Genomic DNA, 72,089 nt, shown 5'->3' with positions numbered 1-72,089 from the left:
TTCCCAGGACCCTGCATCATGACCATTACTATATTTCTGGAGGAGGGGGATTGAATAGGGACTCTCTCCAGAGCCCAGCAAATGGTAAGGACTGTAAACAAAACCCCCAGAAACAGCTGCCCCTGAACTTTAAGGAAGTTTTGTATCTGGACACAAGTTTCAGGGCCATTTTGTTCATTTGCTAAGTGACATGGAGACCTTCCTTTCTCAGGGCCTTTAGGGGCTTCCCTCCTTGTATCTGCTGATTCAGGAAAGAAAGGAGTAGGAATGATGATCACACCCAGGGTTCATGTGTGGCAGTGTGTAGCACACTATATCTAGACCATTGAGCTGGCATTACAAACTACACTGAAACATATGGCTGCTATTGGGGAAGGGTGAGAGTTATTTAAGTGATGGCGGGAAGCTATGACATGTTGGTAGTTATATAAGGGGATTTTTTCTCAATATGCTGTGCAGGGCTGTGCCAAATACAAGGTGGGAGGAGATGTGCTTCCTAAGGCTATGTCTACACTACCCCGCGGATTGACACGCTGGGGATCGATGCACCAAGGTTGATTCAGTTGGTCCAGTGAAGACCCGCCAAATCAACTGCAGATCGCTCCCCAGTCAACCCCAGTACTCTACCCCGAATGAGAAGACTAAGGTAAGTTGACGAGAGAGTGTCTCCCATTGACCCAGCGTAGTGTGGACCCTGTAGTAAGTTGACTGAAACTATGTCGACTCCAGCTACGTTATTCATGTAGCTGGAGTTGTGTAGCTTAGGTTGACTTACCGCGATAGTGTGGACAAAGCCTAAGTTGGATTTCTCAGAGCCTATGGTTCCACGGTAATCACGTTACATCCAGACTATTGCTGGCGGGGCCTCTCAGCTGCCCTTTACTGTTGCCTGCTCATTTACATTTGAGTTGTGCTTGGTAACTGGTTTTAAAAAAAATGAAGTAGTTTGTAAAGTTTTCTTCTTCAGCGAGAATAGTAAAACAGACGAGGAAGGTGAAATAGGTCCAGATTCTGCTGTCAATTACAGTGTTGTAAATTTGCCTTGTACAGAACACAATGGAATGAACTTCAGATTTACACATGTATAATTGAGAGCAAAAATTGGCCTTAGTCTGCATATTCAGGCATAGTTACAGGAGATGCCTTTTAATTTTTGTTCTCTGAATGGAGCTGTAGCATCAAATGTTCAAAGTCAGAGTAGGTCTTCACTGCACGGTGAGGGTATGTCTATGCTGCAAACAAAAGCCATAGCAGCAGAGCCTGGGTCAACTGATGGGCTCTCAAGGCTTGTGCTACGGGGCTCAAAATAGCAGTATAGATGTTGTGGTGTTCCTCTGGCTTTAAGGGAATGAACAGAATCTTCAGGGTGTGGCAGCTGACAGCTGGAGAAGGCAGTCTGGCAAATTCTCTCTGCTTTTTCCAGATTTAGATCTGACTCCTCTAACAGTCTCTTTCTTACACTGATAACGTGTAACGTTTATACCCACCACAATATGATCTCCTATCATTGACTGCGATAAAGCCAAAGGAGACCTTTTCAAAGATTTATAGAAAGCTGTTTAGAAAATTCTGTTATATATACAAATACATTTGTGCTAAGGAAGTGAGATGTGGTGTTACTGTGGCTTTAAGAGAATGGCTAGAATTTCCAAGGTGTGGGAGCTGACAGCTGGAGGAGGTTGTGGGTTTTAGGTTAGAGGTTAGGCTGACCTAAGCTAAGATGCTCTGTGTATATGTTAACTATGTATCCAATAAAGACTGTTGTTAAATTGCTAGCTATGAATTATTAGCGGATTACTTGAATATAAAACAACACAGTCCTTTCCGCTCTGAAATCTGGTGAGGAGGGAGGGTCTCAAAGTCCAGGGACCAGCCTAACCGGAATATCTACTCTGTTGTTTTTAGCCCCTTTGTGCAAGCCTGAGTCAGATGACCCAGGCTATGAGACTCACTGCCGTTTTGGGGTGTGTGTGTGTTTTTTTGTTGTTGCAGTGTAGACACTCCCTGACTGGCACCCAGGTTAGCCCAGTCTGGGTTCGAGCATCCCCCTTGCTAAGCCATACTTGAGTTACTGCATCCTCACTGGTGCTGCACCCCCACTGTCACTAGGACTTCTGGGGCAAATCCCATGGTTCTTTGTACTGAGATGCTCTAGGATTGTTTCCCAGTCAGTTGTGAGAGAACTTGTCTGTCTTGCTGGCGGGGGCAAGGGGGGGGGGGAGTGTGAGAAGGCACTGGAGGACTAACAGTACTCAAGTGATTTATCCTGTGTGTTCACTGCAAAACTGGTGGGTTTCATCCTCAGTTAAAGTGGATCCTGGGCTCTAATCTGTACCCCCCCAGCTGGGTAAACTAACCCTGGCTTAAAGCACCTAAGAGTCTGGGTAAAAGGTTTTTCTGTGTGGACAATAGAGGGGCTTGGGCTAAAACCCAGGTAAGAGCCAGGGTTAACTCAACAGTGAAGACTTAGCCATTTCCATCCATTCGGATATCTGGAGGAAGGAATCCCAGGATTTTGAACGTCTGGAACATGACAAGGTAGGGTAGATTGCATTCTGCCTCCCAAAAGGGCCCGGGTCTTCATTACTGCATAGTAGGAGAGCTCAATGCCTTTCTACCTGTGCTATGGAACATTCCTCTCCAGCAGGTGCTAGTGGGGCCTGGGTGGTTTTGCCCTATTAAAATAAGGCAATTTCATTAATAGGGACAAGGGGAGACAGGCACCTAATTGTCATTTGTGCCTTTGAAAATCTCTCCCTTAAGTTAACCTTTACTGTTTAAAGTGGGTAACTTTCTAAATGGAAAGCAGGTGCCCTAGAATGTCAGTTGTGGCTTAGCAGTTGAGTACACTGTTAATTGATGACAGACTCTCACTCTAAACAAGGCTATCTTTGAAGAAGGGATTATGTAAAAATGACACCTTTTTACTCCACAAGTGTGTGTTCAAAAATGGAGCTGGTCAGAAAAGCAGGGGGGGGGAGCATTGCAACATTTAAAAAAAATAATTTCCTTTGTGCTGAAATTTTCTGACCAGCTCTAATTCAAAGTCGGACCACGCCATCCTCTTGACTGTAGGGATTTTAAAAAACAAAAGAAAAGCTGACTCATGTTAGTTGTATTGTCTCTCGAGTACTATAGAAGAATGAGTTAGGTTCCAATTTGGTTCATGAATCATCATCCACAGATTCATTAATTAAGTTCCAATTGCAGGGCCAAATTCTAAATGCCAGACCCACAAACCCAGTCTGAGACATTTTTAGATTATCTGACTTTCAGTCTTTCAGTATCTCCTTATTTCTCCATCTCCTTTCCTCTCATTCTGGTACCTAGAGTTACACTTTGGGTACGTTTTTTTCTTGTGAAACTGGAAACAAACGAGAAGGATTTTTCATGTTTGCTGCTGAGTAATTTTTTTTTTTTAAAGAAAGACCTAAAACACACACATTTCTTTTCAGGAGAATCAGGCCGGATGTGGTTATGCGTCTCTAGGAGGATGTTTTACCTTGAATATGGCAGACTGCCCTGGGATGTGGGATGTGTCTGGAGAGAAAATAAGTTCCAGTTGCTCTTCCAAAAGGAGTATCGCTCAGGCTTCCCTGTGTTACTGCTCTGTAGTTGAACTGAGGCTGAGGCTGTTGTTTGAAATTGATATTCATGATGTAACTTTGCTATTCTCCCCACAGCGATTCTTGGGCTACTGGGTTCTGACAGTGTCTCATCAGCAGCGGCCAAATGCTGGAAGTACAGAATAACAATAGTCATTGGCATGAAGGGAGCAGAACACTTGAATCGTTACTGGTTTTTCTTGTGACTGTTTTACATTTTGTTACTGTCTCTTCAATATTCCTTCTGGGGCAGCCTTAAGCAGGCACAGGCTCAGTTGGAGACTGTCTAAGGCTCCACTTCTAGGGGATGGCATAATAGTCTTGGAACCACTTTGGTCAATTACCACTAGCCAGCACTGAACTGCTCTTCTACACATGCAAAGTCTCTGCCCACATGGTCCACCATTCATTGCTGCACACATCTTTGCAGAAACAGGGACACTTCTTTATAGGAGGAAATGACAGAGAGGGGAGACTGGATTTGTTGTTGAGTTGTGTGTGGGAAGAAGAGGGCAGGCAGTAATGGGTGAGGAATGCCACCTTTCCTTAGGATTTTGATATATTTATTAATAGTAGATGGTATTGTGATTGGATGGTAAACTACCATTCTACAGTTTGCTGTTGCCGAAAACTCAGATAGTATAGCAGATATATTTACGACTCACTACCTCGCTTTAGATATCTTTATGACTCACGACCTTCAGCTTGTTTCTTCCCCCTTCCCTCCTTATAATAATACTTTCACACTGTCTGTCTCTCTCAGCCCTGAATTTATCACCTTGGATACGATATATTTGGGACCTCCAGCTCTAATGCAGCATCTTAAGAATATTTGAGTTGTTTTACGCCATCTCTATATTTACATCACAAAAACCTTTCTCATTTATACCTCTTTCAATATGTATCAAAAATAATTGTTTTTCCCTGTGTGTGTGTTGCCAGAGGAGTAAAACATAGGAGTTTTTCTGTTCAGCCGTACTTGCTCGGCTGACCTTAAATAATTCTTCTTTTGTAGAGTTCCAAGTCATTTTGCATGACATTGAAAATTCATTAGAAAAGATGAAAGCTGTTGTGCCCTTTCAGAAGTCATATGTAACCGTCTCACCATCTGCTTTCAGATTTGGGGTTTCTCTGGAACCAACATGACTATTCAATCCTTTTCCTTTATTACTAGCATTTATGTTACAGGGTTAATCATACGACGGTGGCCAATCAATAAGCCATACACCCATGGTGGGTATTCTGAATATCACATCATGTCTGTATTTCAATATCCAGATAATATCCATAGGATGTGCTGGTGGTTGTAACTTTCCATCTCCTCAATTCTGATTTAAGAGAGAACTCTAGTTCAGAGGACTCTAATCATTAGTAAATCAAATTCAATCTCTTTCCAGGAAAAGAAGGAAATGAAATGAAGGTATCATCAGAAAACTCCTGTTTGTAAACACTACATGCTGCCAGTTGTGGGTATAACAGGGTGCTCTGCCCCTTTAAGGGCTAGGGAGACTAGAGCCAGCCAGGCCTGTTCTGAGGCAGAGCCCCTTTAAGAACAGGCCTTTGGGCTTGGTAGAGGGGGGTTTTTATACACAGCTGGGGTAGGTTGTCTGATTGCCTGATGAGCACCTGATTCCTACCAAGGCTGACAGAGCACAGTTGAAGAGGGGAGCTGGAGGAAGCAGGCTGATTGCTTATGGCGGACTGGGTACGAGCTGCCAGGGGTAGGGAGAGTTTAGCAAGGAAACTCCTGGGTCAGGGGAATTGTTTAGCTGTTGGATGTATGTGGAATGGTTTTGTTTGGGGGGAAGGGTGTTACTGGAGATTCTTGGTGTTACCAATAAGTGGTGCCCTGAAGAAAGTTCCTGCAGATCCTGGGGGTGTCACTGGTTCTTTCCTGGGCTGTGGAGGCCAGGCAGCATTTTACAGTGGGTTTTGCCAGTCAAACCTGTTCTCTGGTAAACTGCACAAAAATACTTTCCTAATTAGAATTTAGCATGATCTGGCAGCTGTGCCAATTAGTCAGCAGCTAACTGAGTAAATAAAACAAAAAGCACTGCTGACATCTATGGATTATGAACTGTTGGTTAATTTATAGCTAATCCAGATTAGTACAGTAGAAAGGTGGTTTTTGTTGGGTTCCCTGAAAGATACTTACAATGATGACATTTCAATTAAACTGCCTCAAGGAAGGGTTAACATTTTTACTTAAACACACTAATGTGTGGGTTATTTACCTTTGGGTCTCCTCTATGCACAGGAATCCCATTGCTTTCAACAATTCTTTGTTTACTGTAGCACCCACAGGGTGGTAAGTATTTTCTAGATGTATGAGAAGATACAGTCCCCACCACAAAATGCTCACAAACTAAGCACAGAGATGGATAAGTAGGCAGGAGAACAACAACAGGCCATGGATTTACCTACAAACCCCACCCCCCATGAATTTCCCCATCACCCCCCATCCCAGTAGTCAACTAAACTAGTTTTTTAACTGTGTTGCCAATTTAGTCAGCTGGAATTTTAAATTGAAATTGGAACATTACTACATGCTTTAAAAGCATATATAGTATATGATAAAATACTGGTACCTGAAAAAGCATAATAGGTTTGGAAAGTGGGATAGACCAGGTATGGAGTCTTAGAACTTTTAGTAAGTAATCTAGCTAGGTATGTGTTAGATTATGATTTCTTTAAATGGCTGAGAAAAGAATTGTGCTGAATAGAATAACTATTTCTGTCTGTGTATCTTTTTTGTAACTTAAGGTTTTGCCTAGAGGGGTTCTCTATGTTCCTCACACAGCTGTTATTTTTTATGACATTTGTTTTGGTGATGTTGGCCAACCTAATAATTTCAAATTATGATTTGTAAGCAAGATCTGAATGAGCTGTCCCCTGGCAGCTGGGAGAATAGGGGGGCAGGCGAAGGCTTTAGGGCCAGACTGTATTTTCATAAACATGCCTACTCTGCCTAGGTATCCAGCGAACAGAGCTGTGTTGCCAATTTGGTTGGATGTATTCCTGGAGGTTTCATCACATGACATAATTTTAAATTAAAGCTTGATCTTTCATTCTTGGAGACTCCAGGACAATCCTAAGTGTTGCCCAAATGATCTGTTTTGGCTGGTGTTGGGTTACAAAACACTTGAGTATTTATTTTGGGGGTAATGAAATGTTATCCTTATTGTATGAGTAAAGGGCATCAGAATTGTACTTCGCCTGTCCTGATTGAGGGGGTCACCCTCAGTGCTTTATTTGCACCAGGGCTTGTCAGGGATGAGTCCCAGCACATCTAGGCTTAGCAGTTCATAGCCCCGGGACTTCTGGGCTTGCCACAAAAACTTGCTAGAGCCCTGGCACCTCTTTCATTACAAATTAAGCACTGGTCACCTCAGCTGCACTGCAGTTGCTGAGCAGAGGGTTTGGATGCCAGATCCCAGTGGAGAGGTGCAGGGAAAACATAGTGGGTGGTCAGCGGCCCTGCGGATCAGCTCCTCCCCCTACCCCCCATCGCGATCAGCTGTTCAACATGCAGGTGGTGCTGGGGGGCAGGGAGAGGTGCGAGGGCGGGGTGCACTTGGGGGAGGGAGAGGAACAGGGCAGGAAGAGATGGGGTGGGGGTGGGGCCTTGGGGGAAGGGGCGGGGTGGGGCTCGAGCACCCCCCGGCAAATGACAAAGTTGGTGCCTATGTACACAACCATCCATTTTCCAGAGAAATTATTACAGAAGATTAAACTGAATAAACTTAACCTCAGTTCACTTGCGCAATGATCTGATCGGTGCCCAGTGGGTATAAATAGCCGTTTCTGTGACCAAGAGTCAGATTCCAGTTTCATACGCTTCCTGTGCAATGTTGGTGATGCTGGCCTCTTTCAAGCATCCACAAGAGCGAGGGTTTTTCAATATTTAATTCATTAAAACTCTGCTGTGTCATAAATATAAAGGGAAGGGTAAACCCCTTTAAAATCCCTCCTGGCCAGGGGAAAGCTCCTCTCACCTGTAAAGGGTTAAGAAGCTAAAGGTAACCTCGCTGGCACCTGACCAAAATGACCAATGAGGAGACAAGATACTTTCAAAAGCTGGGAGGAGGGAGAGAAACAAAGGGTCTGTGTGTCTGTCTATATGCTGGTTTCTGCCGGGGATAGACCAGGAATGGAGTCTTAGAACTTTTAGTAAGTAATCTAGCTAGGTATGTGTTAGATTATGATTTCTTTAAATGGCTGAGAAAAGAATTGTGCTGAATAGAATAACTATTTCTGTCTGTGTATCTTTTTTGTAACTTAAGGTTTTGCCTAGAGGGGTTCTCTATGTTTTTGAATCTAATTACCCTGTAAAGTGTAAGCAGTGTCAGGATGAGCTCCACCCTGACATCTGGTGGTGAGGTGTGGCAAGTTGTGGAAAAGAACTTCAGGGGCCGATCTCATTTGCATAGGCACACCCACCACGCCTAGAATGAGACCATAGCTGCCCAAATGGTCACTTTGGCTGCTGTGGGATCCCCAGTGTCTCTGTTATTGGGGCAGGAAGAATAAATTGTTATTACCCTGATTATGGGAACTGTGCTTGGAACTGTACGTGGCCTTTTGTTATGATGGAGGGATTCACCACCAACTAAGTAGCACTCGCTAGGCAAGGGTCATGGGTTCCAAAACTGTGTGAATGGAGAGAGGCTGGGGACAAGTATTAATACTTGGTGGCATGGGCCCCTTGGTGAGGGCCTTACATGCTGATTGCACTTCCTCCTCTCTCCACTGTGGAATGTCAGAGCTAATTTTGATTTCATTAGAAGCCTAGTTATAGGCTGCTGAGCTCACTTTGGGCTGACAGTGCACCAGCACTGGGGCTCCCCTACTATAAGCTGAATTCACCTAAGAGCTGAAATCACTGAGTGTTGTGTTAAGTAGTGGGGGAGCCTGAAGATATATTGTGGAGCAGTTTGCGGGACGGCTGGTGAAGCAGTTCGACGCGGAGCAGTGTGTGGATGGCAGGAGCTGCTTGTGGGCCGTGGAGCTGAGCAAAGGAGTTCGTGGGGCGGCTGGTGGAGCGGAGCGGAGCTGAGCGAAGGAGTTCGTGGGGCGGCTGGCGGAGTGGAGCGCCGCTATGGAGCTATGGGGTGGTCAGCTTCAGATCACGTAAGGTGCCTCTTACCCCCGTCCCATTTCCACCCAGGTTGGGAGGTAAAGCTCCGCAGATAAACTTTCGAACTCTGGGGCTGCCCTGACCAGGGACAGAGACTTTTGGGGCATTGGACTTTTGGGACTTTGGGTGATTTGGGGTTGCTGGACTCAAGAACCAAAGGGAAAAGGGCATGCCCCAATTTGCCTGGGGTGGGGTTGTTTTTTGCTCATGGGTTGTGTTATGAATCCTGTTGGTGGTGTTTCCCCAACATAATGCCACATTGTTTCTCTCTGTTATTAAAAGACTTTTGCTACACTCAGACTCTGTGCTTGCGAGAGGGGAAGTATTGCCTCTTGGAGGCGCCCAGCGGGGGTGGTATATATTTGTCCCAGGTCACTGGGTGGGGGCTCGAGCCGGTTTGCATTGTGTTATTGGAATGGAACCCCTAGATATTGAACCCGGCCCTTGTTGCTGCCAACTCTGACGGGCAGAAGGGTTACATAAGATATCTACCATCCTGATTTTACAGGGGGGATTTCTTTATTTCTATTTATTTTTATTAAAAGTCGTCTTGTAAGAAAACTGAATGCTTTTTCATTGTTCTCAGATCCAAGGGTTTGGGTCTGTGGTCACCTATGCAAATTGGTGAAGCTTTTTATCCAACATTTCCCAGGAAAGGGGGCGTGCAAGTGTTGGGAGGATTGTTCATTGCCCTTAAGATCCAAGGGTCTGGGTCTGTAGTCACCTAGGCAAATTGGTGAGGCTTTTTACCAAACCTTGTCCAGGAAGTGGGGTGCAAGGTTTTGGGAAGTATTTTGGGGGGAAAGACACGTCCAAACAGCTCTTCCCCAGTAACCAGTATTCGTTTGGTGGTGGTAGCGGCCAATCGAAGGACGACGGGTGGAATATTTTGTACCTTGGGGAAGTTTTGACCTAAGCTGGTAAAGATAAACTTAGGAGGTTTTTCATGCAGGTCCCCACATCTGTACCCTAGAGTTCAGAGTGGGGGAGGAACCTTGACATGCTGTAACTGTCTAAACACTCTGCCTCTTTCATCGAGTCAAAAGATTGAACAAGACGCTTGCCTCGCTTACGTAACGGTTTAGGATGCATTGCTGTCTTGACAGTCCATTGATTAAAATGGAACTTCCATAAGGAGAAAGTTGCATGGCAAATAGCAACATTAAATCCAAAGGAATTTAATGTTTTGTTTGTTTGTTTTTTTAAACAGCTATGCAGGGCATGCTCAGGGCAGAAGGTTACTTATTGCTTAATGTTTGTCTTAATGGGTGCCTGAGCCAACTCTCATGGACTTAAAGGGGAGTTAGACTGGGCCCTAAGTTGCATGCTAGCCAATTTCATTTCAGTAGGTCTCCCTGTTAAACTGCACCATCGTTAAATTGATTACTGTGATTTGATTGCAAGAAAAAGCCTCCAAACCCATGATGTGTTGTACTGCATCAAAACAAAAGCTTCTATCTTTTTTGCGATCTACCTTAATCAAATATTGTGCAGGGACAGCTATAAGATGACTGAAAATGTATTGTATAGAACATTAAAATAGTGTTACAAACCAACTGTTAAGTAGTTACACAGCACTAAGTTTTATGAAGCTTCCAATTTGCTCTGAAGACTCTTGTTCTCCTTTGCTTGCCTATATAAGGCCATTATACCAGTATACGTCCCTGTGTGGACACACTCTTATTCTGGAATGAGTATGATGGGTCAAGAGCTACTGCCTGGATGGCAGATTGTTTGGAAACAGGGAGAGTATGGAACTAATGGGACAATTTGATGTGGGGAGGGGAAAATACATGTACTTGATTGATTTTGTGTGTGTGTGTGTGTGTGTGTGGGAGGAGAAAATATTTTCCAGGGAGATTTCACACGTATTATCAACTAAAGCAGAACACTTTTGAGGAAGACCCCACCTGAAATGTTGCTCTCCTACCCTATCTATCCCCTTGGGGAAAGCACAAGTGAATACATAGATTTTGCAACATGCCCAGAGGGTCAACAAACTCAGGGTTCTGTCTGATAACAAGGGAAAGTGAATTCCAGAGTTGAAGGCCTTCTATGGTGATCATCCTATCCCCAAACAAACAAATCTAGGGACTGTTAGCTTGACTGTTGCAGCTGATCTGAACTACCAGGTTGGTGCACTAGGAAAGAGGCAATCTTTTAAATTACGCAGGGCAGAAACCATCTTGTGGAATGGTTCTGTAGCATTTTTCTTCATGTAAAATGTCTGAGATTATCTAAAACACCTCAGTGGAGACCACAACTAATAAGTGAAGAAGAAAAATTAACAGAAAAGCAGAAAGGAAAGTGATAGATAATACTAGATTTTATTCCATTATTTGTGAATTAACATTCAATCTCATATCCAGATGATTTCCACAGGGCTAAAATCAGCATAATTATTGCACTACTGAAAATGTGCTCTTTTAGATTTGGTTGTACAGGCATCTGACTCGTGGTGATCTTCTCCAACAGTTGAGATTAACACTGAAATCTTTTAATGTAGCTTTTGTGGGCCTGATTTTCTTCTCCCTTTATAGCGGTTTCACATGGGTGTAATTTCATTAATTTACCCCTGATCTAAATGAGGTAAGTAGTCCCTATGATTTTTATTCTTGCAAAAATTATAAATTTGCACACTAGTTTAAAAAAATGCTTTCCCTCAAATTTACTATGTAAAATATGAAGCTGCAGCTTTCTATCTTCAGCCCTGATGAATAGCCCACTGTACTTGTCTAAGTGTATGATTTGATGCTAATGTCCATGTGAAGACTTAAAAAAAGGCAATCCAGTTGCAGTACAATTGTGCGATGGCACATCTAGCACCAATTCAAAGCCGCAGAGTGGTTTACTAATTTATATATTCCAAGAAAGATTTTTTTTTTTTACTCTGAATCCTACAATGCCCATACAAGATTACACATGTTCTTAATCTGGTATGTCTTTTTTCCAGAGCTAGAAATGGTTAGCAAGTCCAATTGTTCCCTCTCCCATCATAGGATGAGGGCTTAGTGACTGAATTCTTTGCTCAAGTAAGTCACAAAAAGAACAAAAAATACAAACATGCATGGCCCTGTGGAGCATTTGTCTACCTTACGTGCACACTAATCCACACAGGAGACGTTTTCAACTGGATTGTAATCTGTCCACGCATATTTTTATCCAGTAACTTTTGTCAAGAAGGTAACAAGGCTACTGTAAATACCAATAAACTCTTTCACATGGCTACATCATAACAGCATGTCCTCCTAGCTTTCAACTCCTCTGACTTTAAATGGAATCAAGTCACACAACAGGGCAGCAGCACAGTTAATTGTTCTACATATTTAAAAATGAGGCCAATAGATACCACAACGAGATAGAAAAGTAGTCATTAGAACTACAAAAGTGCCTAGTTATGGATTTTTTCCTACTGGTATAGATAGAGAATACTGTCCAATGGCTCTGGTACAAGCTTTCCAACAGTCCTCCTCCTCCGCTCCTGGAGTGTAAAAGACTTTTCTCTCTTATTATAAAGTAATCTAATCAAAATCCTGAAGATTTGATTTGTAGAGTAGATTGATCATTCTGGATCATGAATCCTTAGTAGTCTAGGAGAAGAATAACTTAAATCAGTGGGGGGCCAAGAGCAGGTTTCAGGGAGGACGCCAAGCAGGGCCAGCGTTAGAATCGCTGGGACTGGGACCCAGGGTAGAAAGCCAAAGCCCCCATCACAAGGGGCCCTGCCACCCGGAGATGAAGCCTGAGCAATGTAGCTTTGCGGGGGCCCCTGCAACATGGGGTCCCAGACAACTGTTCTGCTTGCTACCTCCTAACTCTGGCCCTGTCTTTTCTATGCAGAAAACTAGTTACTGGGGCACAGAAGGGCCGTGGAGTTTTTATAGCATGTTGGGGGAGGGGTCTTAGAAAGAAAAAAGGATGAGAACCCCTGGCTTAAATCATGAAACGTCTCATTTCTGTAATGTGTTGAGTGCTTTTGTTTTAGTCAATGAATTGTTTTATTAATTAGTAACTTCTGGTTAGACTTTTTTTTTTAAATCCAAAAGCTTTATAAGGTCATTGCTTTCCAAGGGGCATAATGTTTGTCATTATGCAATCTGTCATGTCTTTATCTTAATCCTTTTTACAAAACTTATCTATAAAATCATTGGATGAAACATACCTGCTTTCTCCAAGTCTATTTTCATAGTCTCTCTTGCATGTTTTTTTGGTAATGTTTTTTGACTATTTCTTACCGGGGAAATAGATCAAATGATGTTGTCTAACAATATAATAAGGTAATGTAGGGGGTTTTTGATACCATTTAATATATATTTTCTTTTGATGAGGCAAAAAAAAGACACCCCCCCCCCAAAACAAGTGTAAGATCATGTGTTCTATTTTTTAAAATCTCAGTATTAATTATGCTACATAAATAAAAAATGTTTGCAAACTTTTACTTATCGTTATATTTTGCAATGTTTAATGCTAGCTTTGTCTAGAGAGAGAACTGGGTGTGAGAGTGGGTACATATGTATAATATTTACTCCAACAGTAATTTTCTATCTGGATGCGTCTCTTAGAATAACAGGTTTTCATCTGTACCTTGCCAGTAACATTTAGGGGGAAAAAAGGTGATTTTAAATAAACACTTATCCATCTACATCTGATGGGTTTCAGGGTAGCAGCCATGTTAGTCTGTATCCACAAAAAGAAAAGGAGGACTTGTGGCACCTTAGAGATTAACACATTTATTTGAGCATAAGCTTTCGTGAGCTACAGCTCACTTCATCCGATGCGTCTACATCTGAAACCTTCTTAAATGGTTTAAAATAAAGAAATTCAAAATACCTGACAAGCAAAATCTTTCAAGAGGGTTGTTTTTTCAGCAGAGTGCCAGGTCAGTAGGGCCTCTCGCTTTCTTCTACAGCAGGTGAAGCTTTCCTCTGTTGTGTTAGATATTTTTGACTCTCTAAAACTTCACTTATTCCTTTTGCTCTTTTATCCTTCCTGGCTCTTTGGTGGTTATGGTACACTGCACATCTTAGTAACAGGCAGACAGGTGTCCTGTGACCTGCTGAAAGTCTGAGTTCTAGAATCTTTTCTCTCTAGTGTTCTGTATATCTTTTATGACATCTTCTAGTTGCACACAGCTGTAATGTCCCCTAACTAAGGAATACACCAGGTGGTTATCCTGAGGCACAGTAGCTTTTATCTCTGCTAATGGAAGGTACAGAAGTCCTTTTTCTATTGTATAGCATTAGGCTATATTATCTTTTCCACGGTGGGGGGGAAATGACATACCCCATGACTGAATGAGAAATAGCTGATTTCTTTGGAGACTGGAAATGCAGGGTGTTATGATGCACAGCAATATCTTTGGGCTAGATTTTCCAAGCCCTGTGATTTCATGATGTGCATGCACAGTGAATTTTATGGGAAACCTATAAAGTCAAAGAGCTGCCCCGGTAACAGTTGTGACAGCACAAGTGACATAGCTCCACAGTTAATTTCAACAAGTTATGTTTGTAGAATCTAAATTGTTAGACATAAAAGTGTCACAGAAACACCAGGGGAAATTAATGGGGGTGGTCAGGTATAAAATATTTTCAGGCCAGGTGTAGATGACCAGTTAGGTATTTAAATATAGTTGTGGGATTGGCATCTGGAATGTAGTTATTACTACTAAACAGAAGTGTCTAGAAAACAGATTGATATAATGGGAGGTGGTGACTGATTGTTACCTGGGCTGTCTCCAGAGGTACCTTATGACAAAAAATAAATAAGGCTTCTGTTTTCTTGACTACTATACTTAACGTATGACTCCAGATCTCCTTAACCTTCAGTGAGAAAGTGATGTCACAGAGGCCTTTGGTTCCAGAAGTTTTCATAGTCCTCTCAGCCTCTGAGTTTGACTCCCTGTTGCTACTAGACTTTTAGATAGCACTGGCTGCCAGAAATACCTTTATTAGACTACGATGGGCCAAGAGATGTCTCCTCTGTAGGATACAGAACTGACCACAATGACATACGTTTGGGATCTCCAGGCTCAACTGTTGTGATGCATCGTACCTAGGAATGATCAAAGCAGCCTTAAAGGAGCTCCAGCTGGTTCATCATCGTTCGTTGCACATCCTAGGGAACTCGGGTTGATAGGAACACACCAGCACAGTGCATTGGCTCCCTAGCCAATACTAGATTGGATTCAGTGGTCTTATACTGATTTTCAAGGCCTTCAGCAGGGAGGATCCAGGCTGTCTCAAAGACCCCTTTTTCTCTGTGTATCTCCCTGTCTTTTCTTTTGACAATTATGCCTATCAGGAACATAGATTTGTGGAATTATCTGCAAACAGAGTGAGGCTCCTGAGGGCAGATCTGTCAGCAGTTGGCTCACAACTGCAGAACTCCCTTCCGGGGGGATTAAACAACATGAATTTCACTGCATTCAAGAATGAAAGAACCCATCGTTCTGCAAGACTTTTTCCACAATAATAAGTACTCTCGCCACCCTGGAAAATAGCTCCGAGACTACACACATAGTAAAGGATGCCATAGCAGAGAAGGAAATGAGGCAAGTAGAAGGAAAGTAGACTCTTTGGGTTTTTTTTAAACACCTTTAAGACTTGTTCCTGGAGAAACCAAGAGACATGCTGGTTTTTGAGTGTGTGTGATTTTGTCAGTCAATGAAATATGAGCTCTAAGAAAAGGGGCTGGGTAGAACTTACTAGAGCTGGCGCTATTGCTGTCCAAGAGAGCTCAAAGGTATCCTGCTGCCACTTGAAAGTACCTGTTGTTACTGGTTTCAGAGTAGCAGCTGTTAGGGGGCTTATTCCTTCACCCACTTACTTCCCTGGTCCTTCTCACATGAACAGAGAGCAACAATACCCGAAGTCCAAAGGTGCAAACAATTCGATGTTTATTGGGGTGAACTTCCAGCAAGCATGATTCCAGTTTCCTTCCTTAGTATCCTCCTTCCCAGCTCTGACACCACAGAGCCTTACACCTGTGTCTCTGTTCCCATTCCTACCCTTAGCCAAACATGATTCCAACTTCCTTACTCCCATTCCCTGTTCCCATTTCCCCCTTTAGCAAAACATGATTCCAATTTTCTTATAGTTTGTGGCCCTGTTCTTAGGCTAAGGCCTTTGGCTAAGCAGCAGAGGCAGCCATAAGCTGGGAAGCGAACGGTCACATCCTCACATTCCAAACTAGTCACACTGAAATAAGGTGCTATTGGGCTGTTAGGCACTATCAGGACAGGATTGTATTCCTATCACCTCCAGAGAAAGGGAAGTGCCTAGAAAATGTAAAAGGAAACTTAGTTTGATAGCATCCTGTCTGGCAAGAACTCACTTATCAATAGCTGGGATGTGAAATCCTCACTTCTGTATTGTTTTGTCATTATAGTTCCCACTTTGCTGCTGTTTGTCTGTATAATCTCTGTCTGGTTCTGTGATTGTTCCAGTCTGCTGTATAATTAATTTTGCTGGGTGTAAACTAATTGAGGTGGTGGGATATAATTGGTTACATAATCATGTTACAATATGTTAGGATTGGTTAGTTAAATTTCAGGGAAATGATTGGTTAAGCAGAACTCAAGTTTTACTATATAATCTGTAGTCAATGAGGAAGTGACTGGGTGGGGGTGGGCATGTGAGATGGGAACAGGGAATGGGGGTAAGAAAATTGGAATCATGTTTTGCAAAAATCCAATCCTGTTATTAAAAAAGGTAAGTTTTATTAAAAAAAAAAAAAGAAAATACATCTGGAAACTTAGGCTATTGTTAGATTTAAGAAGAGCAAATACAATAATTAAGCATCAAGAATGGTTTTCTTGAGGTCCAGCTTAAAAGTGACAAGCAAAACAAAAGCATTTGGAGTTCGCACAGAGGAATCCACAAGCCTTAAAGAAATAAACCTAATCGTGTCTTCCTAGACATTTCCTGGTCTCCTTACATATCTGGGGTTTTAAATAAGGAGTTTCTAGGTATGATCTGATGATTTTTCATACCTGACCCAAAGTTTTTTACAGCATAGTTCCAGCCCTGTCTCTGCTCTCCGGGAGAACAACACAGACAGACAAAGGGGAAGTTTTTTCCCAATTTTAAAAAGTTCTAGCCTTCCACATTGGCTCTTTTGGTCAGGTGCCCACTCCCTTCCTTTTACCTATGGACTTGTTAACCCTTTACAGGTAAGGAAAGTAGAGAACAGCTACTAACAGGGATTTTATAGCTAGCTGGCTGGCTGGGTGTCCATAAAAGAGTTACCCTCTTCTCTCCCTCCTCCCGCCCCCTCCCCCCGCTTCATTTATCACAGCACTTCTTTCAGGAAGAACCCACCATATATAGATGCAGGTTAAATGGAACAGACTGTTTGATGGGAACCAACAATGCTGAGTAACTCCCCTCAGAAATGTGAGGGAGGAGAGCTGAACTAATATGTGACCAGTGCCACAGAACAAGAGCTATGTGAAAGTGAACAATCATGAGTGAGAGCAGATGTTCTCACAGAGAAATCAGTGGGAATTGGAAGCATCTCCACTGGGTTCCTCTCTACACAGAAAAAGCCATCTGAGGCAAGAGACTGCTGTGAGGAGGGAAGGGAGAATGTGAAGTATGGGCTGATGCTGAATTGTCTGGTTTTACCAGGGGAGAGGTGGGACTAGTCCACACCACCGTTTAAGTCGATGCCAACCTATGTTGCTCATGGGTGTGAAAAAGACACACACACCCGGATGATGCATGTTACATCAACTTAAGCGCTGTCCACACCAGTGCTATGTCATCAGGAGATGCTCTCCCACCGACATATTAGCTTCCACCTCTTGCGGAAGTGGAGTAATTATGCCAATGGGAGAAGGCTCTCAGTCCTGTAGCACCATGCAGCTGTGCCGATGTAGCACTGTAGTGTAGACGTACTTAAGATTGTCACTACACCAGGAGGGTCAAAGGCAGATCTTCTGTACTGCATGTTATGGATGTACACTTTATTGATCTTTTTTGGTAAAGGCTTCAGCGTTGGCATGAGAATGTAGGTTTACACCTCAGTAAACTGTGTGTGTGTATGAGAGAGAACATGAATGACCAGGCTCAAGGAATGTACACCATCTTTACAAGTAAAAGGTTACATACAGCTGAAAATTCTCAGAATTCAGGTATAGTTCAATGGGCTGGGCAAATAGGTGGCACGATTCCTTATTACTATTTAGTTCAAATTTCTTCAACATACTATATAATCTCCAAGGAAACAATTATAACACAATACCTGACTGCAGTCTTGCTCCAACTCCTGGCTATCTGAATCAGAATAATGCTCAAAGGCTTCAAACTGTTCTTGTTTGGTGGGGGGGGGTTGGGTTTTTTTTTTTTTTTGGAGGGGGGGCTTGCCATTAATGTGGTTGAGACAAAAATAAAGTTCCGGTTTTTCACTTGATAACCTATGATTTACTGATAGCAGCGATACAGCAAACTAAGCAATAGCCAAGTTGAATCTACAAAAGGGTTATAGTGGCCACCACTAAAAGCTTATATAGTATGCACAATGTTTGAGTTTATTGCATGGTTTTGTTTCTGCTCTGAGTTCTGCAATAAAACAATTTGCATTATTGTGTCAAATGTTGAATTTTGAATAGTTGCCAGGGTATGTAAACAGAGAAAGGAAGAATAGATAGAGGTGGGTCAAGGATAGAAGTGCTGACTTCCAAGGTTTTAATTTCTATGGGGCCACATTTTGATAACTTAACTCATGCTGGGCAACATCTTACACTGCATTTAGAAACCCAGGGCTCACACACGTCAGCTGACTCAGGCTCACAGGGATAAGGAGATGTTTAATTGCAGTGTAGACATTCCAGGGCCCAAGCATCTACACCACAATTAAATAGCCTCTTACTGAGCCTGAGTCTGCTGTCACAGGATCGCCAGAGGTGTTTAATTGCATTGTAGACATAATCTCTGAGTACCTGTCCTGGACCTGAAGAGGAGCTCTGTGTAAGCTTGAAAGCGTATCTCTTTCACCACAAGAAATTGGTCCAATAAATATATATTACTTATCCACCTTGTGTCTGGATAAATTAAAAATTTCAAGAGTGTTTCGTCGTGAGGTATCCAGCACTTCTGCTTCATGTACCAACCAGTACTCAGAGGCTGGGGAGAATGTAGGCAAACGTTTCAGAGCATTAAAGGTTTGGTTCAATCTTGGTTATAACAATAGCCAGCATGAAAGCTCATCTCTAGTAATTAGCACCCTTTAAAACTTTTTAAATAAAATTTAACTGAAAGAAGCCAGGCAATTGTTCTGAAGAGTTCAGTTTGTTAAAATCACCCCAGTTGGCTGGAGAAGCAACATATATATTAAAATAAATCTTGTGGTTGTTTTTTGTCAAAGAAAATGAACCTTGCAAAAATTAAGTACACTATACTTAGCATTATAAAATCAGCACAGGTCTTTTTTGTTTGTTTTGTTTTGTTTGTTTTTTAATATGTGGTGTGGTCAGATTCATTGTTCTATTGGGACCAAAGGTTTCCTGCCTGATGTGATTGGTGGAGGCAAAAGTTCCAAGTTGGCATGGTAAAAAGGGACAAAAATGGAATTGTCAAATAAATAGAACCGTAGCATGAATGCGGTGCAGGGGCTATTGGCCTTTGGATCCACAAATGGATGAGTCCATAGGGTCCCCATAACCCCCGACCTATGTCGATAGTGCTGTAGAGAGGCATAGTGAGCAGCGCTCCATGCCATGCCAACAGTACAGAGTGCCCCTGCACAGCCTGCTCCCCATCCCTCAGGCAGAGAGGCTGTTCGTGAACAAAGATGCAGGAGGAGATTTAAAGAGAGAACATCTGGCTCTAGTCCAAGGAGCAAAAATTATACTACTTTTACACATTCTAGGAAATACTTTGTTTCTGGATCACATTCGTGGTTTGCTGACTTAAAGCATTTTATCTGTACGTAAATGGTTATGTAAACTGAATTGACAAATATGTACACTGTACACACAATGACAAAAAGCAAATCGAGACAATGGATAAAAGCCAATTTGAGGAAAAGTTTATAACCCTTCCATGTTTGAATGTGTTGGGACTTGGTGTAGGGTATGAAAAGCATATCTAAATGTTTGAAAAATACTATAAAATGTCAGTGTATTAGTAAGACAAAAGGGGACTGGAACTCTAGTTTCAAGCTCTCAGCCCTGTGCTCATTCTACTAGATCTTTGCCAATATGAAATGATCGATGGGGGGGGTGGGCTGGAGGGAGGGGGCGAAGCTTTCAGATGTTGGTTGATATTTCTGTTTACCTAATTTTGCAACTGCATTTGTTTTATAAAGTGATTTTAGAAACAGTGAAAGCTGCTTAACTGAAAGCTCTGGAAATTGATACCCATTCCCAGTTCTTGACCTGGTTGATCGGTCTGTCTGCAAGAGTGCCAAATAGTTGTAACTGTGGTGGTGGTTTTTGAATTGTCCTAAATTCTCAGGATCGGGACTGAGACAGTCGACTCATTCGACACAGGTTACTGAACTGAGTAACTGGGTGGGATTCTATGCTGTATTGCCAAAAGGCGTAGCGCAGAACTCCATAGCTCAAAAGGTGGAGGGTAAGGTGGCTTTAAGCTGCCTATGCGCCCTTCTGATCCTGGGCTGCTCCAGGAGCTGGAGAGGTTCCTGGAATAATTTAGACATCTCGGAGGGCTGGAAATGTGCTTTTAGAGCTCCTGCACAACACTCCAGCCTTTTTACTCCATTTAAAGAGCTGGAGTGGGGATGAAGATTTTGCCCACTTAGCTTTCAGCAAGGTTACATAAATCAGTTTGTACAATACCGTAACCTGTTCCAAAAGCTATTTAGGGAAAGTGCTATACGTTTGTTCACTCTTCTGACCTGTTTTACTGTACAGTTTTTTCTGTGAGGTATTACATATTTGGGGTTTGTCTGATATTAATGAGAGCATCTGGAGACTATTTACCAGTATGAATTTACGTTCATACTGATAGCAGAATAGAGCCTCAAATTCCCCCCGCCCCTTTAAGTTCAGCTTTCTCTTGCAAGTATCGGGGGATGGTTTGGCCAAAACAGGAGAATCTCTTCTGAGTTACAAGTTTAAAAGGTTAATCAACAACATGAGCTGACTGCAATTCTCAGCACAGTTTCTAGAAGGTTCTTTAGATTTTATTTTTATATATTCAAGAAACTGCATAAAATTATATAGAATAACAGGGCAGGCCCTTTATGTGTGCACGCATGTATTTGCTGAGTGCTGAGAGCGTATAGGAAAAAGATGACCGATAAACTTTCCCCTGCAGTTTATAATCTGAGAAACAAGAAAACAAGCTTGAGCATGCTCCTGCGAGGTGCTGGGTATCTGTCGTTCCAGCTGACAGCAAGACCAACAGGTGTCTTGGGTGATGTTACTGACACAGGGATGCAATGTGAGGCTGAATCTAGGTCTCTGTTATAAGTCTGTTTCTCAACCTCTTGCTTCTTAACTTCTCTAAACATCAGCCAACCAGCCTCAAATTCCCCTAGCCATATAGCATTTCTTTCCAGGGTAGGGTTTTTTCCTGGAAAACATGTGCAGAGTTGCACAAAAACGTAGACATTGGATTTAGAAACGTCTCTGTTCACTTTTTTCAAAGACTTTCCTAATGCTTATTGGCACTGTCACCTCTTTGAAACCGCTTTAGCCTCTGACTGTCACCCCTCCTGTGGTGCTTAACAAATAGAAATGTCTTTCCCTGGTCTTGAGGAAGATCAGGTAGCAGTTACTTAAAGGTGTTGTCAGACAACTATCATTAGATGGATGATTATATACTTAATAATTTTACAATATGTGTATCATACCCATCCTTGGCTGAGTGCATGATCGGATGCAGATGACCACAAAGAGGTAGGTTTCTGGTAGCTATCACATACATTCATCATGATTAAAATTTTAATAGTCTCATTTTTCTAATCGAGAGAGAGAAACCTGTATGACGGTATATAAGGTTGTCTCAGAGGTTCTGGTTCTCAGGTTTGTGCGACATAGACAACTGAGTTAAGATGATTTGAGTGACCTTTAAAGGTGCTTTTACATATTTGGGGATTTTTGTTACATGCAACCTTATCTTGGAATTTCCAAACATTTTAATATTGGTGGGGGTGTTCAGAAAATTATAACATCCTCTTAATTTATTTTTCGGCTGAGGTGATAAGTTTGTTCTTGTTGAACTCCTGGTGACTAAAGCTTTTTGCTTGGGGATTTTCTGTAGCTCCAATCTGCAACTCATTAGGTAATCTTACTAAAATCATGTGATTCTATTGTTCAGTTTGTTGATGTTGGCTTGTACTACTAGAAACTCTCAGCTTATGTCCATAGGGGAATCTTTAGACAAATTAGAGTGAATAGGTACATGTGTTTTTGAGAAGGACGATACAGGGATTGGAATGTAGAGATCAACTTTAAGCAAATCGTCCCTCCCTCCCTCCAGACAATCCTGCTAGGGTCAAGCCATAAACGTCATATCTCTGCTAAGAGGCTGGATAGTAGCAAATGAAACTTCTGAAAGTACAGCACCTAGCACATTGTGGGCACTACTGGAAACAAATAATGAAAATACCAGCTCAAACTTCTATCCCTTTCCATCGTCTTCTCATCTCAAAGAATGTAAGTTAGACTTTTTATTTTCTTCCTTGTGGATGTTGTGGCTGACACTGAAAGTTTCTAGGAGCCCTAAAAGTAAAATAAATATAATTGAAGCTTCCAATGGTGATGCAGGAACACGAGTACCAACCTCAGGGCACACTTATAGCTGTGGCGTGGCCTGACATGAAAAATGAACATGTGCAGGAAGGCCTTATTTCTTTGAAGACAGCACAAACTTTCTGTTTACTACCCTAATTCTAAGGTCAGTAGGCTAAAGGGACAGAATGTCAACAAACTAACATAAGAGGGAGAAGACCCAAGGAACTATTTACTATGAACTAGACCAGTGCTTTTCAACCATTTTTCATTTGCAGATCCCTAAAAAATTTCAAATGGAAGTACGGAAATCTTAGATATGGTCTGCAGACCACAAGTTGAAAAGCACTGAACTAGATACCAAAGGACAAAATAAGTTAGGAATGTAGAGATGAGGAAGTCAAACTATGGGCAGTGCATGCTGCACAGGGATTGGTTCCTGCAAAGTCTCCAAGCCAAAAATGAATGATGTAATGCATAGTAAATGCAATGAGATGTGTATAAAGGGAGAGGAATTCTGTGTAACTTGAGAGCTGTGATGTCCCCTGCATTCATTCCCGCTGCGTTTAAGTTTAGTTAATTTGGCGTAGCATGCCAAATAAAAATAACGAAGTAAGGTAAGGCTAGAGTCAAACTGACTTCTTGGGAAGCCGAGTGGAAAGAGGTCGTGGAGGAAGTCCCAACAATCATTGAAAAACAAGGGCACAAATCCCAAAAGGGTTGTGAAGTTGAAACTTAGATTTTATCAACCAAGCGCAAACTTCTCAGGTATTTCAACAGCCTTAACACCGAGTCTCACTGCTCACCGAGTCTCCAATCTGTCTGGTCACCCAGGTGAGCATATCTCTGTAATAGATGGCCCCTGGCATCAAGAATCACAGCAATATTCAGGTTATTCCTAACCCAAAGGATCAGTCACTGGTCAGGTCAATTGTGCTTTAGGTTTCACACTATACTAAGCTGTATAAAAATTTAATAAATAGGAAAAGGAAATTAGAATGTTGTTTACAAGATTTAAGCAAGCAAACATAGACACGTGAATAAGTTACAATCTTAGGTTTCAACAGGTAAAATAGGCTTCTACAATCAGCAAGCTCTATTGTACTATAGGGCTAACCCAGGCTAAGAAGCTGGGGATCTCTTGCTTATGTCTTGAAACATCTTGCTGCCTTTCTTTCCCGAATCCAAACAGCAAAATGATCCTTAGTTCCTTTGGTTTGGAATTTTTATCCCCCTCCTGCCATGTGCTGTGAGCTGTAAACTCAGCTGATGGGAGGAGTCCACCTGCATGACTCATCTTCACAAGGAGGAGAGCGGAATGATGAGTCATTAGTTCTTTTGTTGACCGCTTCACTTCTCAATGCAGATGTAAGGAGTTTTCAGTTGTAAAATCCAACCATAGCTGTGTGGGATCGATGGGTCTCCTCTTTCGGAAAGGAGGGGCATAACAATTTCTGTAGAAAAGCAACTCTTCACGCTAATGTCCCTCACCTGAATGGCAATTCATAGCGTCACAGAGGCTCATACCACAGCCATTCAAATATTCCATTTCAATATGGAATACAGATATTACAAGTAAAATTAATGCATGTAGCAACTCACAAGCATTCACTAGACTCTAAAATCTAAACACTTTCTTAGAATTCTAATACCCATTTATTAATATTAACCACCACGTGACCCAAACAGAGTCCAGCTACATATCTGTTAGTGTCCAGTTTGAGACACAGGACCTTCCATGAGCTGGCATGTGGCCTGCCAGCATAGCAACACTATTGTTTTTTAAACTATTTTACAGTTAAAGGCTTTCCTGCTTCATTCAGAACTGCTTTCCTCTTTAGAGTCTTTGTTTTTCTTCTGTGGTTTGTCCAATGCAGTCCAGATAATTTCAAATTCTTTATATATAAAGTGGATATTTCTGTACAATCAGCTTTTATCCTGCCTCTGATTAGCTGACCTCTTAAAATAAAATGATTCACTTTGAAAATACAAAATGGATTCTTTTGAGTTCACAAGCAGTAAAATGCTTCCCTCATAAACCTCCCACCTAGTAATCAAGTATATAGGACATAGAGAAACAGTTGGGCTTTTTTTAGACATTGTTTACTGTTTTGTTTGTTTACATGTTCGCAAAATGAATGCTCACCATTCCATGCTTATTTAATTCAGCTCCACTGTCTTGTCAAAACTTGCATAATTTGTCATACTCAGTCTGTCCTATTTTAAACAACATCTTAAATTTGGCATGGCTTCAATTTAAATCCTGAAGCCTACCTTCTGCTTCATTTCCTCCCTGAGCTTCATTCTAATAAGCAAACATGTTGCCACGTGCACTTTGGTGCAATTAGAGGCGAAAGGTAGCAAGGAGCCAGTTTATGCACCACCTCAAACTAAGCGTGGGTGAACTTCAGAGTTCTTGGAGGCTTATCTATCCATCACTGTCTTTGGGAACGCAAACCTGAACTTTTTGGGCCTAAGTAGGTTGTAGGAGAAGATAACTGAAAGTTAGTACCTGACTTTAAGAACAGAGGCCACACTTTCAATATATGGCTAATCACTTGTGTCTGAGGATTCCTGTCCTTGCCTTGTAGAGTAGGGTCCTTGTTCTTCAGATTAAATTAAAAAAAAAAAATCCCTAAAACCATTACTGAAGAACAACCCTTTTTTGAGCCACAAGAATTTCTGTCTTGGAAGAAATATGTAAGTTTATTAAACACAAACTGCATAAACCCAGGAAGTGGGTAAACCACTGAAAAACCAGTCAACATTCTAAGATACAATAAAACCTACTCCAATTGGAGGCTGTCCTGTGTATATTTTATTATTTGCATAGCTGAATAATCTGTAATTGTCATTAAAATAAAATTTTGGTGCATAATTGAGCTTCTGAACATAACTTCTCACTACCAAAGCATTAAGTCTTTTTAGCTCTGGTTACAATATTACAATAAAGATAGCTCCGGCAGGCTAGGTGCAAAACAAATGTTGCAGGAAATGAATGCAGATAAGGGACTTCAGTGGCAAACTTTCACCCCCAAATTATACATTTAATATGTTGAAAAAGGCTGTGTCAGGGACCCTCACTCACCAGCTGTACTCCCAAGAGAAGGAACTCAACACTAACCAAGGGATCACAGGGATCTACAGCATACACTGATGAGATGCGACTGGGGAGGGGAAGATGTGCTGCTGTCTGTCAGATGGGTGAGGGCAGAGAATGTTCACCTTTGATTACCTGCACACATGGTCAGATGCCATTGTAAGTATCTTTAGCATGCGCACTCTTCCTTTTTACAGATATTGCTAAATTTACCTTGGATATGCTGAAATTAACATGCTGTCAAAGAAAATTAGAAGGTGTAAATCTGGTACTGTGTGTTCCCTTGGACAAAAATGGCAGGAGGCTGATAGGGTGGTAATGTGGAAGGTGTGTCTATATTTTGTCTCTGGTTTTTAATCGCAAGCAACCAAACACCTAAAAGGAGTGTTTCAGGAGAGTGTAGTATAATCAGACTAGTGAGAGTCACACAAATGAGAGGAGCACGGTTGAGAGAAGAGGCCATAAGAGAAACATAATGCAGGTTTCTTCTGCTCTTAGATGGTGCTGACTGCTGTGGAGTATGGTATACACCGCAATTAAATATCTGTGAGCTGATTTGGGCTAGAGCTAGGGGCTGTTTAACTGAGATGTAGATGTTCAGACTCAGGCTGTGGCCTGGGCTCTAGGACCCTGCAAGGTGGGAGGGTCCCAGAGCTTGGGTTGCAGCCCAGGCCCCAACATCTATGCTGAAGTTAAACTGCCCCTCAGTCCAAGCCCAAGTCAGCTGGCATGGACCAACCATGGGTTTTTAATTGCAATGCAGACCTACACAAAGGAAGCTCCATATGGGGATCCCACCTCTTTTTGCCAGTGTCCCCCTGTTAGGAAAAGCTAACGTCAAGAAAAGGGATGAGCTGTAGTGTGAAGCTCCGTAGTCTTTCTAGAAATATTATGATGTGAATGTGGTCGAAGATCTATTTTATGCAAGATGGGTCTTGTAATGTATCCTCAGAAAGGTTAAAATTTACTGAATGAGATTATCCAATTTGTATGCTTGTATCATTTTTGTATCTAAAGTTAGGAATATTAACTATGTAACAATTACAACTGTGTATTTGGGAGACACCCACCAGACAACAGGCCATCAACTCTGATGGGCCATTAGGAAAAAAACAAGACTTTGATGATACTAATCTCCCTGCTTCCTGAGAGGCATCCTGGGACACAGCTATGACACTACTAGGTCAGGTGGTCCTGTCACCTGGTACTAAACACCATCTTGAACTCCACCAGTAATTTTCCACCAGAAGGAGTGGGAGGTCAAAGCTGGGAAACAGAAGATTCCTGCCTTATGTAAATTTTATTTAAGGCTGGGAGTAAGGCAAACAGGACTCTTCTCCCTTGCCTTCCTGCCCAAGAAGAAAGACTGCTGAAAGTATCTGAAGAGACAAAGGAACTGAGTGGTGGGAAAGGCAAATGTTGAGTCCAGACTGAGACAGAGGAGTCTCTGTCAAGAGAAATACCTGAAACTCTAAGCTACAGAAACTTTGCTAGTTGCCTAAAACAACATTTAGGGTGAGAAATTATTTCTTGAAACCAGTCTCTTTAAGATCTTAAGCTCAGTATGCATGTTTTGTTTTATTGCTTAATAATCTGTCTTGTTCTGTTTGCTATCCCTTATAATCACCTAGAATCTGCCTTTTATAGTTAATAAACTTGTTTTTGTTTATTATTAAACCCAGTTTGTGCAATTTTTAATAGGGGGAGAGGGGTAAGAAGTTTTGCATATCTTCCTCCACATTGAGGGAGGAGGCAAATTTATGAGCATACACTGTACAGATTTCTCTACAGTGCAAGACAATATTATTTTGGGTGTAGTTTCCAGAGCGGAGCTGCACTTGAGTGCTTGGCGATTTCCTAGCTGAACCTTCTCATAGAGAGCTGTTTGCAGACTCTGTGTGATTCTACAGCTGGTGCGTGCGTGTGTGTGTGCACGCACGCGTTGCCATAGGCTGGAGAGCCTAATTCAGCAAAACAGGGAGAGGGAGCCCAGATTAGTGGAGCAGTTGGGCTCAGTGAAATCCCAGTACATTAGGTGGCATCCCAGAAGGGGGGTTCAATCCATCACAGAAGCTACCTGCTGGCGTCTACCTTCAGACTGGATGACATGGAGACACACTGCTCTTAGGGGGACCTGAGCTGGGTTATGCATGACTGGCCCTCCCTGACCCATGCCTAGCCCTGCTGCCTCCACATGGCATTATATAGATGAGCTGGGTAGAAGGCTCCCTGAGTAGCTGTTGTAATTTGTTTGCATTAGTCACTGATTTGCTTCATTGGTTGTGTAGGGTTTAGACTAATTCTTTATCCTTCCCACCTTCTTCCTAAATAAACTGGTTCTTAAACAAGAGGCAATCTGTTGGAGGCACCAGTCCTAACTAAATTAGAACCCAGGGACAAGTTACTGCAAGGAAACACATCCATAGTATGATTTTGCAGGGATTAAAAGTAAGTGTCTTTGCACTAAGAAAGATGAAGGGACTCAGAGAAGAGTTGACTGGAAAAACAGACAGAGGAAGAGATGTAAAAGCCAGGGAAAAGGAAATGAGACAGTATCCTTAAGGAGGCTGCTGTAGAGCAAGAAGCTGTCCATCTCATTGCAGGGTTTGCCAGAAACCACCAGCCCCTAGATATGGTGCCTGGTCGGGTTTTCTAAATCTTTACAAGGACTCAAAGCAAATTCTCATCCAAATTCTCACAGTTTTCAGTGAAGATTTTTTCCCCAGGTTTTCAGAGGGAAGTAAATTGTGTCATTGTGTTGATTGGAGATGATAGGTAATTTTGGGGGAGGGGAGGCTGTTCGGCTGAAGGGGGAATTATTTGTGTGAGTTCTTAGTCATTAAGACTTTTGTTTTATTTAAATGATGTTTGCTATAGCCTCCTGTGATGTGCTGCCAATATTTTAACAAGGAGCACCCTCTAAGTGTTCAATCTCATTTTACCATGCCTTCACTTCCTCAAAACACACCAGTTCCCTTCCCTGCTCCCTTCCAAATCTGTCAATCCTTAAGAATATAAGAACAGCCATATTGGGTCAGACCAAAGGTCCATCTATGCCAGTATCCTGTCCTCTGACAGTGGCCAATGCCAGGTGCCCCAGAGGGAATGAACAGAACCGGAAATCATCAAGTGATCCATCCCTGGTCACCCATTCCCAGCTTCTGGCAAACGGAGGCTTGGGACACCATCGCTGACCATCCTGGCCAATAGCCATTGATGGACATATCCTCCAGGAATTTATCTAGTTCTTTTTTTAACCCTGTTATAGTCTTGGCCATCACAATGTTCTCTAGCAAGGAGTTCCACAGGTTGACCGTGCATTGTATGAAGAAATCCTTCCTTTTGTTTGTTTTAAACCTGCAGCCTATTAATTTCATTTGGTGACCCCTAGTTCTTCTACATTCCAGCCCTTTATCTCTGCATCCCTCATTCCACTGGCAGGCAGGATGTCCTGCCATTGCTGGCCATGGGAAGGTTGGTCACATGGGGACCAGATTCCCATCTGGTGATGAGTTGGGTCATCTGTTGGGGAATGGTGTTCCCCTTTGGTTCTTGAGGTGGGAAACTCTCACCTGTGTAGCAAAAAATATGTTACATTAAGAACTAAGGGTATGTCTACCCTTATCGGGGATTGACAATGTGGCAATTGATGGACTGGGGGGTCGATTTTAGTTGGTCTAGAGAAGACCCACTAAATCGACTGCAGATCGCTCTCCCATTGACTCCAGTACTCCAGCAGAATGAGAAGCATAAGGTAAGTCGACGGGAGAGTTTCTCCCTTTGACCGAAGCTATGTTGACTCCAGCTGCATGAATAACGTAGTTGCAGTTGCATAACCTAGGTCGACTTACTCTCACAGGTTAAACCAGGCCTAAGTAGGAATTAGGTGGTTAGGCTAAGTGTAGAGGAGTGTAGGGAATTATTTGTTAGCATGAGTAAAACTTGGAGATGGTGGAGACAGTCCGATGGAAAAACTGATGTTCGTAAAGATGTCACAGCTATGTTTTGGTTTTCGCATGGTTTTTAAAGAGTTTTTGAGAATTGTGAATGTTTTATTAAAAAGCTATTTATATTGATCTCATGAGAAGGCCATTGGTGCAGATGTCCAGTCAAATGCAGTAGTGTGTAATGTAAAGACCCAGTGAAGAGGTGGCAGAAATGTGAATATGGTAATGGATAGGTTTAATGTTGTTAGTATTATAATAGTTGTTAAAAGGAGTAGCCTTGCTAAATTGCAGAGCGTTCCAATTAACACCAGAAGGGTACTATTAGCCTGGTTAGAGGGTTATTCTGTTGTCAGTGGACTAATTATCTGCTGATTATACCATTCCATCTTTGAATGTGAATACTAAAGTAGTATCTGTGTAAATAGTAATTGTCAGTCTGTTTGCTTAACTTGTTATTTTTCTTCTGAATAATGTTTGATTCTGTCATTCAAAGTGTCGTCATCCAGGGACATCTACTAAAATAAACTGTCTGTAACTGATCTAGAGGCTTGAACTTGAAAACTGTTTGGTTTATGGCAGTCTTAGCTTTAACAATGTAGTATTAAATGGGAACATTTTAAAAACCATGTTTACACCTGATTGCGTGCTGGAGCTCTCCCTCACCTGGTGTGTACAGGATATGGGACTGGGTCTCCCCTGCCCGGGGGTGGGGGGGGGAGGAATGGGCTGTAAGCCTTCCTCCCAGGACTTGTCTTCACACTCCAAGCTGGGTCTGGGAGGAAAGGCAGCTGGAGGAGAGTTGGTTATAATGACTGTAGGGCTCCACTGGAGAGAGTAGCAGTTTCCTCCTGTCTTTCCCTGGTGTGATGCTGGAGCAGCTGGTGCAAACCCTAGGGACAATGTGGAGCGTCTGCCATGGGCACCTAGCTGTGCTGTTGGGGACACCTCTTGCAGCAGATGTCTGCAGAGAGAGCTGAATATTTTAACAAGCAAAGCCAGCTTAGAATTTGGGGGCAGGTTACAGACCCTCTTTTTATCGCTTGCACCCAAATGTAACCAACTTCTGCCTCTGATGCTCACATGTCTCTGCCTGAGCCTGGCCTAAGGACTTTAGGCAGGGTTATTGACATAATGCGTTGGGGTGTACCACAAACTAAGCTGACTTATTTTACATAAATATGTTCAGTAGCCCCACCCTCCTGCTGTGGACATGGAGCGCAGCTGTATAGTCCTCCTTACAGTTTTAGGAACTGATTTGTATCAGTTCACATTTTCAAGGTGCTGTGCAAGGAATAGTGTTAAGTACATTCTTTTAAAGAACCCCCCCCCGTCAGCTTCTTTTTCACAAGTCCAAATGCCAGCTGTTACCAAGGGGCTTGTGCGAGTCCCCTCCACCTCATCAGTGCCCCAAAGGACCATACTGTTTTTTAAAAAAAACACAGAATTAAAAATTAAACACAATAACACCTCTGTTCTTGTTTTGCACTCAGCATGGGTAGATTTGCTGAGTCAACATGAATCCAAACTGCACCATGATAAATCAATCACCATGATTGACCATGTACTAACAGCACTGCTGGGTTAACTGCTGCCCCTTGCACGCCTCCTTGTCTCTTAAAATCTCCTCCCTTCAGGCCCAGGTTTTGGGCTGTCACATCTCTTGGGATGGAATCGAATGTTTCTCTCACTCAGACCAGACCTGGGTTGCAGGCGGTGCCAACGTCCCCCACATGAGCGACCTGTGTGATATCGCAGTCATCACCCACGCCTTCCGCCTGCTGACGTGTCCCGATGCCATGATAAGGAACATCGCAGCAAATGCCCTCCATGACACCACAAAGAAGCGGATTGGCAGAGCCCCCTCCAACCAAGACACCGCCATCTTCCTGCGCAATTCCCTAGATGGTGAATTTGGACGGGACGGGCACGACATTGCTTCACTGTGGTCCCACACTTGCAATGCCACATGTCGCCTGGGGAAGCGCATCGGCTGCCGCTGGGAGTGGTGCGAGGAGCACCAGGAGCTGGGAGTCCTGGTGCCGCAGATCAGGTCCGACAACACCATAGTCACCCCGAGCGCGAGGGGCATGCTGGAGAGGACCCTGAAGGCAGCCACCCACTCACTGTACATGGAAACCCTGAAGCGTAAACCAGACCAGGGTAAAGCTTTGAACTGACCAGCAAGTGGGATGCCAGCACCAACTAGTGGTTCATCCACCGTGCCCGGCTCAACTGTGTCCGGCTCAACGGAGCCGTCCGCCATGGGAACCAAGACAAGCGTTGCAGAAAGTGTGGCTACTCCAACGAGACCCTGCCCCAGGTCCTGTGCAGCTGCAAGCCCCACTCCAGAGCCTGATAGCTACGTCACACCATCCAGAACTGCCTAGAGAAAGCCATCGCACTGCGCCTGGGGGAGGTCGCCGTGAACTGTGCCATCCCCGGTACTGACAGCCAGTTGCGACCTGACATGGTAGTCACCGACGAGGCCCAGAAAAAGATCATCCTGGTTGACGTCATGGTCTCCTTTGAGAACAGGACCCCGGCCTTCCACAAAGCCTGAGCTCGTAAGCTGAAAAAATACGCCCCCCCCCCAGCCGACACCCTGAGAGCGAAGGGCTACGACGTGCAGATGGATGCCCTAATCGTCAGAGCCCTGGGCGCTTGGGACCCGTGCAACGAGCGTGTGCTGTGGACCTGTGGGATCGGTCGACTCTACGCACAGCTCATGCGGCGCCTCGTGGTCTCGGACACCATCCGACAGTCTAGGGACGTCTACATCGAACACATCACCAACCACCAACAGTACCAGGAGGTGTGAGCCGGTACAACATCGTGCATCAACTAGGAGAAAGGGACTGAGAGACTTTTTCCATTGGACCATATGAACTGGAACCATAAACTCACTGAACATTTAAATCTCACCAAATGAGGGTAATTCCATCCTCATCATCGTATCTGCTCATTATACTCCACACCTGAGCATAGCCATTATATGAACAACATTCCCCCATATCTCAATGTCTGTACTTTGACCCGTTAACCTTTTACCCCCAATCAGAGACATTGCAGATTATGTATTCCTTACGCCACCCGATCCTAAACCGAAATTCGCACCCCTTGATAATCTGTACCTTATTCCCTGATAACCAGAAAGTTCTATGCTTAAACTCTGTCCCGTTTTCTTTTTCTTTTAACATCATCTTAATAAAATTATTAAATCCATGATTAGCTCCTCAGGCCTGATTTATCTTTGCTGCCTGCAGTTCTGTTCTCCCCAATGGTCAATATAGTGACCAAGCCACCTCCTTACAGCAAAGTATTATTTATTAAGGTGTTCTCTCAAATTTTTTTGTTCTATCTTAAAACAATAAAACAGACTACACGCATATGTAGATTTTCTCTAATCCATTGCCTGGATCTGGGAAGGCCAAACTTCTTGACGCTTCTTCCACAGAGTCTCTCTGGGTCAGCCTGTTTCCCTAGGCAGCTTCTTCTCTTGAGGAGAGTGTTTTAACTGTTCTTTTGATCTCTTCATTCCCAACATTGGCTAAGCAGGGCCCACAACATTTTGGAGTGGGGGATCTTTGAAGCTAACTTCTTGCCTCATTGTCTTTCAAGTCTGTACCTGAGGCTTTTTATCTCAGTCTATTGTGTTGCTTTCTTGTTTGTTCTTTCCACAGCCCGCTATTAAGATGGGCTGATGTCGTCATATAGAAAATGCTAATAAACCATAATTAGACAGTTACTTTCCTTCATTGATCAGGTTGCATTGTTGATTAAAATTATTGCATCTCATTCTTCTTAGATATTACAAAGCACCTCTGCTTCTGTCACAAACTCGTTGGGGTGTGATTAGATTCTATTTATTTCTTTTTTTTAAATTAGGGAACCAACTTTTCTACTTGTTCACTTGTATCATACAGTTGTTCCTGAAATGTGAAGATAGAAACTATGGGATTACTGAACAGAGTTATTGAGCGTTCTCAATAGTTAGAAGTCCTAACAGTTCAAGGCACCTTTGGCTAAATCATTGATTTATGTTTATCGTCATGATAGTGAACTTTGCTGCTATTTACTCAGGGGCCATACCATAAGTTAATGAATGTCAGGGAGACAGCAGAGGGCATGGTTTGATTTTAATAGGCTGACAATGCTGACATTAGGTATGCATTAAGCTAGTCTCTTGAAACCCTTTCCTCCTGGCTTCTGTTGGGCTTTGTAATGTAGTGGGCCCCATAATGTAGTAGGCCCCACAAGCAAGTTTACAAGGACATAGTTGTAGACCTCAGATTGTAGATTGTCAAAGTTTTTTCTTTGTTTTCTGTGAAGTTCAGATCAGCCATGAATGCAGGAGGAGAAGGAAGAGGAAGAAAAATATGGTGAGGGGGAAATGAAAAGAGAAATAGACAGAAATACAGAGGAAGTAAATAGCAAGACAAGAAAGAAAAGGCGATGGCAGCTGGGAACACAGGGGTATACCCATGCCAAGGGGGACACTCACAAAAATAGGTGAGGAGTACTGATTATGTAGCTACTGGTATGTATGATAAAGAGTAGTGCTGGGTGACATTTTTGGATTGAAATTCTGCCCCCCCCCCCCCCCAGGGAAAAATGGAGATTTGGTGACACTGAAACATTCCACAAATTAATGCCAAGTTGTTCAAGTAAAACAAAACCCAAAACTCCAAAAATGTTGAAATAAAACATTTCAATCTTTTGGCTTGAAACAACTTTTTTGGTTTTGAAGTTTCCTTTTTATTTTAAAAATCAAAACCAGTTAAAAATGGTCAAAACTGAAACAAAACATTCTGTTTTGGTTCAAACCAAATTTGTTCAACCTGAAAAAACAAATCAAAAAAGTTGAAACAAGTTTGCGGAAAAATCAGAAGAATATTTCTGGGTTGACTCGAAATGATTCCCCCTCCCCCCCCCCCAGAATTGTCAGTGAACCAAAAACTCCATTATTCACACAGCTTTATTAAGGAACTCGAAACAACCTTAACTCTGCCCCCGTATCCTTTATACACAGCATTCTTTTCATAGAAGGTAGACAGTAATCTATGACCAATATTACAACAAACTGACATCTTAGTAGGTTGGTCAGGAGCCTTAGGGGTAGGAACACTTTAAACCCTGGGTAATTTGATAACTTACAGTTTGAACTTTAAGTAGTCCAATCTTTGCCGCTGGACAGCGACAGCAACTACACTTTACAAAGCAAGGGAGTAGGTGGCTGTACTGCAAGAGTTGATATGATTTACAAGGTCTGCTCCGGTAGGGGGCCCACCACTTGTATCGTAAAGGATTATTATTGTTGGTGTCACAATGGTACTTACAGGCCCCAATCAGGGATCAGGGCCCCATTGTGTTAAGAAATGTACACACGTGATAAAGACAGTTCCTGCCCCAAAGATCTTATGGGATTTGCATATGACATGAGACTGCAAGAGGGAGAACAAAATAACAGTGAAACAATCAGATGGTATTTTGTAATGGCAACAGGAGTGCCATGACTGCTGCTTTAGCCATTATCGAGAGTTTTGTAGACATCCCTTTTCTCCACAGGGCTTGATTTCTGCAGGGCAAGACAAACTAGTCCAAGGCAAGCAGTAAAGGAAAACAGACTCAACATAATTGCACTCCCCAAACTGATCCTCTTTATTAGCCACCTGAAATACTGATGTGACCCCCTCCTGGCTGACCAGGCCTGGCGATGATCCCTTTGGTCCTCGTCAATACCCACCCTGGGAGTCAGACTGGGTTGCCTGAGAGCAATCCCTACTTTCCTTTTCCCAGCTCACTGCATCTCTGTAATGAGAGGAGTGTGGTGTTGCCTTGTTGGTGCTTATCAAAGCCTTTGCTAGACCAGGAGTGAGAGAGGTGCTAGAGATCTGAATTCTGATTTCCCCTGTGCAGCTGTATGCCTTGTACTTCACTGGGCTTACATCTGCCTCCCACTCATAAGGACAAGCACACTGTTCTTTATCTGGCATGCCCTATTTATTGTAAATCGCCATGTATGTTTGTGGCACTGTATAAATGCACTGTAATAATACAGTAGACTACCAGGTCAGCTCACTTCTAATTGTTTAATGTTACAAAAGTTCAGCGGAGGTAGGCGTTCATTAGAGGAGTGGTTTAGTTTTTCTGTTCAGTGCTTTGGATGTTTGAGGGGTGGGGTTAGGGCACAAACAGGCTTGGTTAAAAGGCCCCAAGTAACGTATTCATTGCTGCAAATTGCAGGAACAACTTTGAATCTATTTATCCAGCAGGACAGACTATCAGCAAGAGGAATCCTCGACAGCTGACTAAACTTCTGGAGCAAGAAACTAGCGTTAGCAAGCTGTGAAAGAGACAGTCAGCATGAGCACTTCAGGCAAAGTAAGCAAGCAATTCATTTTAGAAAGTTCTCTTCATTGCAGATGATAAAGAAACTGGTACAGAATTGTTGTTTTTAAATTTGTGACTCAATATTTTAATAATTCATAAAACTCTTAAATAATGTTTGGCATAAACATGGTATGGAGTGTTTGTTGTGCTGCTCAAGAATATAAGCACTGTGCTGAAAATGAGCAACAAAGTTTAAATGCAGAACTTTGCTTTTCGAACACGCCCTATCAAGGCATAGCAGCAAAATCAAAATGAAACCCTATCGTTTGTGCATTTATTTTGTGTCAGGTTGTTTAGCTGAATACATTTCAGGTTCATTTTTTGTTAAGTGCTTATTAAATGATACATTTATAACTTTCGTCCTGAAAGATTCCAAAGTGCTTTAAGCTGTGGGCATATTGATAGTGTTTTTCTATTTTATCTTCCTTTTTAAAAAAATTAAATACAAAAAATCAAGACCAAGTTTATGGAGTCTTAAGTTTGCTAATGTAACTGTAGAAATGTCCATTCAGAACCAAAATGTGCACAGCACTTGTAACTTAACCACGGTGAATACATATCTTAAATAAACGACAATGAACAACAAATACTGCAATAAGAAAAGGAGTACTTGGGGCACCTTAGAGACTAACAAATTTCAGCATAAGCTTTCATGAGCTACAGCTCACTTATGCTCAAATAAATTTGTTAGTCTCTAAGGTGCCACAAGTACTCCTTTTCTTTTTGTGAATACAGACTAACACGGCTGCTACTCTGAAATACTGCAATATATACCATATGCAAAATAGGGCTAAATTATGGTTGCTTTGGGAAACTTAATGTGTAAATATTATCTACTGATCAAAATCATTTATTGAATATTTTCCTGTTCAATATTTAATTTGTAAAATTTATAATTTCACCAAAGATAAATAAAAATGAGTATTTACACCTCTACTAGGCTCTTGTAGTTTCCATGCTGTTGTATATGTCATTGATAGATTTGGTTTCCTACATTTAATAAAAGGGACTAAAAAACCTTGATATACGAATACTGGATTTTGATAGATGAACATGAGCCCTGCCAGATGAAACACCTAAAGGAAGAATATACATCACTGACGCACTCATTAAGAAAGTTCTGTTGAGGCTATATTTTTTTGTTCTATGTCCGGCCAGATTGTGTATAAAGAAGGGTTACTACATTGCAACAGAAATTTTGCCCCAAGACTTGTAGAAAGTTGGAGCTGTTCTGAAGCATCTGACTGTGTGACCCCCAGCTTGTGCTGGGAGTTCTAATGGTTCCTACAATAATCCAATGGGTGAGTGCATGCCTAGGGCTCCCACTGAACTCAGTGGAACTTCTTCAGAGGGAGCCTTATGTACTTATACAGAAAGAATTGGGTTGAGATATATTTGTTTGTGTTAGGAATTTGTAATTCATAGTTTGGAGGTTTCGGCTACATTTCTATCCATAAACTATGCAGGACTTTGCCCTTTACAGATTGTGAAATCCGTATCGCCACATGGTAAATGGAATACTATGTAAGACCAAAATGTACAAGCTTTTTCTTTTTCCCCACTTGTGTCCTGTATCTCTTTAAAATGTGATCTTTGATCTCCACTGTAAATTGATGTTGGACATCCTTATGTCTGACATGTGAATTTGCAGACCTCATGGAGCATTTTTATTAAGTCTGTCCCTATAAAGGATTACAGTCTTTCCCATCTTGAGTCAATGTGCTGGGGCTGGACTATTTTGTTGCACTCGGCTATTATTTTGTCTAACTTAATTTTTTTTGTTCAGATAATAGGATTTATTACTAATTGGAAATGTTCTTATTTTGTATTTTTGTTAAGCAAAAATTGGTATTTTCTCACTGCTCTGATGATAAAATCCTTTTGCATTTGTCAAGCCGGCTGGAGTAGCTGACTAGCATGAGTGACAACCTCAGGGCGGACTGTCAAGAAGAAGGACTCAAATCCCAAATTGGTTGGGAGTTCTACACTTCGATTTCACCAACCAAGAAGTATGAACTCTAAGCGCTACAGCAATCTAACCATGGAGTCACAGATAGTCTCCTGGCGTAACCCAGTCTGTATTGCCACTCGGGCAAACTTGCCTTTGTGATAGATGGTCCCTTACACTAAAAAAAATCACAAGCAATATTCAGGTCACTCCCAGTTCCAAAGGGCCAGTCACTTACCCCAGGTCAATTGCACCTTAGACCTCACACCAAAAGACAATACTTCTAGCCAATCCTATAATAAACCAACGAAAGGTTTATTAACTAAAAAAAGAAATGTTATTTACGAGGTTAAAGCAGGTGAACAAATCAGTTAACCTCTTTGGTTCCAAAAGGTAATAGAAGCTGCTGTGATATGCAAGCATTCTATACTCTTGAGAGCTACTCCAAGCTAAGCAGCTTGAGGATCCCAAGCTTCTGTTTAGAAACATTGCCCTCTCTGAATGCGAAGCACCACAGTGATGCAGTTCCTTCTGGTCAGGGATTTTTATATCTTTGAGTTCAAACTCATGGGACAAGTGTTTGTGCCCATCTCTTCTTCATGGGTGGGTGTGTGAGAGGGGGCACAATCAACAAAGTCTTTGGCCTTTTGATGTTTCACAGTGGCTTATTTGGTTTCAATAGGCCTTCTTGTGTGAAAGACCAGCACTTTACATTAATTGATGCTTCTTTTCAGTTTGAGTTACGCAGGAGATTTACAAAGCAAACACTCAATATAACTTTATACCATGGTATATGGAGGTTATAAGTGAGATCAATATATCCTGCAAACATTTCATCAGGTCTAAAGACATTCTTATAAACTTAACATCTCTTTTAATAACACTAACATACAGCTGAGCCAGTCTGGTTTTCAGCTGTGCATTTGTCAGGATTTGGGGAGGTCTTGGCATGAGCTTGTCAGCATTACATATAAAGGCCTAGTCCTGCAAAAACATGTGTGCGCTTAACTTGGTGGACTGTGGGCTTGATCCTGCTGCCACTGATGTCAGTGGCAATATTGTGCCATGTGAATTTTCCCAGTGCACTCTATGAGACCAGTCACAGTGTGTAAAGTTAAGCACGTGCTTAAATCTTTGTGCGATCGGGGCTGAAGTTGCTTATTTTTTAATATTGTGGTGTTTTCTATAATTACATGAGCTAGCTTTTACAGTGGGCATGCTTAAAAAGTCCATTTTACTTTTAGTGGTGCTAGTAACTATTTCCAAACCAAGTTTTTCACTGAAAAGTTCTTTTAAAAAAAAATCCATGTAATCTTTTGACATAGATGTTCTTTTTTCACTCAAAAATGTCATGTCTTTCTGATATTTAGACTTTTTAATAGGAAGTGTCAAAATAGTCAAAATTTTTCATTTGCTGAAAACCCCCTTTTCAGTAAACAATACATTTCCATGAACTTTTTAATGATAATTTGAATAATGCTTTGGGTAAACACTTCAGAAATTAAAAAAAATTGTGACAGATTTTAATAAAAAGAAAAAATCCATTTCAAAACCTTTCAAATTAAAACAAGTTTGACATTTTGAAAATGTTAATTAAATGAGGGTTTTTCCCCCCTTTTTTTTAACCAGCTATAATTTTGAGAGCGATTCCTGGTTCCAGTGGCATTTCCCATTTTAAAAGTCACACCTACAGGTAGAATCTTTTACAATGGAATGAACTTTTAAAGTATGACTACTCCACTTTTAAAAGTCCAACAAGAGACAGTGATTAAATTTAAAAAGGAAAGGTTTTTTTTGTTTTTTTTGGGGGGGGGGTGTCAATTTTTCTTTCGAATAAATTTTCATCATTTACAGCAATATGGTTCTGGAAATGTCAGCAGAAAAGCAATTCGGTGACCCCTTTAAATGCAATTAATTTAAAATATTTAAATATATTTCAAGTAGCAAGAATCCTGGATTTAACTTGAAGGTCTTATTTTAGGAAAATATGTTATCTTGGGGGAATATTCCACTTCAATCATTCTTTATAATGGTTCAACATACTGCACATACATTAAAATACTTTAACATTAATGTATTTCCACTAAATGACTCACATCTACTCAGATACTAGAAGCTTCATTATTAGTGAATGCACAAGTGGTACAATAAAGATGAAAAACAAATTAAAAACAAAAACAAAGAAGAAAAATGTTAAAGGGCTGAGGTAGACATCACACGTGTTAGCCATTCAGTAGCGTCAGGGTCAGCAAAATGGAGCCTGGAAAGTCCTGCTGATAGACCAGCATGAGAGGAGCAGCCATTCAGTAGGTATATGGCACTCAACTGCACCACAGCTATGCGATGGCACTTCCTGAGCCCCGCCAGTCTAGTCTTATTAGCTAGATCCAAACTTGAAACTAAACCCGAGAGAAAAATCTAAAAGTAGTGTGGGGGAAAAATTCAAACCCTTGAACTTGTTTTCCTTTCAAAATGGAACCATTTTTTTGCAATATTAATTTATCAACATTTTATGAAAATAGATAAACAATAAATTGTAATTTTAATATTTGCATTCAATTTTTTCAATAATTTTTACACTTTTTATGAAATATTTGAACTATTCACAATTTTTTGCACAAAAAATTTTAAATATATATTTTTTTCAAATAGCTTTTTGTTAGAAAAATTTCCACCAGCTCTACCTGAAACGTTTGTTTGCTTTTTTTAGGCTTGCTTTCCTTCAGGATTTTTTTTTTTTTAATGGAGAAACAAAAATAAAGAAATTGCTATTTAAAAAATGTGAAGCCTGCAGACTGGTAAATGCTCAACTCTCAGACGTGGTGCTAAGGATAACCTAACCTAGATTAGACTAAGTCAAATCCAGAGTTACTTTTTTGATCATTCCTTTTTCACATTAATATTGTTTCATTCATAAAGTGTGATGTGGAATACAGGTTAAAATGAACAGGTGTAACTTTATTAAACCCTGTGGACTGTTCTGTCCATGTGGCTGAGTTGCTTCCAGCCTCGCGGCCTGCATTCCCTATTCCATTGGTGTCTTATCAGTAATGTCCCTCTGGAAACACTGGCTGTGTGAAGCCAGTTCCACTGATGATGATACATCTTCCCTATTTTACAAACATTGGTATAAACTTTAAAAACAAAGAATTGATGTTCAGACTCCCATCCCACTTCCTTTCAGCCTGAAGCTGCTAATGTATAGCTGAACTGGAGTCTCGTTTTTACCACAGACTCAGCTGGTTACATAGATTGAGATAATTTTGGTCTTCTCATCAGGGGACCACACAGGAGTGACTGTCTCACTGCACCATATATCTGTGGCTATTGTGCCTGATAGGGTTTTTATCCTTTCTCTTTAGGTTTCCGTTGTATTCCCCCTGTAAACATCTGTTGGAAATATTATTTATTCGGGGTACTAATACACAATACTAATGTAAGCATAAATTCCTTTATTAAATCCAAAGGATTAAATCCAAAGGATTTATAAATAAATAGTATTTATAAAATTGCTCTAAATAAGCAACAATTTATTACATCTAAACAGTAACAAAACATTTATAAGCATTTGATCAAGATACTTACAAACAGGCTAAAGTCCTGGGTGCTTAGACCCATAGTAATTAGCTCCAACTTGGTCAGGCAGCTATTAGCAATGAACTCTGTTAAAGGGTATATTAAAAAAAAAGTAACTCCTCTTAAAAACAAATCATGTTATTGCCAATTACTGGACCTTAGCTAAGGCCAAATGTAGGCATTTATGTACCTGATTATTGTACCTGGTACCCAATTAACCATGGGTTTTTTTTCTATTACCTTATTTAAGATTTGGGCTAAAACAACACTGGTATTTCCAAGGGTCACTACAAGTTTAATACAATCTTCTTTCTCATGATCTCTTCCTTTTTGGTCACATGCTTTGGGCCTGTTGCTCATGCTAATATCCCCACTCAATTTAAAACCATAATTCACACAAATCTAATGTGGATCTACATTACTATCGTGTCTGTCTGTGAGATTGCCTTGCCGGAGCACCTCCTGTCATAGGTGCTGATCCCAAGTGCTGCAGACTGACCCATCCCAAATCAGGGAGTCTGTCAAGTTCCCCAAAATTGCTTGTAGCAGCCATTGTGCATAGGGCAATTACATAGTGGGTCTATCCCCTGCCCCTCATTAGTCTCTGTTGAAGAACCTCTGTCACGCCTCAGTTTTGTTGTGCTTTTGGAAGCAGTAGTTCCCCAGGGCTCTTAGAATCGCTATGAGGCCTGGGGAAGTGATGAGCTTCAGAGTGGTACAAATCTTCTCTGCCTTGTTTCCCAATAAGGTAATGTAACACTTTTTTTGCTTTCATGCTGTTGTCATCCTCCTGCACAGCCAGGTCTGTGTACAGCTCAAACCCCTCCTTCCAGCACTGTAAAATCAAGGGCTCTGGGGGGCTTCAGACCAAGTTCTGTGGCACATCCTACCAGCTGCTACGCTGCAGAGAACTCTCAGCTTTGACGCCATACTTCGTTAGCAAACAATGAAGCTGAGCACATATTAAATTGAACAAGTGGAACTTTCATGTAAACTGAGGGCTTACTCTGTCCATGTGACTGAGTTGCTTCCAACCTAATTCCCCACATTCCTTGTTCTACTGGTGTCCTGTCAATAACAGTCCCTGCGGGGAATCTTGTCCCTCTGACTTCAGTTTCACTGACCCTGATACAAATAGTGTCAACAATCTTTATTTTTCTGTCTTCCCCTCATTTAATAAAGGTCTAAAGTTGATGGAGGAATTCCATATTTTCTCATACCACTTTTCATTTTAGAAATTCCCCCAAGGACAGAGCCGCCCAAGCACAAGAGGAGGAGCCAGATGCTGCCCTTACAAGGTGTACTTTCCCTGCAAGAGCAGCCAGGAGCAGAGTTAACCTGATTTACAAAAGGCTAGCTTTTGTTCTAGTGTCTAGTCCCTGGTCTATGTGCAGAGCAGCGGCAGAGGAATGGTCTTTTAAGAGGGTAGAACAGAACAACACACACAGTAAAGAAGTGGGAAAAAAAGAACGGGAAGTGAGCAAACAAAAAACTACAAGTGAGGAAGAGCCCCCCTCAGTGAGCAAGAAAAGACCAACAGAACAAGGCATGAGGGAGTTGCAACAATGGTTTTGCATCAAACAGTATACATTTGGGGACTGAATTTGGTTCCTGGTTTGCTGATCCAGGTGTTGTAATTGTTCTAATGTGGGTGCAAGTGTTTGCATTTGCAAAGGGCTACCTCTATTACATGCATATGGTACACCAATGAGCCAAGATCAGGGATTGAAAATCAGAACCTTTAATATCCCCCTATTATAAATAAGTGGGACTGGAGGGAGAGCCTCCTCACAAACATGAGATAAAATTCCTCATTTCTTAAATGATGAAAAGGAGTAGAGGGATAGGATCTAAAAATGGATTATTTTGGCTGGGTTCCACAGTAAGAATCCTGAAGCTGTATCTGAACTGCTCATACTGAAGAATAATTTTGCCAGCAAAATTTGTTCTGAGTTGTTTTTAACTTACTTGGTTAGTATTTTGCAAATATGTTTTGCAAGGTTCCTACCAAAGAATTAAAACATAAACAAAATATGGAGGAAAGGAGGACAACATACAATTTAGTTGCTAAGTAGTTGGTTATATTTACCATGGGTTTTGTTAGCTCTGGGTGTGTGTGTATTTTTGGATGCAATTTTTTAAAGAGAAGCGTGGGGTTTATAGGCTGCATGAATATGGATACTGGAGGAACAGATCAAAGCCTCAAGCGTGAAATATGTCTGTGCAGAAGACAAAGCTTTCTCAGCAAATGACTATGAATCTGGAATTCATTCTTCAGTGATATCATGATGACCTCAGCATCTTTTTCACAAAATGCAAAAGCTACTGCATTTTGATCTAGCCTGCACACCATGACATCACAGTTGGGGGAAAAATACCTCCTGCCAAAACAAGAAACCATATAACATAGACTACTTACTACGGAAAAGTGAGAGAAAAATCGCTATCTTGTATATGCTAAAATACTGGGAGATATTCAGAAATCTTGTTGAGGGCCATCTGAGACAGGAAGCTGCGAAAAAAGGAGTGCTACGAACTAGAAAAATTGTTATATAATATCCTCTTTCAGTGTATCCTCTCACTTATGCAGAATGATTCAATCCTGCATTCCTGGTAGTATTCCCAAAACCAATATACACTCGAGACTTCACTGGGAGTTTTGATTGCAAAAAAAGGAATGCAGGATCTGACCGAGAGTCAGTAACTGTACACACATGTAAACCCCAACTAGAGTTTGCCAGCTCCTGGAAGGCCAAACCTCTGAAGCTGCAGACTCTAAAATGTGGGACAGTGACCTTCAAAATGAGGGTCAACACACCTTGAAATGAGGAACACTATAAGGGACATTACGTTTTCATTGAAAATAGCCTGGAACTTTCTATAATGAAAATCAACAGTGATTCTGTGTCCTAAAGCCATACTTCGTGTATGAAGTTTGAGAGCAGCCCTGAGACATCTCCTTGCAAAGCACTGCAATGCCCTAGTAACTTGGACCTTTCTTGCATTGCACAAAAGGAATCCACAAGTTACAACTATAGATGCCCAGAACAGAAGAAGCTCTTCTTCAGCGTTACCTTTCCTCCCTGCTCTGCTACTTGCCACCCCGTTGCACTTTCCATTTATGCAGAAAGTCATGCACTAGCTGGGGTGGAAGGGTGGGGGAGGAGAAATTTTATTCCTTTTAAATCACTTCATTGAAACCTGTGCAGTAAGTGCTTGCTGAAAATGCATGGAAATCATTAGAAGTGATTACAGCGAAACTGTTCATTGTGCTGCTGCCTCTAGCATTTGAGCTCGGCTGCTGCTGCCGAGCACGCAGTGCCAGCTGCCACTCAGCACGGTGCAAACAAAACATCAACCCTTTCTGCATGATCGAGCCAGGATGCTGTAATCTCCGGATGTGCCATCCCACATCCCTGAAAGGAGTAGAGGGAGGGGCAGGGTATTAATTAATTATTCCCCCCTTCTAGGTGCTATTTGGTAGCTCGGTCACCATTATTCCAAGTTGTTTTTGTTGTTTCCTTCTGTTTCTCTTGAAACAATCGCCTTCAACCCCTCCCAGAGCTGAAGTCACCTGACACAGCTGAGACGAGTCCTAAGACAAAAGTTATGCATTCAGAATGTATGTGATGAACGGATCATCCGCCGGCAGCCTTCTCAGCCGTGATCACACGCCAGCAGCCATGATGGGCCTAGTGAGATGGGTGGAGGAACTCGATGGAAATATTTCACTTTAGAAAGGATCTACAGTACAAATAACCTCAAGAGACGATGCTGACCCATACAGCGTGCACACACCTCACAGGATTCCGATTCTATTACTTCATAAAGTGGAAACTGAATTAAAGAGACTGGAATGGATTGATATGATTGAGAAAATCTCTGAGCCAACAGTATATTGTGTTTCAGTGGTACCAGTTATTAAAATACAAGGAAAAATATGAATCAGTGTGGATCTTAAATGACTTAATGAAGCAGCTACAAGAGAAAAATGTATTCTCCCACCACTGGATGACTTCCTCCCCAAAGTGAAAGGAGCTACAGTGTTCTCCGAGCTGGATACCTTGAGCAGATTCTGGCAAATTCCTTTAGCTAAGAAAATGCTCCATTTATCACATCCTTTGAGAGATTTTACTTTTAAAGATTACCTTTTGGGACCACCAGTGCACTTGAAAATTTCCAAAGAAAGATAGCAGAATTGGTAACTGTTTGGCCAGCGTGGCAAGCTGCAGGTGACCATGCAGAGCTCATCAGCAGAGGTGACCATGATGGAGTCCCAGAATCGCAAAAGAGCTCCAGCATGGACCGAACGGGAGGTACGGGATCTGATCGCTGTATGGGGAGAGGAATCCGTGCTATCCGTTCCAGTTTTCGAAATGCCAAAACCTTTGTCAAAATCTCCCAGGGCATGAAGGACAGAGGCCATAACAGGGACCCAAAGCAGTGCCGCATTGAAACTGAAGGAGCTGAGGCAAGCCTACCAGAAAACCAGAGAGGCGAACGGCCGCTTCGGGTCAGAGCCCCAAACATGCCGCTTCTATGATGAGCTGCATGCCATTTTAGGGGATTCAGCCACCACTACCCCAGCCGTGTTGTTTGACTCCTTCAATGGAGATGGAGGCAATATGGAAGCAGGTTTTGGGGACAAAGAAGATGATGATGAGGAGGAGGAGGAGGTTGTAGATAGCTCACAGCAAGCAAGCGGAGAAACCGGTTTTCCCGACAGCCAGGAACTGTTTCTCACCCTGGACCTGGAACCAGTACCCCCCGAACCCACCCAAGGCTGCCTCCTGGACCCAGCAGGCGGAGAAGGGACCTCTGGTGAGTGTACCTTTTAAAATACTATACATGGTTTAAAAGCAAGCATGTGAAAGGATTACTTTGCCCTAGCATTCGCGGCTCTCCTGGATGTACTCCCAAATCCTTTGCAAAAGGTTTCTGGGGAGGGCAGCCTTATTGCGTCCTTCATGGTAGGACACTTTCCGACTCCAGGCCAGTAACACGTACTCGGGAATCATTGCACAACAAAGCATTGCAGTGTATGTTTGCTGGCGTTCAAACAACAGCCGTTCTTTATCTCTCTGTGTTATCCTTAGGAGAGTGAGATATAATTCATGGTCACCTGGTTGAAATAGAGTGCTTTTCTTCAGGGGACACTCAGAGGAGCCCATTCCTGCTGGGCTGTTTGCCTGTGGCTGAACAGAAATGTTCCCTGCTGTTAGCCACGGGGAGGGGGGAGGGTTGAGGGGGTAGCCACGCGGTGGGGGGAGGCAAAATGCGACTTTGTAACGAAAGCACATGTGCTATGCATGTAATGTTAACAGCAAGGTTTACCCTGAAAGAGTGTAGCCACTGTTTTATAAAATGTGTCTTTTTAAATACCACTGTCCCTTTTTTTTTTCTCCACCAGCTGCATGTGTTTCAATGATCACAGGATCTTCTCCTTCCCAGAGGCTAGTGAAGATTAGAAAGAAAAAAAAACGCACTCGAGATGAAATGTTCTCCGAGCTCATGCTGTCCTCCCACACTGACAGAGCACAGACGAATGCGTGGAGGCAAATAATGTCAGAGTGCAGGAAAGCACAAAATGACCGGGAGGAGGGGTGGCGGGCTGAAGAGAGTAAGTGGCGGGCTGAAGACAGGGCTGAAGCTCAAATGTGGCGGCAGCGTGATGAGAGGAGGCAGGATTCAATGCTCAGACTGCTGGAGGACCAAACCAGTGTGCTCCAGTGTATGGTTGAGCTGCAGCAAAGGCAGCTGGAGCACAGACTGCCACTACAGCCCCGTGTAACCAACCGCCCTCCTCCCCAAGTTTCATAGCCTCCACGCCCAGATGCCCAAGAACGCGGTGGGGGGGCCACCGGCCAACCAGCCACTCCGCCACAGAGGATTGCCCAAAAAAAAGAAGGCTGGCATTCAATAAATTTTAAAGTTGTAAACTTTTAAAGTGCTGTGTGGCATTTTCCTTCCCTCCTCCACCACCCCTCCTGGGCTACCTTGGTAGTCATCCCCCTATTTGTGTGATGAATGAATAAAGAATGCATGAATGTGAAGCAACAATGACTTTACTGCCTCTGCAAGCGGTGATCGAAGTGAGGAGGGGAGGGTGATTAGCTTACAGGGAAGTAGAGTGAACCAAAGGGCGCAGGGTTTCATCAAGGAAAAACAAACAGAACTTTCACACCGTAGCCTGGCCAGTCATGAAACTGGTTTTCAAAGCTTCTCTGATGCGTACCGCGCCCTCCTGTGCTCTTCTAACCGCCCTGATGTCTGGCTGCGCGTAACCAGCAGCCAGGCGATTTGCCTCAATCTCCCACCCCGCCATAAACGTCTCCCCCTTACTCTCACAGATATTGTGGAGCGCACAGCAAGCAGTAATAACAGTGGGAATATTGGTTTCGCTGAGGTCTAAGCGAGTCAGTAAACTGCGCCAGCACGCCTTTAAACATCCAAATGCACATTCTACCACCATTCTGCACTTGCTCAGCCTGTAGTTGAACAGCTCCTGACCACTGTCCAGGCTGCCTGTGTACGGCTTCATGAGCCATGGCATTAAGGGGTAGGCTGGGTCCCCAAGGATACATATAGGCATTTCAACATCCCCAACAGTTATTTTCTGGTCTGGGAATAAAGTCCCTTCCTGCAGCTTTTGAAACAGACCAGAGTTCCTGAAGATGCAAGCGTCATGTACCTTTCCCGGCCATCCCACGTTGATGTTGGTGAAACGTCCCTTGTGATCCACCAGAGCTTGCAGCACTATGGAAAAGTACCCCTTGCGGTTTATGTACTCGCCGGCTTGGTGCTCCAGTGCCAAGATAGGGATATGGGTTCCGTCTATGGCCCCACCACAGTTAGGGAATCCCATTGCAGCAAAGCCATCCACTATGACCTGCACATTTCCCAGGGTCACTACCCTTGATATCAGCAGATCTTTGATTAAGTGCCCTTACGCATGTGAAAGTTTCACAGCCACTGGGAATCGTCCCAGACCTGCAACACTATGCGGTCCCACCAGTCTATGCTTGTTTCCCAAGCCCAGAATCGGCGTTCCACAGCATGAACCTGCCCCATTAGCACCATGATGCAAGCATTGGCAGGGCCCATGATTTCAGAGAAATCTGTGTCCATGTCCTGATCACTCACGTGACCGCGCTGATGTCGCCTCCTCGCCCGGGATCGCTTTGCCAGGTTCTGGTGCTGCATATACTGCTGGATAATGCGTGTGGTGTTTAATGTGCTCCTAATTGCCAAAGTGAGCTGAGCGGCCTCCATGCTTGCCTTGGTATGGCGTCCGCACAGAAAAAAGGCGCGGAACGATTGTCTGCCATTGCTCTGACGGAGGCAGGGGCGACTGACGACACGGCTTACAGGGTTGGCTTCAGGGAGCTAAAATCAACAAAGGGGGTGGCTTTACATCAAGGAGTATTTCAGGCAGGACTTCATGGAGGGTTCCAATAAGAAATGGTGCACCTAAGTTATTGTTCTTATTGGAACAAGGAGGTTAGTCTGGCCTCTGATTGATACATGGCTAGATTTACCTCGCTGCACCTTCTCTGTGAGTGACTGCAGTGTGACCTAGAGGAATGAGTCCCCTAGACGGGGGGGAAGGAGGCAAATGAGTACAAAACAAATCTGGTCTATTTCTTGTTTTGATCCACTCCATCTATCTTTTACATCTTTGGCTGGCAGCAGACGGTGCAGAAGGACTGCATGCCATCCACATCTCATGGCTGCTCAGCAGAAGATGGTGCAGTAGGACTGCTAGCCATCCTCATCTCTTGCCTGCCGGGCAGAAGATGATGCAATAGGACTGCTAGCAATCCGTATCGCCTGCCTGCCCACCATAAGACAGTTTAATAGGACTGACTGCAGGACTAAAAAGAATGACCTGGTCAAGTCACTCCAAATTTAGTCCCTGCGCCTATGTCTGCCCAGGCACTCCCAGCCGACGTGGCCAGGAGCACCTTGGACATGACGAGGACGGCTACCAGTCGTACTGTACTGTCTGCTGCCACAAGGCAAGGGGTTGCTGCTACTGTGTAGCAATGCCGTACTGCGTCTGCCAGCACCCAGAAAACATACGGTGATGGTTACCTGAGCGGGCTCCATGCTTGCAGTGGTATGGCGTCTGCACAGGTAACTCAGGAAAAAAGGCGCAAAACGATTGTCTGCCCTTGCCTTCATGGAGGGAGGGAGGGAACGGGGGGGCCTGACAATATGTACCCAGAACCACCCGCGACAATGTTTAGCCCCATCAGGCATTGGGATCTCAACCCAGAATTCCAATGGGCAGCGGAGACTGCGGGAACTGTGGGATAGCTATCCACAGTGCAACGCTCCGGAAGTCGACTCTAGCCTCGGTACTGTGGAAGCACTCCACCGAGCTAATGCACTTAAGGCACTTAGAGCATTTTCTGTGGGGACACACACACTCGAATATATAAAACGGATTTCTAAAAAAACGACTTCTATAAATTCGACCTTATTCCGTAGTGTAGCCATACCCTAACACAAATGGGGTTCTAGTTTTCATGGTCGACGCATGGATCTTGGATGGAAGAACACAAAACCCTCAAAGTCCTAAGCCTGATCAGTCCATCTGGATTAAAACTCAACAATGAAAAATGCATTTTTCACCTGCACCAAATCGAGTTTTTGGGATCGACAAAGCAAGATGAAATCAATCCGAGCCCTGAGAAAGTACAAGCAATTAGAGAATTGCTAGATAGATTCATGGAAGATAGGTCCATCAATGGCTATTAGCCAGGATGGGCAGGAATGGTGTCCCTAGCCTCTGTTTGCCAGAAGGCAAACATGGATCACTTGATGGTAACCTGTCTGTTCATTCCCTTTGGGGCACCGGCCATTGGCCACTGTCAGAGGACAGGCTGCTGGGCTTGATGGACCTTTGGTCTGACCCAGTATGGTTGTTCTTATGTTCTTAATTGACTACACCAACTAATGTACCAGAACTGAGACGTGTACTGGGGATGATCAATTACATTGGTAGATACCTACAAAACCTTTCTACAGTGACAAAACCACTGAAATCGGTTATGGTGGCCTGTTAAGGGGCAGATATACCCCATCAGCCCCTTAGGGCAGTATGGCCAGGTGGCCCAAGTTCCTTAAGGCAGGCCTGGGCTTCAGGACCATAGGCTTAGTGGCTAAAGTCTAAGTAGCTGCTCTCCTTCCCAGGGCAGCATGGCCTAATGGCCAGAGTCAGTAGGGCTGTCCCAGGGTTCAGGACAGTAAGGCCTTGTGGCCAAAGTCTTAAGTAATGGCCTTTGGTGGCCCAATTCACCTCCCCATATGGTGGCGGTGTCCATGGTGGGTTGGACAGGGCAGGGAGACCGGGACCCTCCCTTCTCCATCGGGTTCCATCCAACCTAGGGCCTTAGGGAACCTTCCTGCTCAGTGATGGTCACCTGTTGCGACCATCCCATTCCCTGGGTTGCTTCTTACCCCTTTTCCCAATGCAGGGGGATCCCTCGGCAATAACTGCCTCCCCTCCATCGGCCTCAGCAATTGACTGGGGTTCAGTAGAGGCACCGACCTGGCTGGCATTGGCATCTGGTGGCTCTGGCACTCTCCCAGAAGGAGCCTGTGGGGCATGTCTACCCTCGTCAGCAGTCAGCCCAGACTGAGTTGAGCTGTTCCCTCTTATACTGAGGTTCCAGTCAGAGCAGTGGAACTCCCTCCAGCCCAGTGTGGGGCAGGTATTCTCCATCACGGGGCCAAATTAAGAAATTACCTTCAAAAAGAAAAAAGAAAAAAAAGAATCTCAACAGCTCCCATTTTCAAGTACAACAATGTTAACAAACCCACAATGGTCAGCGTGTATACAATCAGCTATGGCCTAGATGGTGCATTGTTGCAACAACATGGCTCTGAATGAATTTTGCATTTTGCTCTTACACACTCACAGAAACAGAAAAATGATATGCGCAGACTGAAAAGGAGTACCTGGCAAGCACATGAGAACTTTTACAGATCTCTGTGCAAACTTGATTTGTTTACACTGACAACAGACAATAAACCACTTGTAACGCTCATTAACGGAAAAGATCTGGATCAAGCACTGCTGAAATGCCATCTGTTGCTAAGGTTAATGAGATTTAATCCAATTGCTAAGTGTGTTTCTGGGAAAAAATTGGTAGTAGCAGACACTCAGTCATGGAGCCCAGCATCACACTCAACTGCCCATGAGCTCAAAGATGGTGTAGAAGCATACGTGGCTGCTGTGGACACATATAGGCCAGTGTCACAAGAGAGACTACTCCAGATACAAAAAGCAATCTCGACAGACATACAACTTCAGGAAGTTCTAAGTTACATTAGGGGCAGCTGACTCAAGTATCTAAAGGACATTAAGGAAGTGACAAGAGATTACTTTGCAGTGCGTGTACAAGTAAGTGAGTCAAGTGGACTCATAATTAAAGGGATTCGGATTGCAATTCCAAATGAAATGAAAGGAGAAATCCTAAACCTCATCCATGAAGGACATCAAGGAATAACTAAATGTTGTGAACGGGTCAACCAGTCAGTGTGGTGGCTGGGCATCAGCAAGGACTTAAAGAATAAAGCATCTGTATGTGAACACTGCAGAACTTCCAGACCAACGTGATACAAAGAACCTTTAGTAACATGACATTTACCAGACCGATGTTGGAAGAGACTAGCTGCAGATTTATACTAATTCAGAGGACATCATTACCTCGTCATTGTGGACTATTTTTCACGTATATAGAAATAACGTACTTGAAAGACATACCACATCACAGTGTTATCGAGAAAGTGAAGTGAGCTTTTGCTCACTTTGGTGAGCAACTAGTGATGGACACCACAATTCACTGCAGCAGACCACAATTCACTGCAGCAGAATTTAAGTTGTTCCAAACAAAATATAATTTTGATCCTATTACTAGCAGCCTACATTATCCATAAGCAAACAGAAAGGCTGAGAGATCTGAATAGACTGCCAAGAAAATCCTACAGCAGGAAGAGCCATTCCTCACTCTTCTGAGTTATACATTAACACCAATAATGGCTACTGAAAATAGTCCAGCACAACGCCAGAAGGGAAGACAACTCAGAGCTACTATTTCAGCTTTGGAAAAGAATTTAGCTCCAAAGTGTCCAGACATGAAGAGAGTAGCCATATTGGATGAAAAGGCCAAAAGAACACTTTTTTAGAACAGATGTCACTCCGTTAGAAAACTGCTGGGTCTAGAACTTGGTGACTATGTTTATACCCAATTGGGTGGAGAAAAAGGATGGACAACTGCAGCTGTCCTAAAGAAAAGGAATTCAGTACCTAGGTCATACGTGCTCGAGATTGACAGCGGAGAGTTCAGCAGAACCCCTCAATGTCTGCCGTTTCTTCCTCAGAAAGAACAATCAACAGAGAAAACTCTACAGATGATGAATGCAGAAGAAGATGACTCAAAAATTCCAAACCAACCACAGCCACTCATTGCAACTAATGGACAGACAGATGACCAAGTAGTTACACCTTTGGGTCATATAATTTAGAAAACCAGTATGGTTCAGAGACACGTAACTATACTGAATTTAAAAGACTGTGTGATAGTGTAGGACTCTGACCAGGAAGCCAGGAGAGGAGCCTGCCCCACCCAGTGCAAAGGCACAAGAGGACACTTTTTGTTTAAGCCAGCCAATGTTCACAGTGCTGCTGCACATGTCCCCAGATTCATCTCTAGCATACCATCTGCTGGGGAAGGTGCCAGGAAGGGACTTAGGGGTTGTGAACATTTGAGTGTTGGAAGGTAGATAATTGGTTGATTTACTCATGTTTTAATACTTCGTTAACCCTAACCTTTTTCTTCCCCAGATCCTATTTTCCAGCTCCAAATAAAGTCCCCTTTTGTTGTATTGTTATTTTTGGGTGTGTCATTCCTTAGCTGGGGTTTGTATTAATGTATTGTGTACTGGGTGTAACTGTAGTGCCCTCATGGCCAAGACTTCCTGAGGCAGGCTCTGGCCAAGTACAGGAGCCTTCAGGAATGCATCAGGGAAACTCCCTTCCACCCTAGAGGCACTCGTTCTAACCCCTTCCCTCATGCACACTAAACACACACAGATGCACACAGTGGAATAGTACAATGAATATAGGAAAGGGAAATATTTATTTACAGTAGGATGAATGGAGGAAAATATAGGGGGAGAAGTAAAACGATTACATCCAATACAAAGATCCAGGAGCCCAGTGTTATCACAATGTAAAAGGACAGATGCTGAGCACTGCGTCCAGACTCAGAGTTCAGGAATACTTGGCAGAGTTCCAGTCCATCAGTGAATCTTGGGTGTTCCTGGCATCTTCAGCACCAGTAAACTTTCCCCAACAACCCCTCCAGTGCCCTCTTCTATCTGTCTCCACAGAGCGACAACCCTCCCACTTAACTGGCGACAACCTTTCTCCATATTCTCAGTGTAGTCGTAAGCCTCAGTACTTATGGCCCTATACAGTCTGTCTGAGTGACAGTGATACTAGGTGCAGCTCTGCTTTGTCCTTCTGAGGTGATTCCTTACTGGCACGGTGCTCCTCTTGGCTTCCATCCTGGGATGTCCCAAATCAGCTGCTTTGTCTCTCACAGGCTTCAGGCTGGTTTTCAGCTGCTTCTCTAGATGAGGGTCTGCTTGCTGTACAGACACCCACACGTCCCTGTCCTCTCTTTCAACCCTCTCCCCGTTGGTCAACCAGCACTTCTTCTTCTCAGAACAATAGCACTTCCGCTGCCTCAGGACAAGGTTTTAAAGTGGCCATACTCTCTAAACCCCAAGGGGTTACATAGGTTTTATACTGCTTACCAGCAGTGGTAGCATTATTCATTTTCCCAAGGGACAAGGTGAAGAGTTACCTTGGGTGGAGGTATCAGGTGTCAGAAAAAGAACCCAAGACCCAACCCTAGTGAGTTGAGGGGAGAAGCCACTCTAAGTACAAAGTGCCAGGGAGGAGGCTTGAGCCACACCTTGGGGAAGATGCTACATACACAAATGCCATTTTGTTTTCCTTGCTGTTTTCATAGGTCATTAAATGCAAAGCAGCTGTTGCCTGGGAGCCTAAGAAACCATTTTCCATTGAGGAGGTGGAAGTTGCCCCGCCAAAGGCACAAGAAGTTCGCATTAAGGTAGGAAAAAGATGAACTTTGTAAATTACATACTGTAGCGGTGCTGGTTATGTTCGTGCTAAAGAACTGTAGGGCTCGAGCTTACAAATATTACCACCAGAGTGCTTACTACTCGGATGAACTCATATTGAATTATACAGGCTATTTAAAACTGCTGTGTTGGTTCCAAAATATTAGCGAGACAAGCTGGGTGAGGTAATATCTTCTGTTGGACCAACTTCTGTTGGTGAAAGAGACAAGCTTTCAAGCTACACGGACCAGAAAAAGAGTAAACATTTACGGAAGAGTCTTGTGTGGCAGATGACAAAGGCCACAACTTGCTGTGCAAAAACACTAAAAGTTATGATTTCTGTCATGAGTCATGGCTCTGATAAATAAGCAGTCTTGGGGATCATGTCTTACGTTTATTATGGTTCTACTCACTTCTCTGAATACAAAATACATCTTCACTTCTATATCATATCACACAGGTAAAATCTGAAAAATTGGTTCCTCACATATTGAAATATTCTTTGCTTTCCCTGCAGATTTTGGCAACAGGGATCTGTCGCTCAGATGACCATGTTATGAGTGGTGCATTTGCTGTGCCTTTTCCGATAATTCTTGGCCATGAAGCAGCTGGTGTTGTAGAGAGCGTTGGAGAAGGGGTGACTTATGTGAAACCAGGTATAAGAAAGCATCAAGCACTAACCAATGATAAGTAGTTCTCACTGAGCATTCACACGCCCTGCTCCAATATCAAAGACACTCACATGTATGAACTCCTTTATTGCAGAGGAAACAAGAAGTCCAACATTCAACTTTCACGGGGCCTCATCAAGGATATTTTGGAGGAGAAATATGTTGTTTAAGTCTTTCTTGCTATACTTCCAAATGATCTTTCCTATTTCAAAAATGTTTGCCTGTTCACGTCTAGTTTTATGTGACTGTGAAGTGCTCCCCATTCCCCAGCATTCAAAAGAGGTGCTTATTTGTATTTCACTCAAAGGGAACCAAATGTGAGCTACCATTTTGAGTTCAGATCCTCATTAGGGTTTCCGTTCAGCAAGGAATTTTAACATGTGCCTACCTTTGTGCATACAAATAATGCCATTTACTTCAGTGTGACTGTTTTGTTAGGCATGTGCTCAAATACCTTGCTCAATCAGGGCCCAGGTCATCAGACTTTGATGGTACTGAAATTCACACTTTATTTCACACTTAGTATTGACACTAGCACAGAAAGTGTCTTAATTCATGTACTTAATTCATCTTCCAGACAAAAGATTTAGTTCCTGTGCCTCTTCTCTCACAGAACACCGTATCATTGTTTATTATTTCTTTCACCATATTCTCTGTGCCATAGAGCTGGTAAATATAAAACCCCAGGAGGAGGTTCTCATCTTCCTCTACACACTGCAAGATGGGACACCAATGCTTGTACTCTTTTCCCAGTGACTCTGAACTGTGAGGAGGGCTGCGCGGAGTGTTTAAGATAAAATATTAAATGAACCAGATCAGTATCTGAATCTTGAACTGAATCCAAACCATTTTTTAAAGATTAAAATATTTACTTACTCCCCTCCCCCCCATGTCTCTGTACCTCCGGGCTATCCTGGCAATGGAAGTGCTTCAGTAATGCAAAAGCATCTATTCTATTCTTATTGGAATTAGAAAGGACAGGAAATCTTCTGAGAGAGCTTATTCCCATCAGATTTCCAGATCAAAATTGCTTTGGATAAGCTTCAGATAAGCATGCAAACTGTTGGACAAGTTTTGGCTGCAAAGAAACACGTTTTCTTTTCTCCTTTTCTTTTGAGCTTGGCACAGAGTGTGTGACAATCGTTTGGTCCAGAGAATTCATATAAACATAATACTTTGAATTCTAACTACCATGTGATTTCAGTGGAGTCCTAGGCTGTACCTTTGGGCAAATCATCAGAACAACTTTTTACTTTGGAATTCTGTTGATGCTTTGGGCACACAGACCTGTGGGGTAGACTGTGAGACAAAGGAAGACAGGAAAGTGTCTGTGCTAACTGAAGTTCAGAGGGAAGTTGGCAATGAGATCTATCGATCTCCTATTCCATCAGGTTGTAACAACAAAAACTGGCCAGTTTCTTTCAGCAGTCTTATTACTAAGTCCAGGTCACAGTTATCTAAAACTGGTTGCTTTCTGCCGTCTCCAGCTTCTAATTCCCTAGGATTTCTTTCCCTAGATCAGCGTTTCTCAAATGCGGCCACCGGGGGCTTTTCTTGTGGCCACAGCCTCCTGGGCAGTGACTGGGGGGGAAAGCAGCTGCCCCCGTGTTGGTTGCTGGGACTGCCAGGAGGGGTTGGCCCCTGCCCCCCTCTGGAGACACCTGGGGCACAGCCCTGGAGGAGCAGGCAGGCTGCGAGTTCCCCACCTTCCCAGGGGTTGTGGGGCTCGGGTTTCAGCCTTGGGATGATTGGGTAGCAGACTCCAGCCACAGGGCTTCAGGCTCCTTCCTGGTGCCCCATCCCTCAGGCTTCAGGCTCTGGCTCCCCCTCATCGCACCTGGCCCTTGCTGCCTATACATCCACCTCCCCATCCAGGGCTTAATTTGTCACCAGGCTTGCTGGGGTTGAGTAAGTCTGCTGTGAAAAGTGTTAATATCCCTTTTCACAGCAGAGAGACTTGTTAGCTAGCTGGGAGGCTGTGAAACGTGATATTAACAAACGTACAAAAATAACTTTTCACAGCAGCAGACTTAGGAGCTAGCAATAAATAAATTACAAAGATTTGGATGTGCATATTTATTTGTTTCTCTTCAAGTTAATTAAGTATTTTAGGAAAAGTTGTCAGAGCGGCCACCAGCAAGAGTTGGTGGCCGTACTCTGAGGCCATCAAAAAATTTGTCTTGAGAACCCCTGCCCTAGGTAATCTGGCACTAGAAAGCCCTGACACCCTCATTTAAAGTTAGGTATTATGCGGCATGTGTTTAGCCAAATGATCCTCTGAAATCTTTTGATGTTTGCCCATTGAGACTGGGCTAGGAAAGGTAGCCGTGGTCTTCCAAAATCCATCGTTCTGTGGGGGGGGGGGGGGGGCAAGTTTTTATTCTTTTGTCAGACGCTGCAGTAAAATAGTGCCTAATCCTAATGTTATTTGCTAGAGTTCTATTGTGTATTTCTCCACCAATGAGCTAGATTTGTGTTAGTTTAGTAAAGAAAATTAGCAGATTTTTTAAGAATTACCATGCCACTCCTTGTCAGCAATTCAGGTACAGGTTCTGACCTGACTTTGCCAGGATTATAGTACTGTGGTAGTTGCAATTGCATTAAGAATTTAAGGTTTTATTCTGCAGAGTGTCTCACATTTCTTTAGTATGAAGGTATGATTATAACTAAGGTCCAAACTTGCCCATATCATTGCTTCCATAACCAGGATTCCTAGAATACCATTTTAAAGTAAATTCATAGCACAGGGTTTTCTTCATTGTTAAAGGCAAATTTGTGCACCAGTCTGAAGCTGTTGAATTGTAATGACATGACACAGAGACCCTTTCATCAACTATCTCTGTTGTTCAAGGGAACGTTTACTGAGATGGGAAAGAGAAAACCAAGAATTCAGATCCTCATGTAATTAACTACCCTTATTGGTGACTAAGACCATGAGCTCCTAACCTACCAGACAGTTAAGTTTTTTGTTTTTTTCCTTTGTAAGCATATTACATAACTACAAGAAAATTTAACAGGCCTATAAAGTTTGTTTTGTCAAATCAGACTGTAATCAAATAGTCTGATTCCTTTCTGTGGAATTTAAAAACTGCGTACATAATGGGCTGTAGAAATATCCCTCATCAATTCTCAAAGGTACTATAAATGATTAATATCTTTATACAGAGATAGCTCAAAAACAATACATCAGAATTAAGGTTGGCAAAAGCAGAGCTGCTGGAAAAGATGGTAACATTTGCTTATATTAAAAGTAGCCCATTTAAAAATCCCTTCACTACAATTTTAAGGCATTAGGTTTTTATATGTTAAAAATTCCAGAGACACACATGTAGATTTTTCCCTGTTCGTGTACTCTAGAGCGGGTCTGCAGACATCTCCGCAAAATAGCAGATGCTCCTGTGTTTTGAATCTTCAAATTAAACTCTTGTAGCAGGTTCCATGGTATAGACTAGAAACATGAAAAATATTTGAATTTCATACCTCCATAGGTGCTAAACATTAATTCTTCTTTGGCAATTGAATGACAGCTGCTCACAAAGATTAGTGAACATTTTAAGATGTAAAAGTACAATTCATGTTAATGATTAGATCAGGAAGTATGGCAATAAAACTTGCCACACATCCGCTGTGCATTTCATGTTCTTGTGCAGGCTAACGTCTCATATGGACCCATATATATCTGATGCATTTTAAAGGCTTCCTTCTGACAAAAGTGGCATGATGATGCAATATTTGCTGTCTCTAGCAGCTGCTAATCAATTAGCTCCTCTAAAGATAGTGCCTTTCCTCCTGACTTACTGAAAAGGCAGCCAATAGTGTCCAGAATGGTTTTTCTTCAATAATGCCACAGTAAGCTTTAAGATATTCTTTGCTGATGTTTGCCCAAGAACTTTTGACTTAAACAAAATATGAGAGTGAATTGTTTGGTTGCTAATTGAGATTGTCTGGTGAATATATATATTTAGTGGAGATAAACTGTAAATAAATGAATTGGCTTAAATACCCAAAAGCTGGTACAGAAAGGATGAGTGATTAAATGATCTAAAGAAGTTTGCCTTAAGAGAGTTTGGTAAAGGAAGAGGTTGATTACCTTTTGAAATTTTGGAGTATACTGCCATGTGTCTGGACAAAATAATGAGACAAACTAAAGACGGAACAGTAAATGGGTAGGGAATGTTATAGAAAGGCTATCAAAAGGGAGTATTAGTCTAGGGACCGATCTGTGTTCGTATGTTCATCTTGGTTCCATCAACTCCCTGGATATTGGGTGGTAGTGATGGGCAAATAGTCCATTAATCTGATACGTATAATAGTTGGATGTGGAGGGCCTAGTAAAGGGGAAATAGCTGTACTTCCAAAATTTGAAATTTCATAGAATCATAGAACTGTAAGGGACCTCATGAGGTTTTGTAGTCCAGTCCTGTCCTGCACTCAAGGCAGGACTAAGTATTATCTAGACCATTCCTGACAGGTGTTTGTCCAACCTGCTCTTTAAAATCTCCAATGATGGAGATTCCACAACCTCCCTAGGCAATTTATTCCAGTGCTTAACCATCCTGGCAGGAAGTTTTTCCTATTGTCCAACCTAAACCACCCTTGATGCAATTTAAGCCCATTGCTTCTTGTCCTATTCTCAGAGGTTAATGAAAACATTTTTTTCTTCCTCCTTCTTGTAACAACCTTTTATGTGCTTGGAAACTGGTAACATGTCCCCTCTCAGTCTTCTCTTCTCCAGACTAAACAAACCCAATTTTTTCAATCCTCCTTCATAGGTCATTATTTTCTAAACCTTTCATCATTTTTGTTTCTCTTACTGGACTTTTTCCAATTTGTCCATATCTTTCCCAAAATGTAGCACCCAAAACAGGACACAATACTCCACAGTTGAGGCCTAATCAGCGCAGAGTAGAGCGGAAGAATTACTTCTCGCCTTTTGCTTACAACACTCCTGCTAATACATCCCAGAATGATGTTTGCTTTTTTTGCAACAGGGTTACACTGTTGACTCTCACTTAGCTTGTGAGCCACTATGACCCCCAGATCCCTTTCTGCAGTACTCCTTCCCAGGCAGTCATTTCCTGTTTTGTATGTGTGCAACTAATTGGTATGTTTATATGTATCCAGAGCCGTCCCTTGGGTATGGCGAATCGGGGCGACCGCCCTGGGCCCCACGCTTTGATAAAAACATGAGGGGGACGGGGAGGTGAGGGGGCGGCGGCCTGGCGCGCCACTGCTACTCCTGGACCGCAGCTCCAGGGCAGCCTGGGACCAACTGCCTGGGACTGCCCGAGCAGCGGCTGGCCCCGGGGCCGCCCGAGCAGCGGCCGGTGCCCAGCTGCTCCATGCTTCCATGAAAGGTTTGCAGCCTTAATTATTATCCTAAGTAATTTGATATCATGCATGTAAAACTGGCCCATGTTTAAAATATCGAATTTATCTTTATTTTTGGTTGTCTTTTGAAAAGCCTTGGTGCAGCTTGTGGATTAATGAACGATGGCACCACTAGGTTTACCTGCAAAGGAAAACAGATTCACCAATTTGCTAGTACAAGCACCTTCACTGAATATACAGTGGTGCACGAGACATCAGTTGCCAAAATTGATGCAGTTGCTCCTCCGGAAAAAGTGTGTCTGATCGGCTGTGGATTTTCCACTGGTTATGGAAAAGGCGAGCAGCAGGCAGGTGGGAGAGAGGTGAAGAGGCGAGCAGGCGGGTGAGGTGAGGAGGCGAGTGGCAGCCACCGGCAGAGCCCTACCAGCAGCTCCCTCTCAGCGCCTCCTGCTTGCCGTGGATCAGATGTTTCGCAGCGTCAGGAGGCGATGGGGGCGGGGAAGGGAGAAAAGCGAGGGTGCAGCACACTCGGGGGGGCGGGGGTGGAATTTGGCAGGAAAGAGGCAGGGTGGGAAGAGGTGGGGCTGGTATGAAATGGGGGGGAAGAAGCAGGGTGGGGTGGAGCCTTGGGGGAAGGGGTGGAGTGGGGGCAGGGCCTGTGCGGCGCTGGGGGGAGCACCCCTGGGAGCATCCAATGAAGTGAGCTGTAGCTCACGAAAGCTTACGCTCAAATAAATTTGTTAGTCTCTAAGGTGCCACAAGTACTCCTTTTCTTTTTGCGAATACAGACTAACACAGCTGCTACTCTGAAACCTGGCAGATTAGAAACTCAGTGCCTATGTCCCAGGCCCCGCACCCCCGCCAGGGACAGCCCTGTATGTATGCATGGTATATTATCCAACTCTGATTACCATCTGTCCCAGAGCTTCAGAGAATGTCCAAAAGGCCTGTTGCCCCCATCTATTCTTGGGCTGCAAAAATGGTGGTACAGTTGATATTATTATAATATTTATAAAATACCAACGTCGTACTAGGTTCTGTACATTCTATAGGTATGAAGACCAGGTTCCTGCCACAAAGAATTTACAGATTATACACAAAGAAATAATGCAAGAAGGAGATGAGGATGGGACAGAAATCAATGTGTTTTGAGCACTGAACTTCTGCACATGTCTTGTGAGCCTTACTGTTTTTTAAAAAGAAGAGTTTACAGCATCTGGCTTGCTAACTCCTTAATGAGGAGAGACTAGAAGCTTATGTAGGAAGTGCTTGAAGCAGGGACTGGAGGGAAGAAATCATTTTGGGTTAGGGAGAATGGGTTTCAAATGTAGTGGACTGCATGGGAGAAGGCAGGGAGAATCAAAGAGCTGGTAAACTCACCCACGTGCAAATTCTCCTCCTGTGCTCTTCTGGGGAGTTGTTTAGCTGTCTGCATCCCCATGTTGCAGCAGCAGGACTAGATATGGGACAGAGACTCAAGACACAAGGGTAACAGTCAATGAATTCTTCATTTCCTGTTAATGCAGGTCTTTTGTATGGAGTTAAAAAAGAACCTATAAGGCCTATTTAATTTAGCACCTCTAAGCCCCCATACCAGTAGTTCTCAACCTTTTCCATACCATGACTCATGTTACAACAGAATGTAGTGGTTGCGTTTTGGAGTTAAACAGTTTTGGGAGGGAATTAATAACGAGCTTCATCTGATGACAAAATGCGGCTTCCTGGATATCCCTTGTGTATTTAGAGGTCCAGTAAAGAGTTTTCATTTTTAACAAAACAACAAATTAATTTTTTTTATTGTTAGCAGCTAGACTTTATATTGTCCATTATTGGATATGTGACTCCTCCTCTGGAATTTTGGTATAGTAAAATATGGACTGTCTTTGTAATGGAAAAGCTTTCACACCATGTATGTCCACAAGAGAAGAGACACAAAGAGGATAGATATTTAGAAATGTGGTCACCCTTCCTAGTGTACTCAGAGGAGGAGGGCTCGCCAGCCAGAATCTTTAGCCGGATTCTTTACTTGTTTAGCATCAATATTCAATGTGTGATGTATGTTAATGTTCTATTGTAACTTTGCCTTAATAAAAAGGTTTTTGAAAAAAAGTTTCATGATCCCCCTACTACCTATTGGTAAATTAAATTCACGCTCCACGCTAACAGTACTTCATTTTCCCCCTCCCTCCGCCCCGTGAGAAAGGGGAAATGTGGTAGATTATGAACAGACAACAAAGCTTTGTCACATACATGTATCCAGCACATCCACAGCAGCTGATAGATACCATCTGTTTGAATTTCCTAATGTTTTTTGTGTTGGAATTCCCAGTCAGAACTTGGTACTAATCTATTTTGCAGTGAATTTTGAGTCTTGGAGAGCAAAAACATTTAGGTACTTACTAGCTACTCCGTTTGTTTGAAATGGTTGTGGTGAGAACTCAAGTCTGCACTGTACTCTTCCTGCACGTGTATTTGTGTAATAACTGTACCCGCTACAATCTTTTACTTCTGTGCTCTTCGGTGTTCTCTATCTGCTTGACTGAAATTTTCATAACTGCTCTGCTCTATTTCTAGGCGACAAAGTCATCCCGCTCTTTGTTCCACAGTGTGGAGAGTGTAGCTCTTGCGTAAGCTCCAAGGGCAATCTGTGCACTAAAAATGAGTGAGTTTCGTTGATTATTATTATTATTAAGGCTATGATTTAGTCACGGGTATTTTTTAGTACAAGTCATGGATAGGTCACGGGCAATAAACAAAAAGTCACGCCCCTGACCTGTCCGTGACTTGTACTAAAAATACCCGTGACTAAATCTTAGGTGCTGGCTGGGGCACTCCCGCAGGTGTTGCTGCTCCTGGGGCAGGGGTGGGGGGGGAGGTGCTTTGGGACTCTGCTGCTGCTGGGGGGTAGGAGATGGGGGGGAAGCTCCGGGACCATGCTGCTGCTTTTGGGGGTAAGGAGCGGCCTGGGGCCCCACTGCCGCTGCTGCTCCAGGCGGGGGGGTGGCCTGGGGCCCCACCAACACTGTTGGGGGGCGGTGGCCTGGCACGCCACTGCTGCTCCTGGACCGCAGCTCCGGGGCAGCCTGGGACCAGCTGCCTGGGGCCGCCCGAGCAGCGGCCGGTGCCCAGCTGCTCCATGCTTCCATGAAAGGTTTGCAGCCTTATTATCCTAAGTAATTTGATATCATGCATGTAAAACTGGCCCATGTTTAAAATATCGAATTTATCTTTATTTTTGGTTGTCTTTTGAATAGCCTTGGTGCAGCTTGTGGATTAATGAACGATGGCACCACTAGGTTTACCTGCAAAGGAAAACAGATTCACCAATTTGCTAGTACAAGCACCTTCACTGAATATACAGTGGTGCACGAGACATCAGTTGCCAAAATTGATGCAGTTGCTCCTCCGGAAAAAGTGTGTCTGATCGGCTGTGGATTTTCCACTGGTTATGGGGCTGCCCTCAATAGTGCCAAGGTGAGGATTAGCATGTGTGTTTAAAGGACAAACTCTGTTGTTGGGATAGTGCTGATTATTTGTGTAGTCCAGTAAAGAGGGCATCAGCCTGAGAGTCAGGAGAACTGGCTTTGCGGCTGACATGCTGTTTAGCACTTTGAGTTCTACAGAGGAAAAGCTATATACAAAAGCCAAGTATTATTATCACATGTAGGGTTTTCTCTGTTAGTTTGTTAGTTTTTATTTATCTATCTATCTTATGGCTCATTTTTAGGAGTAAATAATCTTGCATTTTCTGAATTACAAAAAGGTTTCCTTTAATTTATATTAAATAAATAAAGGCCTTCTATGAAATCATTGCTTCCCTGTAAGCACGGAGTTCTTCGGGGCTCGACAGTTTTCTGTGGCAACAGCTTTCATGCTGCAAAATTGGCCCAGTTAAGGTTTCTTTTTTGGCTATATTTAATGAAAACTAGAGAGAGGCTCCAACCAAAGCCATGGATGTGAAGAGCTCCAAAGTTTACATGGAGGGTTATGAATCCAAATCCACATGAGTATCTGATTTTACAGCTAGCCTCATCTCTCGAATAGGCTGAGCCCAAAGAAACCTATTCTCCAACACATGCTTTGGTAGGTTTTATCCAGTTGTAATCCAGTAATGGGAACCTTTACTTTGAATAGCAAAAATGCTTTCATCTAATTGACAAGTGTTGTATCCAATACAAGCAGAGCCTAAAATGAAAAGATTTACAAGATAACTCATGCAGTGGAATCACTATATATCACCTGGATTTTAAGAGACTCTGATGGTTTTATGATTACGCAGGTGGAACCTGGTTCTACCTGTGCCATCTTTGGTCTGGGAGGAGTTGGCCTCTCCGTTGTCATGGGCTGTAAAGCCGCTGGTGCTTCCCGGATCATTGGGGTTGACATCAACAAGGGCAAATTTGCCAAGGCTAAAGAGTTAGGAGCCACCGAATGCATCAACCCTCAAGACTTCACAAAGCCCATTGAAGATGTGCTGATGGAGCTGACTGGTGGTAATGGTGTGGACTATTCCTTTGAAGTCATTGGACGCACTGATACCATGGTATGTGACCAAAAGATGTAAGATGATGATGTAGTGCAAAATTAAGCAGCTTTGAGTGGTTTATCTAGTGTCCTACGCTGGCCATATTCAGCTAGGAGGCAGTTTATGGTATGTAACTCCATTGATCTCTACTGAAATTAATAGAGTTACACTAATATAAAACTGGTATAACTGAGTGGAGGATTGCATTCTTTCCCAAGGCAGCAGCATTGGGGTTCACCCCCAATCCAGCAACTTTTGTCCCTCCTCAACTCAAGATGGCAGATGGACGGATACGGGCCACAATATTTATTTTCAGAGTAACAGCCGTGTTAGTCTGTATTCGCAAAAAGAAAAGGAGTACTTGTGGCACCTTAGAGACTAACCAATTTATTTGAGCATAAGCTTTCGTGAGCTACAGCTCACTTCATGCTCAAATAAATTGGTTAGTCTCTAAGGTGCCACAAGTACTCCTTTTCTTTTTGCGAATATTTATTTTACTTCTCATTGGGAATGTCCACTTAAGATGATTTCATTGTCTTAAATCAGACAGCTGCCCTGGCATCCTGCCACCAGAACTACGGAATGAGTGTGATTGTAGGAGTGCCTCCGACAGCATCACAGATCTCCTACAATCCTATGCTGCTCTTCACTGGCCGCACCTGGAAGGGGTCTGTTTTTGGAGGTATTGACATGAGAACAACTGGCTAAACTCTTTTGTGTGCTTGTGAAATTCACAGATTCTGAGCACTGTTCTGCTGATCAGGGACATTGTTACAACACTAAGCAGTTATGTAATGGTCACAGGATGAAAAATATGAAGGATCCCAGAGCCCCAGGAGATGATGGGGGTACCAGTTACTGTCATGGTAAAGCTTGCTTCATTCAGCCTAATTTAGGCCTCCCCCCCCCCCCCCCCCAGAACCTATTTGGAGTGACCCAGGTTAAAATGAATATGTGAGAATGTGGGGCTGCTGATGTATTACTATAGCTCTTTGGCAACCTGCTCTGTAAGGAATCACTTCCATTTTAAGATATTAACTTTTTGTTTGCACATGGCATTCCATGAGTAAATGTACATTGACAAGTCCCAACAAAGTCTCGATTAATGCACTCCTCTGATTATTTCAGTGGCAGTACGTTGATAGATAATGTACAATCTTCTGTCTTTCAGGCTGGAAGAGCAAAGATTCTGTCCCTAAACTAGTTGCAGACTATATGGGGAAAAAATTCAACCTGGATGCCTTAATAACCCACACTTTGCCTTTCGATAAAATCAATGAAGGATTTGAACTACTGCGGGCAGGGAAGAGGTGACTTATTTATTTATTCATCTTGTAAACACCATTTCCATGAAAGGTAGCAGCACTGAACTGTAAAGTCAAAAGACAAGACAAAGTTAGTCAAAGTGTGAATTTTGACAGGCATTTTCAGAAAGAGGTAAGGTTCAGCTGAGCAGTTATTAAATTGTTTTTTATAGGACAACCCTGTTGTTGTTAAATGCTGACATATCTTAATTGGTGAGCAGTGAAACAGCTAGAGACTGAAGAACAATTGAGAGGTCTGTCCCAGGGGGATGTGCCCCACAGTTTGGGAGAGCATGTAGTGTAGAACCAGCGGAAACTGGATTTCAGTAGTCTAGCTGAATGTTTACATGGTAGGATAATATACATTTCGGACACAAAAGCAAGAGGACTGCATCTCAGGATTCCATTCGGGAGGTCTACAATAATGACAGAACAGTTCCCCTTAAAGGAAGCAACATATTCAGAATAAGGTTCCAAACATCAGTCATTAACCTGACTTTTTCTATTTCAGTATCCGCACCGTCCTACTAATAGCTGAGTAATAGACGGAGTCCCACAATCTTTCCAAGTTTATTCAAATATGAATGCCAACAACCACATGAGCCCAGAGCTTTGGAAATTAATTAAAGCAGTTAAACTAAAATTTGCATCTCATCTTTTAGCATTATTACAAGGGAAAACATAGCCTTAACTGATGAAGTCCTTGATCTGTATCACCTACAAATGGGATTGGCAGAAGCAACTGTTAGGTTTTAATGCTCTAGAATTACATAAATCTAGCTAAACGGAGTTAAAAACATAACTTTTCCTAACTGAGCATTCAAAATTTAAAAAAAAAAACAAACAAAAAACAACACACTAGAGAGTGTGACTTTTACTTTCTAATAGGCTCAACCACTTACCACGTTTCCAAACCAGCTTGAGGTGACAGGTAAAATAACCAAGAAGCCATTTCAGACAAGAACAAAACCAAAAAAATTTTGAACTCTCCCTCTATAAAAGCAACATGGAGCCAGGGGGCCAGATTTTTTAGGTTACTAATAAGCTTTCATGAAGTGAGCTGTAGCTCACAAATACAGACCAACACAGCTGCTACTCTGAAACCCATTATGCAGGTTCCTAAAGGCACATGCATTGTTGTGGGTAAAGAATGTCTGTACATGTGTCTCTGAAGTAAAACAGTGCAGCACAAAGAAAGAGCCTCTCCACCCCGGCAAGGATACCTGGAAGAAACTGGAACAAGAATCCGATTATTGATCAGTGAAAGGCAGGAGCAGCAGTCTTAAATACAGTATAGCCACCAGAATGCAGTTGCTTGACTAGTGCAGTAAGACACATGCATACAGGTCAGATAGGTCAGAAACGGCAGCACCCCCTTCACTCCATCCTCTATCTATCTATAAATACCCCACAAGCTAGCTCTGCTCTACTTGGGGTAACTCCGCCCAGAGGAGACTCCGCCGCCAGTGCAGCCTCGCCCGGCGCTAGCATGCCGGGGCGCGCGGGGGAGGGGGGGGGGAGCGAACGGTACCGTCTCTGACCGTTATCAAAGGCCGGGGGCTCTCCGAGGCCCGGCAGCCGGGCACGCGCCGCTCCAGCCGCTTCCCTGCTCCGGACGCTCGCAGCAGCCGCCGCCGCCGCCGCTCTCCCGCGCGGGGTCCGCTTCCTGCCCCGCCCGCGTCTCCTCCCCATTGGCTGGGAAGGCGCCCAATGGGACGCTGTACCCCAATGCAAATGCGCATGCGCCGGCCGCACCAGCTGCGTGCCGAGACCGCGGGTCACGGAGCCGAGCGCTGCGCGGACCCAGAACCAAAAAGAGAACGGCGCCTGCGCCCCCGCCCCCGCCCCCGCCCGCCAAAGAAAGCGGACGGTGACCTGAGCGAGAAAGCAGCGCGCAGCCGCAGAGGGGGCAGAGGCCAGCAACAAGCCAGCCTCTGTCACCAAGGCGGAGAAGGGTAACGTGCCGGGTGCGCGTGGCACAGAAGACAAGGGGGAGGGTGCTTTATTACACCCCCAGAGCAGGGGACCAGCACCTGCCCCCTCCCCTTCCCCTGGGTCAGGAGGCGCCTGACCACCCCCCCCCGCTCTTAGCATGAGGAAGTCTTGCTGCGGAGCCCCTCCCTGACACCCACCCCCAAGCCTCTAGTTACACGCAAGATTAGGTACACCCACCCACTCCAGGGCCCCTGAACACTTTCCCAAATAAACAGTACATACTGGCTTGTAAGAGTCAACTCGGGACCAGCACTTGGCTTAACCACAGGCGCCGAGCTGACAGAACAGGAGAATACATTTCTTAACAAAGAACAGAGTTTGGAAACAAGGCATTACCGAAACCACCAAAATCATAACACACTTTCTAGACACAAACTAGCAGGTTAACCTCCTGGCTGAAGACGTTTCTCTCACCCAAAGTCTGCTGCAGCATTTTCAAGCGAGGCTGCCTGCAACCCACGCTGTCTATTCGCTTGCCAGGTGCAGGGGTGCCTTCCTTGCCTTCTATATATACCCCCGACATTCACTGGCTTTACTCCAAGGCAGGATTATCCCCTAGGGCTTGTTTTCACCTGTGTGCTCCTTTTCTGTAGAGTTCACGTCTCTTTATTACATAGACTTTGTATGTAAACAGGCATGCATTCTGTTATTTTACAATGCTACATTTACATCCCAACAGAGACGTACACCTTTCAGAGTTTAAACACATTTTTTCAGTATATATATATATATACACACACACACACACAACTCCTGACATAGTATCTATATAACATTTCACCACAATATTAATGACTAGTGTGTCCCCAGCATTCAGGTGAGAACTTATCTGAGATGCTTTGGGAGAACAGGAATGTTCATAGCAAACTCAGGAGGTTTCTGTAACCCCTCTGCACCCCCCTTGCCAGTTGCCATGAACATATTCTTGTGTCACAGACACCAGACCAGTGGCAATGAGTCAATGTGGGGATTTGTGGCTAGCCACCGAGCCCTTTCTTCACCCATCAAACAAGTAACTCCCTGGTCCCAGGAGGTGGGATGCGGTAGCCCTGGGATGGCTCTGTGTTGTAACCAGAAGGCAGGCCGAACTGAACGCCCAGGCAATGCAAAGGAGGTAAGCTACATGTCGCGATAGAACTGCTTGGCCTGTGACATAAGCAGATAGGTCACTTGTCAAAAATCCAAATACATTTCTATTTTGCCCTGGTACGAATTACAGAGGTACCTTCTGGAGTCAGTACCTAGAATGCTAGTATCCAAAACAAGGAGAATGAAAGGTACAGAACAAGTTACTCCTGAAGGCATTCTGCACCAAAAGAATAAAAATTCTGTACACAATATTTTAAAATTCTGCTCAATTCTGCAAATTTTATTTGTCAAATGTGGAGACTCCAACATGGCATTGGGGAGCACAGGCCACTGGCTTCATAGAGGTGGGAGATCACTGTGCAGCTCCCCCCGGGACTCAGTGGTGAGGCTGCACCCAATCCTGACACAGTGCAAGGACAGGGCCTGGCCCAGAAACAGCCCAGGGCCCTACCCCACCTTGCTAGGTGCACCAGCTGTGGGCAGACAGGCTCAGCAAGGCAGGATCTAAGTCTAGAGGGACTTAGTGGGGGGGGGGGGGGAATCCAGGTGTGCGTTGAGAGGGTTCTAGGTGGGGTAATCTGGGTACAGGCGGCTCAGTGGGGGATCCGGCTGCTGTGGGGGGGAGGGGTTGCGGACCTGGATGCACAGGGACTTGCTGGAGGGTTCTGGGTGCAATGGTAATGGGACTCTGGGGCATGGGGGGGGTGTCCAAGTGAACATGGTTGGGGCTCAGCGGAAGGGGGGGTCTGATAGAGCTCGGAAGGGGGGTGGGGGGATCTGAGTGTGGGGGGGATCAGTGGAGGGGTGCAGATGCTGGGTAAGTGGGGCTCGTGAGGGGGGTTCTGTGTGCGGGGGGAGTGAGGCTTGGCAGGAGGGTGTGGGTATGAGAGGGTCTGGATACACAGGGTTGGGCAGATGGGGGAGCAGCTCCCTCTACAGTGATCTCTCCCCCTGCAGCTGAAGAGCAATGGGTGCAGGAAGTGGGGGGAGGTGTGTGGGGGGGGAAATGTGCGTGCGGCACTTCCTGCAGTTGGAGGAGAAATCTGGGGGTGGGTCTCACATGACCCCAGATACCGTGCAGGGGAAGAGGAAGTCCCATGCTCCCCAGCCCAGATGGGACTAGCAGCTGAGCCCGGCACATGGTAGGAGCTATCAGCCAGGTCTTCCCCAGTCCTGCCCCCTGCCCCACAGTGATTTACCTCTCTGCCGGGGAACATACTGCTGGGGAAGGTTGCATGACCGCTCTTGTGGCTTCCTTATCAAAGAGTCATTTTTCTGTGGGGAAGCAAAGAAATTTGTGAGGGACATAAATTCTGTGCACATGCAGTAGTGCAGAATTCCCCCAGGAGTAACAAGTGGAAGAATTGGAACCAACGGATGGGCTGGATTTTAGTGACGTGAAGAGTTTTATAACGTGTAAAATCATCCTAGAAATACACAACCTCCCCTGCAACGTGGGGTGCCTCACAATTGTTGCTGTGGCTCCCAAGCAGGGCCACTCACAAACAGCCAAACAACTTGCAGGTCACACCCTGAACGTCTTTGTATCGCCACGGCCCTGGTCCAGCAATTCTGACCCCGGCGGCCTGTTAGCAAACACCGGCCACTCTCTGCCTTCCGGCAGCCTCCATTACTATGTGCGTGGTGATCCCGACGCACTCCTGGTCTTCCTCACAGAAATGTCTATCCTGTACTGTCCAAATATATTCAGTCCATTGCCTCTGTGCGGGCATCGAGCTACACCTTAAATGGAGTTCCCCACAAAATTCACAGCGCTGGATGAATTGTGATTAAAGAACAAAAGAAGTTTAACTACAACAAGAGATTTTTTAAAAAGTACAAGTTATAGTCAGAAATGGTTACAAGACAAACATAAAACGCTTCCTAGTTCTCAACTTAAACTAGACATGGTTCAAGATGAAATTCTTACCACAGATTTTCCATAGCATTGCTGACCAAATTACAGAGCAGGATCTGCTCCCGACATCCAATGGCTGTTTTCTTTTTGTCAGGTTAGGTGAAAGAGAGAGATGGACCAGAAGAGATAACTTGGGATGTTTTTGCCCATTTTACAGCTCAGTCACACTTTGGAAATCATGTTCCTGAGCGTGACCCCTGGTTAAAATCTCTTTCCAGCTGAGAGCAAGGAGACACAGAGTTTGGTGGGAGAAAGGTTTCATTCTGTTGTTTGCTAACATCAGATCTGTGTGTTCCTGCCCTGCTTCCTTGTCAAAGAATGACCGCTTGATCAGGGCTGAATTAACTCTCCTGTGGGCCCGGGGCTATTAGATTTTGTGGGGCCGGCCACCCTGGGACATCGGCCTTAAATGGTTGGTACATTCGCTGCTGAAGTAAACCCGGTCTTTGCTCCTCCTCACCCCCTTGCCCTTAAATAAGGGCCGCCCTCTCCTCTGGCGTGCGACACCGCTTTGCCTGGAAAGAGATATGCCTTGGTCTCGGTGTCTCTCTTCATGCAGAATTATTTCTGTGAATTAAAAAACGCCCCCAAAACTATGGAAATGCCAACAGGGTTCTGAACACGTCATGACAATTCAGCAAAGCGCCCGGGTCCCTGAACGGCTCGTGGAGAGACCCGGCTATACGGCAGTGG

The 72,089-nt window shown here is 43.5% G+C and overlaps 1 protein-coding gene and 1 long non-coding RNA gene across 2 annotated transcripts; one reads left to right on the top strand and one right to left on the bottom strand.

Annotated features, from left to right (window-relative positions):
- The first annotated feature begins 35,708 nt into the window (after positions 1-35,708).
- On the top strand, positions 35,709-67,037 carry LOC140910257 (alcohol dehydrogenase 1). Its single transcript, XM_073340773.1, has 9 exons — positions 35,709-35,869; positions 54,452-54,553; positions 55,081-55,219; positions 63,140-63,227; positions 63,820-64,039; positions 64,845-65,108; positions 65,637-65,772; positions 66,262-66,400; positions 66,906-67,037. Exons 1-9 carry the CDS (start codon positions 35,852-35,854, stop codon positions 66,934-66,936), a joined length of 1,137 nt encoding a protein of 378 aa, XP_073196874.1. The 5' UTR covers positions 35,709-35,851; the 3' UTR covers positions 66,937-67,037.
- Positions 65,933-68,150, bottom strand: LOC144930481 (uncharacterized). The gene is made up of 2 exons (XR_013635681.1): positions 67,936-68,150; positions 65,933-67,627 (listed from the first exon to the last, which is right to left on the bottom strand). It is a non-coding gene; the product is annotated as an uncharacterized LOC144930481 (long non-coding RNA).
- Positions 68,151-72,089: the final 3,939 nt, after the last annotated feature.

Source organism: Lepidochelys kempii, chromosome 4 (assembly GCF_965140285.1).
Source record: "Lepidochelys kempii isolate rLepKem1 chromosome 4, rLepKem1.hap1, whole genome shotgun sequence".
Lineage (NCBI taxonomy): Eukaryota > Metazoa > Chordata > Testudines > Cheloniidae > Lepidochelys > Lepidochelys kempii.
This window is presented reverse-complemented; position numbering and strand designations above follow the sequence as displayed.

Coding starts and splice junctions, on each gene's coding strand:
- LOC140910257 (XM_073340773.1), top strand. Junction 54,554..55,080: donor CACAAGAAGTTCGCATTAAG/GTAGGAAAAAGA, acceptor CTTTCCCTGCAG/ATTTTGGCAACAGGGATCTG. Junction 63,228..63,819: donor AATCTGTGCACTAAAAATGA/GTGAGTTTCGTT, acceptor TCTTTTGAATAG/CCTTGGTGCAGCTTGTGGAT.